This window comes from Symphalangus syndactylus, chromosome 20 (genome assembly GCF_028878055.3).
Source record: "Symphalangus syndactylus isolate Jambi chromosome 20, NHGRI_mSymSyn1-v2.1_pri, whole genome shotgun sequence".
In the NCBI taxonomy this organism is placed as follows: domain Eukaryota; kingdom Metazoa; phylum Chordata; class Mammalia; order Primates; family Hylobatidae; genus Symphalangus; species Symphalangus syndactylus.
The window spans coordinates 49,552,184-49,621,041 of NC_072442.2; the positions used below are offsets into that span (position 1 = coordinate 49,552,184).

A 68,858-nucleotide genomic window follows, 5' to 3' on the forward strand; every position below is an offset into this window, starting at 1 on the left:
CATGCTTGCAGACCTCAGCCCTGCAGCTGAGCCCTCTTTGAGTTTTATGTTTCCTGGCAGCTTCTTTTTTGTCTCTCATCCTCGACCCCCAGGAGAGGAAGAGATGCTAAATCGTCGGTGCCCTCTGTCCACATCTCACTCTCCTCACGACCCTCCATTTTCCAGTCTGTGCTGGGGCAGGTCTGTCTGGATTTAGGGAAAAGCAGAACCGCCTCCCATGCTGTGGTTGGAAGGCAGAGGGTCTGGGTGGTCCCTTTGTAGATCTTGGCCTAGGCCTCGGACCTGATAAGGTGGGGGCCACTCTCAAGGGGTGCAGGCCAGGACCTGAGCCACGGAAATCAGGGGCAGGAGGGTTATGGTTTCATCTGAGGAACAGCCCGTTCCGGGCAGCCCCAGATGTTCTTTCTTGTTTCCAGATGTTCCAAATGAAAAAACATTTCTCTGAAAAGGTGTCGGATGTTCAGTTCATGGAATAAACAGCTCAGAAATATAAACATCACCTGAGGTCAGCTTGAGGACCATGGACCCCCATGCTGGTGAGGGTGGCTGGAGAGAGACTGACCCAGGGGGAGTGGGGCAAAATCTGGGAGTCTCAGGGTTTAGGAAGTACTCTTCCCGAGCCCCTAACAACAGAGTCCTTCGTTAACTTTGGGGCTAGTGTCTCCCCAAAGTTGGGGGTATAACTGGGAAAGGGTTGGGGCACACGTGTTTGTCGGGTGTGTGTGTGTGTGTGCATGCTCACACAAGTGTGTTGCCTGGACCCTGTGGTGTGGGGCCTACTCGGGAGCTGGTCCTAGGGCCCAGCGGACTGTAGGGGCACAGAGGTTGGTGGGGGGCAGTTGGCATCCATCCTCAGGTGACAGGTGCACTAAAATCTCAGAAATCACCACCAAAGAACTTATCCAGGTAACCAAAAAAGCTTCCTGTACCTCAAAAACTATTGAAATAAAAAATTTAAAAAAACAAGTGAGAAGCAGCTCCCACTCCAGGGAGGAAGACACATACATCCCGTGGACAGGGATGCAGATGTGGCCTTTGGGCTTCATTCCCATTCATGCCGGGCAGGGATCTGTTTTCAGGAGAGGCGGAGGCAGCGGGGGCCCCACTGCCTGCAGGGTTATTTGTCACATTTTGAGCCGTGCTGTTCCCTCACTGGTGACAACAGCCCTGAGCCCCATCTTGGGCTCATGATGCCCTTTTCTTCCCAGAACAGGAGGCCTCACAAGCCTACCCCCGCCTCTGCCCTCGGCTGCCCCAGGCTTCACATTCTGACATCTGACGACACCTCCCTTTCCAGGAAGGCAACATCAAAATAAGGAATGGGGGCCGGGGTCGGGGGAAGGGACAAGGGGCTCAGGGGGTAGGGAAGCAAGAAAGCAGCGACCCCCAGCCACCCTAGGATGCTGGGAGGGGGAAGAACTTCAGGGAAAGAAGAGCTGAGATCCCTGCCTCCTTCTCCAGCCCAGGTTTCCTGGATCTGCTGGGCTGCTGTGACTGGGAAGAGACCTGCTAAGAAGGACGTGGGTTTGAGTCCTGACCCAGCAGTGTAGCAGCCAGGAAGCCTCCCCAGGTTACCAGTGGTTCTCTACTAGGGGTGGCTCTGCCCCCACGGAGGGAGCGTCTGCACATGCATCAGGGCAATCGCGCTGGTCTCAATGACCGGTGGGTGCCCAGGGTGGAAGGGGCATTGGCTGGCAAAGCAGAGTTTCCTGCCCCACATGCCAACAGCACCCATGAGGCAACACCCATTCTTAACCTCTCAGTGACCAAGGTTCCTCATTTTCGTAAAATAGAAATAAGCCCAATAGCGCGTTTTTTTGTTGTTTTCTGGGGTTTTTGTGAGACAAGATCTTGCTCTGTTGTCCAGGCTGGAATGCAGTGGTGCAATCTCCATTCACGGCAACCTCCGCCACCTGGGCTCAAGTGATTCACCCACCTCAGCCTCCCGAGTAGCTGGGACTACAGGTCATGCCACTACACCCGGCTAATCTGTGTATTTCTTGTAGAGACAGGTTTTACCATGTTGCCCAGGCAGGTCTCAAACTCCTGAGCTCAAGTGATCCACCCGCCTCAGCCTCCCAAAGTGCTGGGATTACAGGCGTGAGCCACTGCACCCGGCCCCAACAGTGTGTTCTTCAAAGGGCAGCTGTGCACATTGAAGGCCATCCTGCATCTGAGGTACTTGGTGAATGTGGCGGATGGCACGCCCTGAGGAGGGCGAGGAGTGGCATGGATGCCTGGGGAGGTGGGTAGCTGTGCATTGTTGTCCCATGTTGTCTCTGTTTCTCACCCAATATGAGGCTTTTTTTCTTCCACCATTCAAGGCTCAAAGGATGTGTGGGCAGAGCACCCTGCGCTCTGCAAATCCTCCTGTCCCTGATGCCAGAGAGGGCTCCAGGTGAGGTCTGGAGGAACTTAAAGTGAAAAGAGTTATCTCCAGTTTCATTTCTACTAGAGCTTATTTGGATCTTCTCTCTTTTCTTGGTTAATCTTGCTAATGGTCTATCAATTTTATCTTTTCAAAGAACCAGCTTTTTTTTTTTTTTGAGACGGAATCTTGCTCTGTTGCCCAGGCTGGAGTGCAGTGGCACAATCTTGGCTCACTGCAACCGCCACCTCCTGGGTTCAAGTGATTCTCCTGCCTCAGCCTCCCAAGTAGCTGGGACTACAGGCGTGCAACACTGCACCCAGCTAATTTTTGTACTTTTAGTAGAGATGCGGTTTCACCATGTTGACCAGGCTGGTCTCAAACTCCTGTCTTTGTGATCTGCCTGCCTCGGCTTCTCAAAGTGCTGGGATTACAGGCATGAGCCACTGTGCCCGGCCCAACTTTTTGTTTCAATTGATCTTTTGTGTTGTTTGTATCAATTTCATTTGGTTCTGCTCTGATTTTTGTCATTTCTTCTCTTCTGCTGGGTTTGAGTTTAATTTGTTCTTGTTTCTCTGGTACCTTGAGGCATGACCTTACATTGTCTATTTGTGCTCTTCCAGAGTTTTTGATGTAGGCATTTAATGCTATGAACTTTCCTCTTACCACCACTTTTGCTGTATCACAGAGGTTTTGAGAAGTTGTGTCATTATCACTCGTTTCAAAGAATTTTTAAATTTCCATCTTGATTTTATTGTTAACCCCCAAATCATTCAAGAACAGATTAATTTCCATATATTTGTATAATTTTGAGGGTTCTTTTGGAGTGGATTTCTAGTTTTATTCCACTGTGGTTGGAGAAGATACCTGATATAATTTTGATTTTCTAAAAGACACATGCACACGCATGCTTATAGCAGCACAATTCACAATTGCAAAGATATGGAACCAACCTGAGTGCCCACTAACCTAAGAGTGGATACAGAAAATGTGGTATATAGACAGCTCTTTATGGAATACTACTTAGCCATAAAAAGGAATGAAATAGGCTGGGCATCGTGGCTCACGCCTGTAATCCCAGCACTTTGGGAGGCTGAGGCAGGCGGATCACGAGGTCAGGAGATCGAGACCATCCTGGCTAAGCAGGTGAAACCCTGTCTCTACTAAAAATACAAAAAACTAGCCGAGCGTGGTGGCGGGCGCCTGTAGTCCCAGCTACTTGGGAGGCTGAGGCAGGAGAATGGCGTGAACCCGAGAGGCGGAGCTTGCAGTGAGCCGAGATGGCACCACTGCACTCCAGTCTGGGTGACAGAGTGCGACTCCATCTCAAAATAAAATAAAATAAAATAAAAGGAGCGAAATAGCATCTTTTTGCAGCAACCTGGTTGGAGCTGTAGGCCATTATTCTAAGTAAAGTAACTCAGGAATGGAAAACCAGATATCATACGTTCTCACTTATAAGTGGGAGCTAAGCTATGAGGATGCAAAGGCACAAGAATGATAGAATGGACTTTGGAAACTCAGTGGGGAACGTTGAGGGAGGGGTGAGGGATAAAAGACTACATATTGGGTATAGTGTACACTGCTCAGGTGACAGGTGCACTAAAATCTCAGAAATCACCACCAAAGAAATTATCCAGGTAACCAAAAAAAACTACCTGTACCCCCAAAACTATTGACATAAAAAATTTGAAAAAACAAGTGAGAAGAAGCTCCCACTCCAGGGAGGGAAGACAGCACCCTGGGGGCACTCAGGCAACCCTGTAGAGATTCTCCACACCTCCCCTCGCACTTCACGCACAGAGAGCTGCAAGGTGGAAGGTGCCACAGAGACAATGGTAGGACACAGGGGGGCAGCCTGAGGGCCCCTCCCCATCCCCCACACCAGTGCTACATAACCTCAGGACCCAGGAAGAGAGGATGCAGAAATCCTGAAAAGAATTAAGTGCTTACTTATCTGGAAGAATACAGCCCTGGGAGTCAGAAGTTGTTACAGAAAATAACATTTCAGGCTAGGTGCAGTGGCTCATGCCTGTAATCCCAGCAACTTGGGAGACCAAGGCGGGAGGATCACTTGAGGCCAGGAGGTTGAGACAAGCCTGCGCAACAGAGCAAGACCCCATCTCTATAAAAAAACCATCCAGGTGTGGTGGCGTGTGCCTGTAGTCCCAGGCTCAGTCGGGAGGCTGAGGTGGGAGGATTGTTTGAGCCCTGGAGTTCGAAGCTGCAGTGAGCCATGATTGCACCACTGCACTCCAGTTTGGGTGACAGAGTGAGACTCTATCTCAAAAAAAAAAAAAAAAAAAAAAGAAAGAAAGAAAAAGAAAATTACATACAAGATTATATTTCATTCTCTGGGGTCTGTGGGCTAAACTTGCTGCATAAGAATATTCTTAGTCACAGGTCCATGTGACCCTGGGCTATCTGGGGTCAGAAGTCAGTCCTGGGGTCAGTGCCTCTGAGGAGAGGGAGAGGCTGTGCTATGTGCCCCACAAGCACCTTGAGGCCTCTGAGGGGGGCAGAGAAGTGAAGGGGCCTCTGGAGAGGAGGAGCTGGGGATACAGAGTCCCAAGTCCCAACATGGATCACCCGGAAGAGAGGGAGTGAGGTGCTGCCTGTTGTGGGAGCCGGGTCTTGACCCCTGATCCTATCTGGTCTCTTGGATTCCAGCTAAGGGGCTTTTGTAAGGAGGAGGGAGAGAGCTGGACTGGGTCAGAGTGGGGAGCTGGGGCCTCCTTATCCTGCCCGGCCCCCTGAGAGGCTCCTGTGTCTTCCATGTTTGGCTCCAATTCCCGCCAACCCTTTCTGCTTCTCACTGCCCTCAGCCCCCATCCACATCCACACTCTGACATGCAGAAGGGAGAAGCCACACACCAGAGGCACCAAGGAGGGTTTATTGTAAGAACTGTACAAAGGAGCCCCCCTGCTGGCCTGGCGTGGGGCCTGTTCCCCACTGGACCGGGCAGGAATGGGCATCCGTCTGCAGGGGAGGGGCCGCAGGCAGGGAGAGGCCGGACCAGGCTCATCTACTCTTCCTCTGCAATCTGCACACAGTCTAGGAGAATATCCAATCAAACAGATTTCGGAGGCTCGAGGGGCTGTGCCAGCCCAGGGCCCAGGAGGGCAAGGCAGAGGGGCAATGTGCCGGGCAGGAGAGACTGCCCCCATTAGACGAAACTTCTGAAGGAAGAGATGGAAGGAGTGGAGGCCTCCTTCCATAGAGGAGACACAGGCAGGAGGCAGGGAGCAGGGCTGCGGCCATGGGTGTGACGACGAGAAACAGGAAGGGAAAGAGAGAGGAGTGAGAGAGAGGGCTGTTTAGGCAGGACCGGGAGCAGGTGAGAGAGCATGGTGGACAGTAAAGACAACTCTGGCCCATAGGCATGGCACGTAGATGTGCACACACACACACACGTGTGCACACACTCAAGCATGCATACATGTCTTGTTTTGAAGGTTTTGCTGCTTCCTGAATTTTAATCAAACTTTTCATGAGAAACAAGAAGAAAAAGAAGAGGCACTTAGGCCAACAGAATGCCCTGAGTACACAACTTAACACATGCGTTCATACTCATCCACACACTCACAGCACAGATCCACTCTCCCAGGCACGGGAACCACTCCCAGGGACAGGCCTGCACAGTATGACACACCAGCCGTACTCCATGGACCTTGAAACAGTCCAGGGCACACTGACACACATATATACAAAGATACCCAGACACATATGCATAATGCAGGCACCAGTACACAGTGGTTCACACACACGTGTACAGTCACGTACTTGTACACACACACGGCTATACACACAGGCCTATAAAAGCATACAAGCAGACACACAGCCACAGGTACACACACAAGTGAATAAATCCAGTGACACCTGAGCAGGTCTCTCACCCCTCCTCCTCCGGGCACAGCCTCTGTTCTCCAGGAGTCAGCAGAGGCCTGGCCCTGCCGTGGCCAGAACAGCGGTGCAGCAGAAGTGCTTCTTCAGGCCACAGGAAGTTGGAAGGTTGAGCCTGAACCACTTGGGCCTTCCCTGCTGCATGCCCCAGGGTCAAAATATCTAACCTGAGCTCAACTGTACATTCTTAGGATCACTTTGGGGAGAGAGGTGGAAAAGGTGAGAAAGAGACGGGCGTGGGGAGATGAGAAGGGAGATCTCTGAGTCTGGATGAGGCTCCTGGGGCCCTGGCAGTGCTCACGGAGGAGTGAGGCAGGGAGAGAGGGAAGGGGCGAGAATCTTCTTACTGAGCAGCAGGTCCCTGACCCCCGCTCAGGTCTGGATGCTCGGGCCACGTGCAGCAATCCAGCTGGCAGGACCCAGCCTGTGTCACCCCACCGTGCTTCCTAGAGAAGGACAATTCCCAAGTGGCATCCTTCCTTCTGCTCTTCCCCTAGGGGCCAGCCAGGGGAGCTATGGACCTGGACGTAGCCTGGGAAAAGGTTTCAGGAGTCACCATCCCAGCCCAAAGCAGCAGGATCCAGTGGCCAATCAGGTTTTGAGGCTTTGAGGAGCTATTTCTGAACCAGTCACATTTCCCTTTTCCAGGGAATTCCTGAGCTGGCCTGGTGGGCGAAGCTGCACCCCAGAGTCAAAGGGGGTGGGCTGGCAGTGCCCTGGGGTTAGGTGTCTGCACTCCCTGAGGTTAAGACATCTTTGTCTGGGCTGGGGCTGAGGGGTCTGAGCCACTTCCTGGGGAGAGGCGAGTGACCCTTAAGACTCTGGTGATGGGGGGCAACTGATCCCTCCACCGCCGGCCAGCTCCTCCCCAAGTGAGGGGCAGAGATTTGAATGTTCTGACCTCCCCCAGGCCAAAAGGAGGGGCGACAGGGCCCAGAGGAGGTCAGAGCAACTTGAAGGTTAAATCATGGAGGCAGGGGCCTCAGACCCAGCATGGAGCCCCTGAGTGCAATTCCCATTTCCCATGGTCGGGAACGCAGGCGCTCGGGCCTGGGTGTCAGCCCCAATGTGGCCAAATCCTGTCCCCCATCAGGGAGCCAAACACAGTCCCAGATTCAAAGCCCTCCTCCCTCACTCTGTGTGCAGGCACCACGGGGGAGCTTTGGGGACTATGCCAAGACTCAGCGGGCCACCCCAACGCTGCCTGCTAGACAAGAGACTCCTTGACTCCTGGGCGCACTGTCTGCCCTGGGGGAGGGGCGAGAGGCCAGGCAGTGTCTGAGGGGCTGATGGGCATCAGCCCCAGAGTGGGTCCGGCGTCCCCTGCCTCGCCCTTCTCCTCCGGGCTCAGCGAGCTGCTGTTCCCATTCTCGTGGCCATACATCTTGCTCATGGTGTTGGCAAGCAGCCCCTCCTTCTCAGGGGCATCGTCCCCGCTGCCGTCGTGGCTGTGGCGGTACATGTAGGATGCCTGCTTCACAGAGCGCTGTAGCAGGTGCCGGCGGTAGGCCCTCTGGATCTTGATGGCGCACACCTCCTCGTGCTTCCTCTTGAGGGTGGTGGTGATGGGCTCGTAGGATACCTTGGAGGGGTTGGCCGCCATGAACTTCTCCTCCATGGTCTGCTTGAGGGCGTCCATTTCCCCAGAGTCACCCAGGACCTCTTTGGTCAGGGCAAAGAGGATGTCCAGGCAGTGGATCTTGTCTCCTGGCACCATGGGCAAGTCCAGCGTGATGAGCTTGATCTTGTTGGGCTTGGCGATCCTCAGAGGTTCCTGCAGGGTGTCCACGAAGTCTGAGAGGCGGCTGTAGGCGATGAACTGGGTGGCATCGGGGTCGAACTTCTCCCACGTCTCGTAGAACATCTCAAAGTCATCCTCACCAAGGGGCTCGCTGCTCTCCTCTGTGGCCACATTGAAGTTCTCCAGGATGATGGCGATGTACATGTTGACCACGATGAGGAAGGAGATGATGATATAGCTGCAGAAGAAGCAGATGCCGATGGAGGGGTTGCCGCAGTCACCCTTGACACTAGTGCCCGGGTTCTCCAGGTTGGGGTCACAGTCCGGGGGCCCGCTGTTGAGGATGGGGTTGAGGAGCCCGTCCCAGCCAGCCGACGTGGTGATCTCGAACAGGCAGATGATGCTGTTGCCGAAGGTCTCGAAGTTGAACATATCATCGATGCCTGACTCCTTCTTGACGTAGGCAAAGTTAGACATGCCGAAGATGGAGTAGATGAACATGACCAGGAAGAGGAGGAGGCCGATGTTGAAGAGGGCAGGCAGCGACATCATGAGGGCGAACAGCAGCGTCCGGATGCCCTTGGCCCCGCGGATCAGCCGCAGGACACGCCCGATCCGCGCCAGGCGGATCACACGGAACAGCGTGGGTGACACGAAGTACTTCTGGATCAGGTCGGAGAGCGCAAGGCCTGTGGGGAGGAGCTAGTGAGGACGCTGCCATTGGGGAGGGGGACTGGCACAGGGTGTGGGGAGCATGCGGGGCTCAGGGGGCCCAGCCTGGTGTGCTCTGCTCAAGTCTCAGAGCACAGCCCAGATGACTGACAGGTGAGGCTGGGCTCTCCCATGGGTCTTGGGTCCAGGGGCTGCAGCTTTGTCTTGATGGAACTGGGGGTGGGATACCCTGAAGTGGGGGAGTGTAAGGCCCATTCCCACGGCTGTTTGCAAATGCCACTGGTGTGTGTGTGTGTGTGTGTGTGTGTGTGTGTGTGTGTGTGTGTGAAAGAGACAGAGAGAGAGACAGAGATAGAGAGAGAGAGAGGGAGACAGAACAGCTGTGTGACTCTGGGTCTCCACTTCACTTGTTTGTGCCTCAATTTCCTTACCTGTAAAATGGGAACAACAGTTCCTGATCATGGCATTGTTATGAACAGCAGGTGAGATAACACCTGTCAAGTGCACAGCACAGTTGATGATAAATGGCAGCTAGTTTCTATCATTTAAGTACACGCATGACCGTGCACTTCTCAGTGCACACAGACATGGAACCATCTTTTACACTTTTCGCTCAGTACGTGGGCACCTGAGTGTGCGTCTTCTGGTCAGTTGTGTGTCCTGAGGTGCATCCATGTGTGCGTGGGTGACGATCTGCCTGTGTGCACACCCGTGTGCCTTTGTGCATTGAGAGTGAATGGCAGGCACACACAGGCGTGTGTCTGGGTGAGCATGTGAGGGTGCAGGGGCAGGTGTGTGCGTACGAGGATGGGTCTTCCCGAGTGCCTCAGCTCAGTGCTGCCCTGCTGGTCCAGCCCGCCCCGCTCACCCACAATGGACAGGATGACGACCACGAAGTCGAAGATGTTCCAGCCGACGGTGAAGTAGTACTGGCGCAGGGCGAGCATCTTGAGCACGCACTCCCCTGTGAAGACGATGATGAAGATCATGTTGATGTTGTACAGGATGTCCACCTTGAGCTGGCTCTGGTCATCTGTCTCCACCATCATGGTGACCATGTTGAGGCAGATGAGGATCATGATGGTGATGTCGAAGGCCTGCTTCGTCACGAGGTCATACACCATGCCCTGGATCTTGTTCTGCAGTATGGGTGGGAGTGGACGTGGGGGAGTTGGGGTGGCCAGGCCCAGACAGGACATGGACAGGCAGGAGACACAGGATGGCACCACAGCATGACACAGATGACAGAGACAGAGAGAGAGAGAGAAAGGAGGTGTTGGGGGTTCTGGTGGAGTCAGCCAGGGGAGGAGGGGTGACCCATCAGATCATGACAGGTCTGGGACCAGGTCATTTTATGGGGTTCATGGTCCTCCTTCCTCCCCCGGGGACCCCCTTCAAGGTCCCCTAGATGCTCCTCCCCTTTCTTTCAAAGTCATTGCTCCTGGGGAGGGTGTCTGGACATCCTCCTCCTTCCACTTGTGGGAGCCCTTGCCCCAGGGGCCACTGGGGTCCCAGGTGGGAGGTAGATGGGCACTGAGGATCTTCGCAGGGCCAGGTGAGGGTAAAGCAGTCATTGGCGTTTCATGGACAGCCTCTGTGCATATGGCATCTCTGTGGCACTACAAAGAAGTATCCCTTCTTGCAGGTAGACCAAGTCCCCTGCCCCTGGGGTGGGCCTAACCTCACCCAGGGACACAGCCTGGTGGGTGGAGGGCAGGAAATCTTTTACTCCCATCAGTCCCCTAGGCAGGAGCCTGGCACCACACACAGGACAGGGGGCCCAGAGGGCGGTACCTGGGGCCGGGGAATTGGCTTCTGAGGCTTCTTGGATCCAAGCTTCTTCATGGCGTTATAGTATTTCTTCTGTTCCTCTGTCATAAAGATGTCTTTCCCTCCTAAGTATAGTGGGATAGGGCTTGTCAGGGTGAGGTGCAGTTCTCCTTTCTGCCTCCAGGACCCCCCACCTCAGGCACCACCTTTAAGGCAGCCCCCGCCCCTGTAGATCGGCCTGGAGGAAGGGGGAGGGTCAGAGATGGAGGGACAAGGGGAGAATGGGGGACCGAGGAGACGGGAGGGAAGGGGAGTGGGGATCAATGCTGTCTTGCAGCCTGTTTCTGGCTACTTTTCATCAACATCTCGCTGAGTCCTAGAGTAACCCACAAGGCAGGTTGTAGCAGCCTCTTTTTTTTTTTTTTTTTGAGATGGAGCCTAGCTCTATCGCCCAGGCTGTAGTGCAGCGGCGCGATCTCGGCCCACTGCAACCTCCATCTCCTGGGTTTAAGCGATTCTCCTGCCTCAGCCTCCTGAGTAGCTGGGATTACAGGTGCCTGCCACCACGCCCGGCTAATATATATATATTTGTATTTTTAGTATAGACGGGGTTTTACCACGTTAGCCAGGCCAGGCTGGTCTCGAACTCCTGACCTTGTGATCCACCCGCCTCGGCCTCCCAAAGTGCTGGGATTACAAGCATGAGCCACTGTGCCTGGCTCAGCAGTCTCATTTTACAGATAAGGACACCGAGGTTCGTGGAGGCCAAGCCACTTGTTCAAGGTGGCCTGGTGGGACTGGGACCCAAGCTAGCTGCCTGAACCAACAACCTGGTAGGTGCTCAGGCGGCATTTGTGGATTTGCGCAATGGAGAGTGGACAAGGGAGGCAGGAGGGAGACCCAGCACGGGGAGGGCCCGGGGGGCTGGGCTGATACTCATCTTCTTCTTCTGCTGGTTGAAGTTGTCAATGATGACACCAATGAAGAGGTTGAGGGTGAAGAAGGAGCCAAATATGATGAAGACGACAAAGTAGAGGTACATGTAGAGGTTCACCTCGTACTGCGGCTGCTCCTCCTTCTGCGGGAGCCACAGGGTGGGACGGCGTGGGTTTGCACGCTGGCTTCTCCCTGTACCCCACAGCCCTGAGGGCAGGACCCATCCACCCCCAGGGCTGCCGAGTCTCGGGGACAGAATGTGCTGCCGTGTCTCCCTCCAGTCTTAAGTCCTCTTCCCTGGCTGGCTCACCAGTGACATCTCAGCGACCCCGACTCACCTCCCGGGAGTCCACGGCTGCATACATGATGTCCATCCAACCCTTGAAGGTGGCCTGAGAGAGTGTGGTTGGAGAGTGAGCCGGGGGGCTGCTCCCTGCTTTCATCATCCATGAATTTCCCTCCCCCGCCCAATCCCTGCCAGAGGCCGCCTGCCAGAGCCCCACTGGGCAAGCATCAAGTAAAGACCAGAGAGGTCTAGACACTGCCTGGGGATCCCACAGCATTGGAAGCAGGGTGGGCGGTCTCCTAACCAGGAATGACATTAGGGTTGGGTACAACGAGAGGGACCGGGGTGGGGGGCGCCTCCATCCAGGTTCCCGGCAGGGGTGGTGGGTCACACTCACCACCTGCAGGAGGGAGAGGTAGCCCAGACCCACGTTGTCGTAGTTGACCTTGACATTGAGCCAGCGGACCTGGCCCGTGTGCATGAGGCTCTCGCACTCGGACTTGTTGTTGACCTCGGAGATGTCGAACCTCTCAGAGGTGGTGGTGTTGATGCAGTAGTAGAACTTGCCGGCAAACAGGTTGACACCCATGATGCTGAAGATCAGCCAGAAGATGAGGCAGACGAGCAGCACGTTCATGATGGAGGGGATGGCGCCCAGGAGAGCGTTCACCACCACCTGGGGGCCAGGGGGTCCATTGCCAGTGCCTCTCCCAGCCTCTGAGAGAGGGCTCCCCATCTCCACGCCATGCAGGGGACCAGGCAGAGCTGGGCATTGTCAATTAGGGAGGGCTTCCTAGAGGAGGGCCGACCTGCTGGGCTGTGTGTGTGCAGGTTGGGGGTGGTAAGAGGGAGGGGGAGGGAGCTGCAGGCCTGGTGGTCAAGAGGGCTCTCTGCTTGGCTGGAGCCATCAGCCCAGAGTAGGGGTGCTGGGTTTCTCTGGAAGCAGCCTGGTCACGGGTCACCAGGCAGGAGACAAACACTCTTAGCTCAGCCCCCATAGGAAACTCAGCTCACGTGACCCAGCCCCTGCTCATGGGTTTTCAGCCCCAGAGCCCCAGACACAGGCACAGAAAAGAGGGCACCAGGGTCTTTGAAGCAGCAGGAACTCTAGGACAGAAGACCCATCCCCACCAGCCCTAGTCACACAGCCCACCTGACCACTGCAGACGGGGCTGGATCTGACACCCCTCTCTTTTTAAGGAGGAGCCCTTTCATGACCTCTAGATCGGGTGGCACAAGCCTGGTGTGCCCAGGGGAGCTCTATTCCTGGTTGGGGCACCGACCAGCTGCATGGCCACAGGCAGCTTGTTTCCCCTCAACGGGAGGGCTCCCTGGCTCTGGGGGGTCAGAGGGCCCAGCATTCGGCTGGCCTCTTGCAGGGACAGGAAGGGACCACTTGGGTGGGCTCGCCATGGCCTCCAGATTTGCCGAAATTTGTCCCACTAGAGCAGGTCTTGCTCCCGGCAGACCTCTCTTCCTGAGGAACTCCCATTTTTCTTGCCCCCAACCCTGTGTTTACCTGCCACTTCTGCTCTCCAGGGCCTGAGTGGATCTTCCCCAAACTGACCCCAAGCTCAAGGGCATGGCCCCAACCGTGACGCCAAGCTCATCAGTGGGGGGTGAGGGGGAGGCTCAGAGCCAGGGTGCAGGCAACTTGTTTCAAAGCCCTGGGTGGCTCAGTCTGAGGCTGGGGAGGGCCACCCATAAACCCACTCATAAACCACTCATAAACACCACATAAACCTGCCTTCCTTCCTCCTCTTCCCTGGCCGTGGGGCCCGCCTGGGTGCTTCTGCAGTCTCTGCTCCCCTCAAGTAGTGGCAGAAGCAAGCTAAGGGCGGGCTGGATCCGGGGCTGAGAGTGGGAATGGGGCAGGCAGAAGATAGCCTGTGGGGAGGACAGCTAGCAGAGGTGGGGGCCAGACCTGGCCTCAGGCAGGGCCATGGGTCCAAGCTCTCTGCTTCCCTCTGGTGGTGGTTGGAGTATAGACCTGCACCCTCCACCCTGCAGTGAAGGTGGCCGGTCGCCCATCCCCAGCCCACCCCAGAGGCCCCTTCAGCACCCACCCTCATGCCCTCGAATCGGGACAGTGCCCTTAGGGGACGCAGGGCCCGCAGTGTCCTCAGGGATTTGATGGGTCCCAGCTCCGAGTAGCCCAGCCAGTTGGCCACCAAGCTGATGATGGAGACCTGCAGGGGAGGGGTGAGGAGGTCAGTGCGTGCAAGGCCCCCAGCCTCCCCTCAAGCCCAGGCCACGGGGGTCTTTCTGGACTCACAGCTCCTGGCTGTCTCCCTCAGATCCCCTCCCTAGTGGGTGGTCCTGTCCGGTGGGAAGAGCAGCCCTGGGACCTGTCCCAGTACCTGTAGGAGGCTGGCACCACCTCAGTGATGTCATCAACTAACTGGGGATGACTGTGAATAGGAGGGATGGTACCCGACTCCTTCAGGAGGCCTGTGAGCCCATCTAAGAGGCTAAGAAAATCCTCCATTCCTGGCCGGGCGTGGTGGCTCACGCCTGTAATCCCAGCACTTTGGGAGGCCAAGGTGGGAGGATTACTTGAGCCCAGGAGTTCGAGACTAGCCTGGGCAACATAGCAAGACCTCATCTTAAAAATAAATAAATAAAATGTATGAAGTAAGAAACTCCTCCACTCCTATTGGCAGGGATGGTAAGTAGCCCTTCTGCCTGCTGTCCTCCCCCAAGGCCTCTTTTCCCTGAGGAGAAGGGAAGGCCTCCCAGTCCCTAAACCCTCCCTGGGCAGCTGTGTCCAAGAAGGGCAGTGCTGATCGAGGGTCTGACTCTGGGGGTGGCCTCGGGCAGGTCCTGCCCTTCAGGGCGTGGGCTTCCTGAGGTCCCCGCCACATCGACAGCCTCTGGATGTAGCTACGGGGCCAGCATGGGGGGACTCACGTCCACGATGAGGAAGTCGAGCCAGCACCAGGCATTGGTGAAGTACACCTTAAAGCCGTAGGCCACCCATTTGAGTAGCATCTCCATGATGAAGATGTAGGTGAAGACCTTGTCAGCATATTCGAGGATGGTGCGGATGACTCGACGCTGCTCAATGTAGATGTCCTCGAAGGCCTGGGGGCACCAGCACCACCAGGGTGGCTGGGGTCCAGCAGGCTGGGGCAGCAGCCAGGTCTCCTGCCCTGCTCTATGATGCTGGTTCCCTGGGGTCTGCCGTGGGGGTCCAGCCCGAGGGACAGGCTGTCTGCATCTCCTGGACTCCCACCACCCATCATGGGGATGAGCGCGTTTCCCAGTGGGTAGAATCCCTCAGCCCCACTTCCCCAAGCCCAACAACAGCAAATTGCAATCGTCTGCTGGGCAGGTCCACAGTGACACATCTTCAGTCCTGCGCCCCCAGTTCCCAGGCTTCTCCTGCCTCCTCATCAGCAGAGAGTGCACAAAAGTCAGCGCCTATGTAATAAGGGAGGCACCTCTGCCATGTTAAGAAAGTCAGCACATCCTATAACCTATCCTGGAGGCACAGCGAGTTCCTTTAGGATTCTCAGGGTTTGGGACTGACCAGAGCATGGCCCTTCCTGTGCGTGGAGATGGGGAGCCCCAGGAGGACCTGCTGTGGGCCTGGCCCCTGCCCCTGACCCGTGCTCCCAGGCAGTGCCTACCAGAGCCCCGCTGCTGAGCAGGATCATGAAGACAATGAAGGTCTCGAACCAATTGTGCTCGACGATCTTGAAGCAGGCTCTGCGCAGAGTCCACCACTTCTTCCCGCGGCCCTGGGAGATGTCCACGTAGAGGCAGGGCCAGCGCTGCACGCAGGCTTATGGTGGGGGGGGGGGGCAGGGACAGGCACCACATCATGGGCCTGGGGTTGCCTTGGGGTGCACAGTCAGTGCCCTCCCACGGCGTCCCAGGATGCCCCTCTCCAGTTCCCAGACCCAGGGCCCCCACCTCCTCCCTCACCCAGCTCCATCTGGCTCACATGGGGGACTCAGGGCCTCCCTCCACAGCCAGATCCAACATGCGACAACGGCTGCTGGGGATGGGCATGCAGAGGAAAGGCCTCCTGGCCCCCAGCCCCAGTGCTGCCCCACCCCCCACCTTGCCCAGGCAGTTTCCACCCTGCACAGCCCAGCAAGCTCTATGGACAACGACATTTCTCCAGTGCCATGTCCTGAAGGCCTTGCTCCCTGAAGACGGAGGGGGGAATCTCAGGAGCTGACACCCACACTCCTGCACGTTCGCTCCAAGCTAGGTCTGCACCAAGGGCTCTGCATGGATCTTGTGCCACAGTTCTGGGCACGCACTGCCACCACCCCTAGACACGTGAGGCATGAGGACGGCTAGGCAGCCCCAGGTTCGTGTGCTTTTGGTCCTGGTGTAGCCTGCCCCTTGCAGGGGCTGCAGGCCTGGGGGAGACACCCAGACGAGGTGGGGGGTGCCCTCACCCTCCGTGAAGCACTCCTCAGGCTGCTCCCCCTCGGGGTTCTCCTCTGCCTGCTCCTCAGGGTCCTCCTCGGGAGGCTTGTAGTCAGCCGTGCTGCAGACGGACGAGTTCCCATCATAGAGAGGCTGCGGTGGCTTCTGTGGAGGCCACGGGGTCACATGACATCTGTGTCCCTGAGAGACCCCCTCATCCTCCCACCAGATGGGGCAGGATGGGAGACCAGAAGGGAAGGGAAGAAGAGAAGGAGGAGCAAACTCATTCATTCATTCATTCATCCAGCCCTGGATGGTCGAGGAACCATGGGGACGTAGGTGGCCCTGGTCATGCCCGCATGACACTTACATAAGGAGTAGGGCGGGGCTGATGCCTGCGAAGGGATGGTGAGGGCATGAGGACACATGCGAAGGCCTCAGATAAGGGAGGAGGCTGGGACCCCGGCCCGAGTGGGGTGTCTGGGCGGCATGGGGGGCCTGAAGGTAGCTCTGAGGGGGCAGGGGTATGAAAAGGGGTCAGGATGGAGCCAGCCTGTCACAGCCCTCAGAGCATGGGCGTGTGGTGCCCCTAGCGTCTGAGCCTTCCCACCCCCAGGGTCTGTTTGGCTGAGGAATCCAGAAAGGGTGGAAAATGTTCCCCAGCCAAAGCCTCCATCCCGTGCCAAGGGAACCTGATCAGTGTTGGGAGCGGGAGTGGGGGAGGCGGGTGCTCCGGTCGGGCCAGGCCTCCTCCCACCTCCTCCTGCTGGGCCAGGCCAGCTTCCCGGCCCCAGCCTCCACCCTGCAAGGGACCCCCTTCAAGGCTGAGGGTGAGGCCTCTGAAGAGAAGGAAGAAGAGGGCAACTTGGGGGGCAGCTCTGTATCCAGAGTGGTGACCAGCAAACCACCATGGTGGGGGGGCGTCCTTGTTTTCAGTGGACTAAAAGGGAAACTGAGGCACAGAGTGTTAGGTCAGCCAGGGCATCCACTGAGTTGCTTGCCCCGATTGTGCACCCAACTCCCTAAATCCCCCATGGAGTTGTGCTCACCCTCCTTGAACAAGTCCCCAGGCCCCGGCCCCGGCCCTGGCCCCGGCCCCCGCCCCGGAGAGCCTGGGACTTTGGTGCTTTCCAGCTCCCCTGCCACCTGAGTGCCTCATACCGAGGTCCGTGCCACAGTTGCCTGGGTATTTATAGCTCACAGGCACTCGGTCCCTGGTAAGCCAGCATGCCACGTATTTGGGGGGAATAAGGAGTCAAAAGCTTTCAGGGCAAAGTTCATTAGGCTCAGGCTGATGGTGCAGGGGTGGGCAGGGGCCCCCGTCTTAGCTCCTGTACGAGTCCTTTCCCTGCCAGAGGTGGGGAAGGGGGCTCAAGACCCAGGCAGGGTCCCAGCCTCAGCCTCAGCTGCTGGGGGTGACCACCACTGCGTTCCTGTCCCTTCCTCCCCTCTCAGTGGAGGGCTGGGGAGGGGCATCTGAGCCCAGCAGCACACCCCCTGCATGGCTGAGGGGTCAGGGCTCCTGCCCGAGGCTTCTGCCCTCCTTGTCCCCAACTCCCATTGGCCCCTGGCTCCTCTCCTGAGTCCCCTGCCTGGATCTGGCACTTTGGCCCACACTGGGAGATTGGGAGCAGACCCAGGTGGGGTCTAAACAGAGGTAGAGGATAAGTGTGAGGACTGGGCAAGGGGCCTCAAGCCCAGAGGAGAGTATGTGAGAGAGGCCTCGCAGGTCCTGGTCCTGGAGCTGCGGTGCCCAGGTAAAAGCAGCATGTCCAAGGGCACCACCTGCTGGTGAGAGGGGCCCAGGCGTTCTGGTCCGAAGGAATCAGGGTTTCCGGACAGACAGGGTTGATCATAATAACCACATCAATAACGATAGTGACAGCCGGCACTCACAGGGCGCGGACTGCATGCTTTACATACAGCGTCTCACATAATGCTTGCAACAATGCCATAGGGCACCACCCCCATTTTACAGCTGGAGAAACTGAGGCTCAGAGAGGACTTAGGACTTGCTCCAGGTCACAGGAGAATTTGAAGCCGGGTCTGTCTGAGCCCTGGCCCCGGCTCACCTTGCTATCCTCAGGCTCCGAGAAAGTGTCGGTTTCCTCCTCGGTGGGCATCTCCAGGTCGGACTCCTCAGAGGCGATGGGCACCTGTATGGTCAGGTAGGGGTTGTTGATGAAGTTAAGGTGGTCCAGCTCGATGCTGGATGGGGGACTGTCAGCCAGGCCCATGTGGTTCAGGATGTGATTGTCCTTCTTCAGGTCCTCCTCGGGCGGCTCCTTCTTCTCGTCCTCGGGGGCAGTCTCCCCTGCCTCTCCAGCCTCCCCGGCCCCGTCAGCCTCTCCGAGGCTGAGCATGATGTCCTTGGGGCTCAGGATCTTGCCATGCAGCAGCCCCAGGAGGAAGGCCTTGGCAAAGCCGATGCCCAACTTGATGCGCCCGATGGCAATCTGCAGGTTGTTCATCTCGCCGTCCTCATCTGAGGCTGCCAGACTGTCGGCGCTGAAGGAGCTCAGCAGCAGAGCCAGGAACAGGTTCAGGACCTGGGGCATGGGGTCAGGGGGAGCCTCATATCAGTCCCTGGGACCCAGAGGGTGCCACCTTCAGCTGGCACAGGGGCCCTCGGTCTACAGATCCAAACTACCACATGTTGGGCATTTAAAAGAACGCCACTTAAGAGGTGTTCACAACTACTCATGGAGGTAATGGTTATTATCATCCCTTCTGCAGATGGGGAAACTGAGGCTTGGGCTTCTGAGAGGACTCTGCTACCCAGGGCAGAGGCAGGGTTTAGGGAGGCCTGCTGGGGGACAGGAACTCTCTCCATGACTGTCCCTTTTTTTTTTTTCTTTTTTTTTTTTTTTGAGATGGAAGAGTCTCCCTCTGTTGCCTCCAGACTCCAGGCTGGAGTGCTGTGGCGCGATTTCGGCTCACTGCAACCTCCACCTCCCAAGTTCAAGTGCCACCATGCCCGGCTAATCTTTGTATTTTTTGTAGAGACGGGGTTTCAACATGTTGCCCAGGCTGGTCTCAAACTCCTGACTTCAGGTGATCTGCCTGCCTCAGCCTCCCAAAGTGCTGGGATTAGCATCACCACCATGCCTGGCCCATGACTGTCCTTTACCTCCACTTCCGGAGGATGCAGAACAAAGAACTGGGCTCAAGTCGCCGAGCTTCCAGGACTTACTGGGAACCTTTATCTTTTGTGCCTTTTTCTCCACCTCTGTTAAGTGGGACTTTTTAGACCCCGCGCTCCTGGAGTGCAGAAGCTTGGCCCCTGCTACTCTGGAAGGGACATCTGACCTACTATTTACCCTCTTTTCTCCTCTTGGGGTTTCCGACTCCATCTATTCTGGTTCTTGTCCCACATCCCTAAGGAAAGAGACTCAGGAGGCTACTGCCCTTCTCCCCCAGCACCCCCACCCACTTTATTTTCCAGTGGACAGACATTTCCTGAGCCCCCGTCACTGCATGAATGGCCTCAGGGAGCTCACAGACCAGCAGAGACAGAGAGCAGATCAAACACATGCAATACTGTGGGTTTGGGTGGCAGCAGAGACTGGAGTGCACAGCTTTTGAAACCATATTGCAGGGCTCTGAACCCCAGTTTATTAGCTGTGTGCTCTGAGGCAATTTGCCTCACTGCACTGTGCCTCAGTTTCCTCATCTGTAAAAAGGAGATTATGCCAGTGTTCCTCCCATTGTTGTGAGGATTAAAAGATCAATACAACCCCAGGCGCGGTGGCTCACGCCTATAATCCCAGCACTTTGGGAGGCTGGGGCGGGCGGATCACGAGGTCAGGAGATCGAGACCATCCTGGCTAACATGGTGAAACCCTGTCTCTACTAAAAATACAAAAAATTAGCTGGGTGTGGTGGCATGCATCTATAGTCCTAACTACTTGGGAGGCTGAGGCAGGAGAATCGCTTGAACCTGGGAGGCGGAGGTTGCAGTGAGCCGAGATCACGCCATTGTACTCCAGCCTGGGCGACAGAGCGAGACTCCGTCCCAAAACAAAACAAAACAGAAAAACAAAAAACAAACAAACAAAAAAACCCATCAATACAAGTAGAGCACACAATAGGCACTCAACACATGTTGGCTGTTATTATGCTTGAAATAATAGAAAGCTATACAAGGTGCTCCAGCCTGGCCAACATGGTGAAACCATGTACTAAAAATACAAAAATGAGCTGGGTGTGGTGGTGCACACCTATAATCCCAGCTACTTGGGAGGCTGAGGCAGGAGAACCACTTGAACCCGGGAGGCGGAGGTTGCAGTGAGCCCAGATCGCACCACTGCGCTCCAGCCTGGGTGATAGAGCGAGATCCTGCCTCGAAAAAAAAAAAAAGAAAGAAAAAGAAAGAAAGAAAGAAAGTTATACAAGGTGTAAGGAAGAGTGTGGTGAACTCTGAGGCCAGCTCAGCATTTTATAGATGAGTAAACTGAGTCCTAGAGAGGTGGTGTGGCATGCCCTAGGACACAGAGCATAGCCAGGACTCGAACCAGGATTCCAGTCATTGTATAACTTTAGAAGGCATCATTCACTTAGCCTACAAGGTGAATGGCAGCCCTGAAAGTCTTTAATGTGGTCGCCCTTCCTTCTACCAGTCTGCCTGGCCCTGGGCAGTGGGACGAAGGAGAATGCTGGCTGGGGTGAGGGTCCTGGCTCCTGTCAGCCAGAAGCACAGCCAGGTTCTTCCTCGGAGGCCTGGGGGAATGAGAGGGCGTGGGGAGTTGGGGAGCCTGCACTTGCAGATCCGCCACCCTTGGCCGTCTCCTTGGCGGGTCTCACTCCTGGCTCTCACCAGCCTCCTCCAAGGTCTTCTCGTCATTGTCTTCACTACATTCTGTTGACTATATTCTGTTAATCACATTAAATACTCTCTTTAAAAAATATCTGAAAACCCTCTTTGAGAGAATGTGCTGGGGGAAATTCCACGGCTCCGTTCCTCCCCGCCATGTCCCCTAGAGGCTTTTCTGCCTTTGCCCCCCACCAGAACACATTAGTCTTTCTTCTCCCTCTCTGGAGGGAGGCATCCAGTTGCCAGAAACACATCTGAGATGGGAATTAGCTGCTCTCTGGGTCAGCAGGGTTTGCACACGGCTCCTGCCCAAGACATAAATAGCTGCCCCAGGCATGGGGGAAGGGAGGAGGGGAGGGGGCTGACATCAATTTCCCTGGGGGTTCTGTGCTTTGGGTTACTGGTGACCTAGTCACTTCCTCTTCTTCACAGTTACCCGCAGGAAGTGATCAAGTGCCATGGGTGCAGGGGACGCGGGTCCTCACACTCTCTGGCAGGGTGCCCTGGTGGCCTCTGGCAGACACCTGCTTCTCTGAAGCCTGGGGAGGTGGTGGGAGGGGACAGTGCCCAAGGAGCTGACAGTGCCATGTCCCTGGGCTGTTCCACTCCCTCTGAGCAAACTGGGAGAGCCACAGAGCTGGGCTGGGAAAAGATGTGGTGTGTGCGTGTGTGCATGTCTGTGTGATGGGGGTGACATGCACGCAGAAGCAGGGCCTGCACTGGTTCCAGACTGCAGCCAGACTGCAGGGGCTCCCGTCCCACACACGGGACAGATTCACCTCCCTGAGCCTCTGTTTCCTCATCTATAAAAGAGATGAACCAGCACACCCCTCACAGGTGGGTGTGAGGATGAGGTGAAATGAATACACGTGGAGCACCCAGAATGCTAGGTAAATGCTAAATCAATGTCAGCTGTCACCATGCTTCTGCTGATGCTGACGTTATCATTATCACGATACTGTTGTCATTGATGTTATTGTTACTGGAGTTATATGGACCCAGTTCCGGTACCAGCTCTATTCTCACTAGTTGTGTGGTTCTGGGCAGTGCCTCCTCGAGAGCGTGGAAATAACATTACCTGTCTCATGGGGTGGCTGAGAGAATTAGGGGCAATGCCGGTAAATCCCTTTGGCAGGGACTGACACACAGTAGGGCCCCCACTGCCAATACAGGAGCATCACCCTGGTGGCGAGAACCTAAACCAGCACTGCCCTGCCGCACGCCTGCAACACCTGCACCCCCAGCCACGTGGCCAGGCACTTTGGTAAGCACTTGTAAGCGCATGCATCACATAATCCTTGCAACCATCCAGTGGAAGAATCATCCCCATTATCATCCCCATTTTTCAGGTGGGAAAACTGAGGCCCAAAGGGTTAAATAACGGGCTCAAGGTTTCCCAGTCAGTGAGTGGCAAAGTGAGGGCTTAAAACATTTTTGAGTTTCTGCACATAGAAACAGCAACTCCCTGAAGACTCGGTCACCCCCAAGTCCTTAGACTGACATCCACACACTCCTACTCAGGGTCTGCTGTCCCCATTCCCAATCCTGCCCCAAAGTTGGGCCCGGGCACCTTCCCTCTCTCTCCCCACTCCCTAAGACCCTCCTTTCAGGGACAGGAGGCCTGGGTTCTCTTCTGTAGCTGCAGCATGGTCTTCTTCTGCAGCCGAGGTGACACCCCCTTCCCTCTCTTGGTGCTGCCCCCAGCCGGAGATCAGCAATGTCTGAGAAGCTCTGTCCCTACAGCTCAGGGATTCCATAGGCCTTTGGGGAACATGGGGACAGGAGTCTTCCCAGTCCCTCTTGCCCAGGGCAGCACCAGCCACTGCAGGGGGCAGGTGGGCACAGCACTGCAGGGCTCGGGCAGGAGTGACCTCCACTGCCACCCCAAGAAGGGGAGGAGTCAGGGTCACATCCAGGGGCCCTAGCCGCAGAAATGCTGGCCAGCTGGACCATGGCCCTACACCCTGGCTCTCACCTCCTGGCCCCTTCCTCTGCACCAGCCCCGCATGCCAAGCCCTGAACCACAGCAAGCGGCAGAAGAGATGCAGTTTATGCCATCTCTGCATTTTCCCAATATCTGCACATGTTTCTTTTTTGTTTTCTGGAGATGGGGTCTTGCTCTGCCCCCCCAGGCTGGAGTGCAGTGGCAGGATCATAGCTCACTATAGCTTTGAAGTTCAGGGCTCAAACCATCTTCCTGCCTCAGCCTCCCAAGTAGCTGGGTTTGGTGTGTGCCACCATGCCTAGCTAATGTTTTTCATTTTTCCATTTTTTTGTAGAGATGAGAGTATCTTGCTATGTTGCCCAGGCTGGTCTTGAACTCCTGGCCTTGTCGGCCTCCTAAAGTGCTGGGACTATGGGCATGAGCCACCACATCCAGCCTGATTCTCTTTTTCGGAGCCTGGACCATAGGCCCTGGAGCAGAGGAGGTCAAGAGGGTGGGAGAAGGCCGGGAGGCCCAGGTTCCCCCACAACACTGTGCCTTTGTACACACTATGGCATCATCTTTGCAGTGACCTCATGAAGTCCCTGTTGTTTTTCTTCTATGTGAGGGTTAGAGAACCCAGCCCAACTAGAGAGCAGCAGTTAGCTCAAGGTCACACAGATGATGGCAAAGGAGCTGGGACCGGAATGTAGGTCCGTCTGACTCATTATCATGTTGCTTTACTCAAAACACTAGGTTCCAACAGCGCTACTCATAGCGTGGTCCCAGAACCACCACCAGCATCCACTGATCAGCGTCACCTCGGAGCTTGTCAGAAATGCAGATCCCCAGGCCTAGGCCCAGAGCTGCTGAATCAGACACTCTGGGGGTGGGGCCAGGGATCTGTGTTTTACATAACTCCTAAGTGATTCATACACAGGTTAAAATTTGAGAACTGCTGGGTTAAACCACATAAAATTGCCATTTTGGAGAGGATGTGTTGGGGAGATCGAAAACAGTCAAACATCAGGCACATCTCGTACGCTTCCTGGGCGAGGGCAGGGGCCACCCAGACAGCCTCACTCACCACGAGGTTGCCAATGACCATGACCATGAGGAAGACGGTGAGGCACATGGCTTGGCCGGCCACCTCCATGCAGTCCCACATGGTCTCGATCCACTCCCCGCACAGGATGCGGAAGACGATGAGGAAGGAGTGGAAGAAGTCGTGCATGTGCCAGCGTGGCAGGTTGCAGTCCAAGGCGATTTTGCACACGCACTCCTTGTAGCTCTTGCCGAACAGCTGCATGCCCACCACGGCGAAGATGAACACGATGATGGCCAGCACCAGCGTCAGGTTACCCAGCGCCCCCACTGAATTGCCAATGATCTTGATGAGCATGTTCAGCGTCGGCCACGACTTGGCCAGCTTGAAGACCCGCAGCTGCCAGGCAGGGAGGGCAAGGGTAAGTGAGGCCCAGGCACCACCACCCAAGGCAGCCCCAGCCTTAGGAGAAAGAACAGTGTTGAGTAGCTTGAATCTCCAGCCCCCTGCACAATCTGAGTCCTCAGTTTGACCTTCTGTTAAATGGGAACACTCATTCTACCACCTCAGGCCCTTCATGTATTAAAAAGAAAACAAGTCCAGGCCAGGCGCGGTGGCTCACGCCTGTAATCCCAGCACTTTGGGAAGCTGAGGCGGGTGGATCACTTGAGCTCAGGAGCTGGAAACCAGCTTGGCCAACACGGTAAAATCCTGTCTCTACTAAAAATACAAAAAATTAGTCGGGCGTGGTGGCGAGTGCCTGTAATCCCAGTTAGGGATTCCTCAGGAGGCTGAGGAAGGAGAATCACTTCAACCAGGGAGGCAGAGCTTGCAGTGAGCAGAGATTGCACCACTGCACTCCAGCCTGGGCTACAGAGCAAAACTCCATTAAAAAAAAAAAAAAAAAGAAAAGAAAAGAAAAAAGAAAAAACGTCATTATCTTTTAAAGATACAGACTATGGCTGGGAGCAGTGGCTCACCCCTCTAATCCCAGCATTTCGGGAGGTCGAAGAAGGTGCATCACTTGAGCCTAGGAGTTGGAGACCAGCCTGGGCAACATGGCAAAACCCTGACCTACAAAAATTACAAAAATTAGCTAGGCGTGGTGGTCCCAGCTATGCAGGAGGCTGAGGTGGGAGAATCACCTGAGTCTGGGGAGGTCAAGACTGCAGGGAGCAGTGATTGTACCACTGCACTCCAGCCTGGGTGACAGAGAAACTCCGTCTAAAAAAAAAATACAGACTAAAGGATTTACAAGTGAAATTATATGTTGGGATTTGCTTTCACAATAAAAATTGGGGGACAGATGCAACAGGAATTGTAGAATGTTGATAGTTGTTGAAGCTGGGTGATAGGTACATGGAGGTTCATTATACTTTCTCTATACTTTTGTGCATACATGAAAAGATCCCTTGATAAAGTTTGTTGTTTTTTTTTTGAGACAGAGTCTCAATCTGTCACCCAGGCTGGAGTGCGGTGGTGCAATCTCGGCTCACTGCAACCTCGGCCTCCCGGGTTCAAGTGATTCTCCTGCCTCAGCCTCCCAAGTAGCTGGGATTACAGGCGCTTGCCACCAAGCTCAGCTAATTTTTGTGTTTTTAGTAGAGACGGAGTTTCACCATGTTGGCCAGGCTGGTCTTGAACTCCTGACCTCAGGTGATCCACCTGCCTTGGCCTCCCAAAGTGTTGAGATTACAGGCGTGAGCTGATAATCAGCGTCCAGCTGATAAAGTTTTAAAAAGAATAATATAGTGCTCCTTATGGGGTGGTGAAAAGACAGAAATTCAGAGGTCCCAATCCTACTCCTAATGAACTTCCAGAACCTCCGCTTTCAGGTCTGCAGTATGGGGCTGGAGTTCCTGCTCACTGCTGCTCAAGGTCATTAAGGAATCAAACCCAGTGTTGGCCTCTGTCACTTTGGTCCCCCCAGCAGCCCTATGAAAGAAGACAGGGCTCTCCTTTTCTCTGTTTTACAGGTAAGAAAGGCTCTGAGAGGTAACAGGTATGCACAAGGCAGAGGAGGCCTCGTTTTCAGCCCTCTAGCTTCCTGGGGTTTCTCCTCCCATCCCTGTGCCCACCCTCCTTAGTCTCCTCAGCCCAACCCCATCCCAGCCCCTGGCCCTGGGGCTTTTGTGTACCAGACGGAAGGAGCGTAGCACAGACAGTCCCTGTACGTTGGCCAGGCCTAGCTCTACCAGGCTGAGGGTGACGATGATGCTGTCGAAGATATTCCAACCCTGCTGGAAATACTCGTAGGGGTCCATGGCGATCAGCTTCAGAACCATCTCTGCTGTGAAGATGCCTGTGAAGACCTAGGGGGTGGGGTGAGGCCCTGTCACAGAGCCTCGGGGAGCCCAGGGCCCTGGGAGTCTCCCACCCAACTCCCACCTCCTGGCAGAGGCTGCGGGGGCTGAGGGGAAGGAGTCCAGAGCCCTGAGAGGAGCAGGAGTGGCACTCATGGCCTGGAGGCAAAGGCCAAGCCATAGGGCCTAGGTGGGTACAACTCTGAGACCTGTTCCCATTCATTTCTGGCCTCGTGACAGTGGGCAAGGCACTTCACTGCTTGGAGCCCCAACGCTGTCATAATATTCAACATTTGCAGGGCGCTTTGGCTCACTTTATGACTTCATTGGTATCCTGATCTCTACAATGTTGGGAGGGATTCTCACACGCATTCCACACATGAGCAGCTGAGGCTCAGCTAGCTGGGCAGCTAGCTGGCATCACAGCACCCACACGGGAACGAGCCACGTCTCAAGCCCAGTTCTCAGGTGCTCAGTTCAGCATCCTGCCTCTATGCTTACAGCCTCTCCACAGGGACCAGTCCCAGGATCTTGCAAATCTTGGCAGACTCAAAGGTCTAGGGCAGGGACCAAATGGAGCAAAATCAGTGAGAAGAAGACCAGAGCTGCCCCTGCCAACCCTGGACATGGGGTCTGAGGATTGCACAGTCCCTGAAAGCTCCCTGGGCACGGCCCCCCTCCTGCTGGGCACCAGCTGCCCTGGGTCCACAGCCTGCCCGGGCACATGCTGAGCCCCTCCCAGAGGCTGTCACTGGCCACAGCAGGTGCCAAGACAGCAGCATAGTGTGGGCAGGGGGTGGGCAGGCGGGCAGGCCCGGTCCATCACGCACATCCCAGCAGCTGTGCCACAAGTCCAGAGCACGCCCTTACCCCTCCAGCCCGGCCTGGCCATGGCTGCCTCGGCACCTCTATAGGACAGACGTGCCTGCCTTGAAGGCTGGGGAGCCCAGGGTTTGATTCTCGTGCCACCCACCCAGCCCCGGTTCTCTCCCAGACCCCAAATCTTACTCTCCCTGGCTTCCCCTAACCTTCAGGGTTGGGGAGCATCTCGCCCATTTGCCGTCCTGGAAAAATTGCGAAGGGAATTGGGAAGGGTGGGGCAGGGCTGGAGGAGGAGGCCGCTTTTCCCTTTGTCAGGCTCCTCTGGGGCTGGCAATGAGGTGATAATGCTCCTAATGGGCCTGGATAAGCGGGCGGATCAGTGGTGTCAACAATAGTGGAGCAGGAAAGGGCTGGAAAGAGGAGAAGCCTGGCCACGCTGCAGAAATAGGTGAGGGCTGGGGGAGTAACCCCTGCAGCCCACTGGTCCTGGGTAGCCAGGGCTATAGGTCCCACTGCCAGATCCCTTAGCTCCTTTCAGGCCCATGACAACTTCTGGAAGTGGACAGACTTGTCAGCTAGCCCCTTCACCCCTATCTCCACACCCCCATTTCCTTATCCCTGCTTCCAGGGCATGGTCTGGATCCCAGATCCCCAAGAATCTGGACCTTAAGAAGCCCAGCGCCTCACCCCCATCTCCCTGCCCCCAAATGTCCTGAAACCCCAGTTCTGTGTGCCACAGATCACCCCAAGTACCCCCCCACATCAACTCATGCCCCCATATGCTGGGAAAATAACCCCAGCTTTCCGCATGTGTCCCCCACCGTGCCCTATATTTACATACGGCCAGAGAGCTTCACTGGGCCCCATCCCCTCCTATCCTGCCCATGAATGATCCTCTCCTCCGCCCCTCCCTACCAGGTTGCCCACAGTGAGCACGTTGTCAAAGTGCTCCGTCATGGGGTAATGTTCCATGGCCATGAAGAGCGTGTTGAGCACGATGCAGATGGTGATGCCCAGGTCCACGAACGGGTCCATGACGATCAGGTGGATGATGTTCTTGAACTTCAGCCACGGGGTGCAGCAGTTCCATATGAGCACTTTGTGGGCGCACTTGTACCACCATGGTGGGCACTTCTGGTGGGCCTCTTCCAGTTCTGGGAGAGGGGTGGTAGCAGGTATCTGGTGAGGATTATCCCCTCACGTGCCCCCGGCTCCACCTAGAGCTTTGGTTCCACCTTCCAAGCCCCACCCCTTAGCACTCCACATCTCAACCTTCTAGCAAGGCCTATTCCTAGTTCCACCGCCTCTTGCGTCACCCTTACTGTCACCTCCCCTGTAACCCCCGCCCCACATGGCTTCACCCCAAAGCTCCGCGCTCTGAGCGCCGCCGGCTCCAAGCTCCACAGCCTCAGTGAGCACCCTCCAGATCCCGCCCTCTAACCCCCGCCTACAGCCCCACCTCTGGAACGCCTGCGTCCTCACCGCCCCGCCCCCTACTTCAATCTCCACCACCACTCACTGCATCACCCTCCGGACACACCTCTCTAAACCCCGCCCACTCAAAGCCCCGCCCCTCAAAGCCCCGCCTCCTCAAAGCCCCACCCCCGGCTCCAAGCTCCTCCCCCTCGCAGAGCGCATCCTCATGTCCGGCCCCTCTAAATCCCGCCCACATTCCCCCCGACTCCTGAGGAAGCCCCGCCTCCTCCCGAAGCTCCGCCCCTTAGTGCAGTAACTCACAGGCCCACCTCATCAGCAAACTTTTCCCCAAGCCCCGCCTTTCAATGGCCTGCCTCAAGCCCCACCCTCTTGACTCACCCCACAAAGCCCCACCCCTCAGGGAGCGGGACAGGACGCCCACCCCCTCCCAGAGGCCCAGGGCTGCGAGCCTGGCCTGTGAGATGCCCTAATCTGTCTGGGTCCGAGTTCCCAGGGAGAGGCGGGAGGCCACTGCAGGGGTTTGGGTTCTAGCCCCATGAGCTGCTGGTTAGTGCCACTCTGCACAGACAGATCCCTCGGGGATGCACTGTGGGTAATACCGGTCCCTCCAAAGTGTCCCCAGCCAGTCCATTCTTTCCCACCAGAGTGGCTTTCAAGAAACATCTCTTGTTCTTGCCACGCCAAAGCCATGAGTGCTTTGTAAGGACCGTGGGACGAAGCTGTTCCTCCTCCTCCTGGCCTTGGTGGGCTGTTTGGCTGTGTGGAAATATGGGGCACGGTGGGGACACATGCGAAGTGTCCTTGGCCCAGGCATGATCTCACTTACTCATCACAGCAGGTAAATACAATCAATGCCTCCAGGTAAATACAATCAGCGCCTCCCATTTCAAAGATGAAGAAAAGGGACTGGAGTGGGTGGCAGCCCCATGGAGACCCTGGATTCATGCCGGGGAGGGTGGCTGAACCTTCCCCCCCACACCCAGTAATTAGCACACTGAGTCTCACTCAAAGCCTCCCCAGTCTGCACCTCCACCCCTACTCTGTGCTTCTGCAGGTGCCCAAACAGTGTCTGAGGCCCAAAACTTCTCACAGTGGTCCCAGGAACAGCAGGGTGGAGAGGCCTCCTCCCCCAGCATTCCCTGGGTACCCTCTGGCAGGGCATATGGGCACCTGGATACCTGTCATACAAGGTCAGGTGACATGATGACCTCTAGAGATCTGCAAAGTCCTGCAGGGCCCCCAACTCCCTGGCACAAGGCAAGCCGACCTGGGGAGGGAACCAGATCTCTGTGTGTCAGAATTCCTTTACTCTATTGTCCCTTTTTCCTGTGCTTCCTCCTTCCCTCCTGCCTTTCCACTTCCCTCCCTCTCATCCATCCATCCATCCGTCTGTCCATCCATCCGTCCGTCCGTCCATCCATCCATCCATCCGTCCGTCCGTCCGTCCGTCTGTCCATCCATCTGTCGTGTCATGTCTATTCACCCCCTCTTATCACGACATCCTTATTCTTCTGAGATTCAGCATGCGGCACAGGGATTGGAGAGTCTGTCACTCTGCTTGGGCAGAATTTGACTTTTGGCCTTTAACTTTTACCCAGAGAACACTTGAGGAGCAGGATGTCCGGTTTCCGGAACATTGGGCCTTCTGGTTAGTATTATTAGCCTGTGCTTCCCATTGGGCAGCCCCCAAGGCCCTCCCGGAAGCCCCCAGTTCCCATAGCAGCCTGGCCTTGCAGCTAGAACTGGGCCAGGTTAAGACAGGACTATATTTATCACAGCCATTTCTTCTATCCAATATTAAGTTACTGTCCTGAAGCTGGTCCAGCCAGGCCCCACCCTGACCTCAGGGGCCTGAATGGGTAGAGGGGGCACAGGGCACTCACCTTCCATGGCATCCCTATCCTCCTGAATCCAGTCCAGCCAGGCTCCACCCCTACCTAAGTGGGCACGGGGGCACAAGGCACTCACCTTCCATGGCGTCGGAGATGCCGCTGTCTCCGCTGCCGCTCTGCCTTGGGGCTCCCTTCTCCCCTTGCGATGTGTCCAGGCTGCCATTGCAGTCTTTGCCATGGGCTGGGTCCCCATCTGCCTCCCCACCTTCCAGAAGTTGGGCAGCCTTGGCCTGTAGACGAGCAAGAGTGACTGACGGGAAGTACAGCTCTGAGCCAGAGGGATGGACTAATTGACCCTCAGAGCTTCTTCCAGAGTCCTTCAGGTTGGCAGCCCCTCTTCCTGGCCTGTGTCAAACTTAGTGCAGGTGGGGGAGGGACCAACCTCCATGGTGGTGGGGGTGACAGGGTAGGGACCAAAGTGACTAAAGACCCTCTGCCCTGAAGACCCTTGACTCTGATGCCCTGACTAACCCTCCACTTGTTGACAGAATGAGAAACTGGTCAGCTGCTCCCTGGGGCCTCACCAGGACCTGCCCCTCCCTCAGTATGGATTCTTCCACTACCCAGAAAGCATCACAAAACCAGAAATATTTGAGCTGGAAGAATACTTCAGGTTTAGCTACTCCAGATTCCTTGTTATAGACAGGGAAACTGAGGCACAGAGCAGAGAAATGCTTTTTCTACTGCTTGGATCCCTCCACTCCCCTGCCACCAGCAAAGCTCCCAGCCCAGGGCCTTCTGCTCCTTCTGCCTCAAAACCCCTACCCCCGTGTCCTCTCTCACCCTCGGCCCCCCAGGGAGAAGCCAGTGGCAGCCCCAGCTGAGGGCAGGTAGAACCCTGGGTCCTCTATCTCCTTTCCCTGAGTCCAGACCTTCTCCAGCTCCTCCTGGTGCTTTTTGAACTTCTCAAGCATCTGCTGAAACTCCTCCTCTTTCTCCTTATCCTCGGCCAGGGTGGCCTCGTTCTGCTCGGCATATGCCATGGCCACCACGGCCAGGATCAGATTGATGAGGTAGAAAGAGCCCAGGAAGATGATGACCACGAAGAAGATCATGTAGGTCTTGCCAGCTGCTCGAAGGGTCTGGGAGTGGAGGGAGAGGGAGTGGAGGGGTCCCATGACATCCACCTCCTTTGACCCAGTGCCCCTTTCCATACATCCATTGCCCGGATGGGTAAGCAGAGCCCCTCCCTCACAGAACCTGGGGAATTGATGGCCATCATTGGCATGCTGAGCCATGTTCTGGGGAACTTCAAAATATCTACTTGGGACTCAAACGTTTCTGGTCTCCTGGCTCAGAGGAGGACCGAAGCCAGGCATCCTGATATCAGAGAGCCAGGACAGAAAATTGGTGAACATGGGTTTGGGGTCAGCTTGAATTCTAGCTTTGCCACAGTGCCTGGCACCTAGTAAGAACTCAACAAATAGTAGCTATTATTATTATCTAATCAATTTATTTATTTTTTTTAGATGTAGTCTCGCTCTGTTGTCCAGGCTGGAGTGCAGTGGTGCCACCTCGGCTCACTGCAACCTCCACCTCCCAGGTTGAAGTGATTCTCCTTCCTCAGTCTCCTGAGTAGCTGGGATTACAGGTGTTCACCACCAAACCTGGCTAATTTTTGTATTATTTTTAGAGACGGGTTTCGCCACGTTGGCCAGGCTGGTCTCAAACTTCTGACCTCAAGTGATCTGTCTGCCTCGGCCTCCCAGAGTGCTAGGATTACAGGCATGAGCCACTGCACCCGACCAGTAGCTGTTATTATTTTTGTTATTGTTATCAACACCATCAATGTTAGAAACATCACCAGGCATTAGAAGGCACTGTCACTCCAGACTCAGCCTGCCTTCCCTGCAAACAGTAGAAGGCAAATAAAGTATGGGCAGCATTGAATTTCTTTCTTTCTTTTTTTTGAGATGAAGTCTCACTCTGTCACCCAGGCTGGAGTGCAATGGCGTGGTCTCGGCTCACTGCCACCTCCGCCTCCCAGGTTCAAGCAATTCTCCCTCCTCAGCCTCCTGAGTAGCTGGGAATATAGGCGTGTGCCACCACACCCAGCTAATTTTTGTATTTTTAGTAGAGACGGGGTTTCACTATGTTGGCCAGGCTGGTCTCGAACTCCTGACCTCGTGATCCGCCCGCCTCCGCCTCCCAAAGTGCTGGGATTATAGGCGTGAGCCACCGCACCCGGCAGGCAGCATTGGATTTCTAAGCTGCCCTACTGGTTATCGTGAGGCCTAGGGGACACTGGGCTTGTGCCTGTGCTAGTTCCAGACCTTGGCTCTGAAAGCAAAGGTGTGGAAAGAATTAAAGCTGTGGCTTGGCTCGGGGCAGGTGTCCAGTTTCAGAGAGCACAAGCTCCTATAAGGGCACTGTGGGAGTCCATGAGGAGATGGCCCAGCTGGGGGGTTGGCCATCCTGTGGTAGGCCCCATCAGGTCCTGAAGAGGCTGCAGGGATGGAGGGGGAGTGGCTATAGGGTTGGGGGGCAGGGTGGGGGCAGCTGTACCAGCTGGAAGAGGTTCTCCCAATAGTCCTGTGTCATGAGGCGGAAGAGAGCCAGGAAGGCCCAGCTGAAGGTGTCATAGCTGGTGTAGCCATAGTTGGGGTTCCGCCCGGTCTTGATGCACTCGTAACCCTCGGGGCAGTGCCTGGGAATAGGACAGGGGGCTGGGTTTAGGGTGGGAGGAGCACTCCAGCTGGGGACAGATGGGGACCCCAGGGGAAAAAAATCCATCAGTTCTGCCTGTGTCCCACAGAAAAGTATTCCATCCATGCCCACAGGTTTCCCTGCACTCCCATCCACCCCAGGTCCTCGTCTCTAATCAACTCCCACCTTCCAAAACCCCTGGGGCGCCTTTCCTGCATCCCTTAGCATCACTTACCCAGCATCACTGCTGTTCCCACAGAGCAGGGCATCGTTGGAGCCCTCCAGGAAGTAGAAGTTCCCTTTGGGAATCGGAGGCCACAAAGGAGGCAAGTCACCCACATGGACACAGTGTGAGCACCTGCGCCCATTGCACACCTGTGGACAGGTCTGCGTGTACCACATAAACCAAATGGATGTTCCCTGGCTGCCTCTTCCCCGTCCTTTAAGGACAGCTCCAAGTTCCAAGATCTCTGGGTAGGGACTCGGCAGGGAGCTCAGCTTGAGCCCTGTCAGCCCAGTGCCCAGTGTGGGTAAAAAGTCACGACGCAGCAGCGGCACAGAGAGGGAACGTGTACGTGTGTGCATGGGGCTATTGTGTACCTGTGTAGGGCCCCTGAGTGAAGGGTGAGTGGGGGCTGGAATCCAGGTGCCAGGGTGAGAAGGGTTACCTTTTCCTAATTTTCAAGAAGGCACTATGTAGACTAACAGTGGCTGTGTGAGAATGTGTGTGTTTCTGACATGTGTGCCTGTGAAGATGCATATGTAAATAGGATGTGGGTGTGTGGGTGGGTGATGGTGACCCTGCCAGGGTGTGAGCATGTGAACATGTGGTGTGATGAAGGAGAACAGGGGGTGCACAGGTTAGGGAGTAGGAACTATAGACTCTTGCTTTGCATAGTGAGAGCTTTAGGATATTTTTTTTTAGACTGAGTTTCACTCTTATTGTCCAGGCTGGAGTGCAATGGCATGATCTCGGTTCATTGCAACCTCCGTCTGCCAGGTTCAATCGATTCTCCTGCCTCAGCCTCCCGAGTAGCTGGGATTACAGGCATGCGGCACCATGCCCGGCTAATTTTTGTATTTTTGGTAGAGACAGGGTTTCACCATGTTGGTCAGGCTGGTTTGGAACTCCTGACCTCAGGTGATCTGCCTGCCTCGCCCTCCCAAAGTGCTGGGATTACAGGCGTGAGCCACCGTGCCCGGCACTTTAGGGTTTTCAAAACAGTTTGCCATTTGTTGTTGCAGTAACCCTTTGAGGAAGGTATTGTTATCTTGATTTTATAGGTAAGGATTCGGAGGGCTGGGGAGATCAAGTGACTAGTCAGAAGTGACACAGGCTGCCAAGTGCTGGATTTAAGCTCAGGTCCTCGCCATACTATTTGTCTCATAAGAAGTGGAGACAGGGCGGGGTGCAGTGGCTCACGCCTGTAATCCCAGCACTTTAGGAGGCTGAGGTTGGAGGATCACATGAGGTCAGGAGTTCAAGATCAGCCTGGCCAACATGATGTAACCCTATCTACTAAAAATACAAAAATTAATTGGGCCTGGTGGCACATGCCTGTAATCCTAGCTACTCGGGAGGCTGAGGCAGGAGAATCGCTTGAAGCCGGGAGGCAGAGGTTGCAGTGAGCTGAGATGGCACATTTGCACTCCAGCCTGGGTGACAGAGAGAGACTCTGTCTCAAAAAAAAAAAAAAAAGAAAATGTGGAGGCAGAGGCTACCCTAGAGACTGGGATAGGATCCCCCTTGCCCGTCACCCTCCATTCTTACCTTCATCACTGATGTAGGCGTCCCAATCAAAGGTATCGTTGGTGGCCCAGCTTGCATGGCTGTTCCACGTGTCGTTGGCATACCATGAGTCATTGCCATACCACATCTCATTGCCATACCATGTGTCATTGCTGTACCACGTGTCATTGCTGTACCACGTGGTGTTGGTGTCGTTGAACGGCGGGGGCCAGCGCACACACTTCTGCCTCAGGTTTCCCATGAAGAGCTGCAGTCCCACCAGTGCAAAGACACTCAGGCAGAAGACAGTGAGGATCATCACATCCGACAGCTTTTTCACCGACTGGATCAGGGCCCCCACGATCGTCTTCAGCCCTGACCGCAGAGAGGGCAAGGATATTGGCAGGGGGCAGGGAGGGTGATAACAGAGCCCCTCCAGCCCCCACCACCAAGCTTTTTCCTATTCCATCTTCAAGACTTGACTTACTGAGCACCACTACTTCCCCGAAGCCTTCTGAAATTAACCCCACCCTTCTCTGATCACATCCTCAATCTGGAGCCTTCAAATGGCCACAGACGCTCAGCCACTAGGAGAATGAACTATAAAGACCTGATGGGCTGTTGCCTGACCTATAGAGCAAACAAAGGCATACAGCAGAGCTTAATACATGTCACTAGGTTAGTGCTCTCAAAGTGTGTTCAATAGAATGCTAATCTCCCATGCTGTGCCCTTAAAAAGGGGGCATTGATAATGTTTGGGAAAAGCTGCATTCTAGATTCTGCTCTTGGAGAGTCATTATGTAGTTGATCCTATCAAAGGCTCTGAAAAGTCCTGCAGAAATAAACAAAAACTTTATATGTATGTATTTATTTATTTAGAGACAGAGTCTCATTCTGTCACCCAGGCTGGAATGCAGTGGCGTGATCTTGGCTCACTGCAACCTCTGCCTCCTGGGTTCAAGTGATTCTCCTGCCTCAGCCTCCCAAGTAGCTGGGATTACAGGCGCGTGCCACCACACCTAGCTCATTTTTTTGGTACTTTTAGTAGGGATGAGGTTTCGCTATGTTGGACAGGCTGGTCTCGAACTCCTGGCCTCAAGTAATCAGCCTGTCTTGGCCTCCCAAAATGCTGGGATTACAGGCATGAGCCACCTTATCTGGCCTATTAAACAAAAACTTTAATCCCACGTATCCTTAACATATTTGACCACAGAACCCTTTTCCTTATAATGCCTAGTAACACCCGAGGAACAGCAGAAGCTCTAGACTGACCTTGAAACGTCATTATATTCTTTAGACAGAGAAAGGCATAAACGATGCTGAAAGAATCCCAGGGGCAGATTCCCATCACCTATGGAAGAGCCATAACTTCTTCCTTGGGCCTAATCATAGTTCCTCTTGCGTTAATATGACTTCATTTCCTTTTCTTATCCTGATATGGAAAACAATTCTCGGCAGCCTCCTTATAAAAGCCCTCCTGTGCCCCAAGAATGCTGGCAGCTGGCACAGAGGAAAGGCAACGCCGTCTTGGCTCAGTGGCCAATGCACAGTGTGGAATTTGGGAAGTGCTTCCTCTCCTGGGTCTCACAACTTCCTCGTTTGCAGTCAGAGGGCTTTAGACTAGAAGAGGGCTCAGGTACTTTCTTTCTGTCTTTTCTTTTCTTTCTTTTTTTTTTTTTTTTTTTTTTGAGATAGAGTCTCGCTCTGTCGCCCAGGCTGGAGTGCAGTGGTGTGATCTCGGCTCACTGCAACCTCTGCCTCCTTGATTCAAGTGATTCTCCTGCCTCAGCCTCCCAGGTAGCTGGGATTACAGGCACGTGCCACCACGCCCAGCTAATTTTTGTATTTTGAGTAGAGACGGGGTTTCACCACGTTGGCCAGGCTGGTCTCAAAGTCCTGACCCCAAGTGATTCACCCGTCTTGGCCTCCCAAAGTGCTGGGATTACAGGCGTGGGCCACCACACCTGGCCTCAGGTACTTTCTCACATTAGGATTTAACAATTTCCCCTCTTCCCAGAGCCTGATCTCTATCCCTTTTCTTTCTCTCCTTTACTGGGAGAGAATCTCCAGTTTCTCTACATGCTCTTTTGCGGGTCTGAATGATTGGATTCTATTGATTTCATGCTTCTTGATGAATTACTTTTGAATTGCTCTGAACCTATTGCTCAGCAGGTGCCTGGTGTGTTCCTAATTGAGCTCTCAGGGCTCGGACTTTTCCTCATGGAGCCTTTTGTGTCTCTCTCTGCTCTGCTCGGTCTGCTTATTTTATTGAGCACACACGTATATATCACAAACCATGGGCCAGGGGCTGTGAGGGCCTTACAGATATTAAGGCATTTAATCCTTACAACAATCCAAGGAGTGGTACTATGAGTCTCCATATTCTACAGATAAGGAAACTGAGACGTGGACAGGGCGAGGCACTTGCCCAAAGTTAAAGTTAGGAAGTGGTAGAGGTGAGAATTGAACCCAGGCAGTCAGGCTCCAGAATCTGAGCTTTTTTTTTTTTTTTTTTTTTTTTTTTTTTTGAGACAGAGTCTTGTTCTTTTTCCCAGGCTGTAGTGCAGTGGCAAAATTACAGCTCATAGCAAAATCACACCTCCTGGGCTCAAACTATCCTCCCGCCTCAGCCTCCCAAGTAGCTGGGACTATAGGAGAACATAACCAGGCCCAGCTAATTTATTTTCTTTTTTTTTTGAGATGGAATCTTACTGTGTTGCCTAGGCTGGAGTGCAGTGGCATGATCTCGGCTGACTGCTACCTGTCTCCCAGGTTCAAGTGATTCTCCTGCCTCAGCCTCCTGAGTAGATGGGACTACAGGTGCACACCACCATACCAGGCTAATTTTTGTATTTTTAGTAGAGACAGCATTTTGCCTTGTTGGCCAGGCTGGTCTCAAACTCCTGACCTTAGTTGATCCACTCGCCTTGGCCTCCCAAAGTGCTGGGATTATAGGCATGAGCCACCATGCCCAGCTGAGTCTGTGCTCTTAACCAACTTGCCATGCTGCCTCTCAAATGCCCTTCCACGTAGGACCCCATCTGCCCTCTGGTCACGTGGGCCCCTCTGTGTCCAGGCTTTGCTTTGAGTTCTACAAAAACACCAGCCTGGGAGTGTTATGACACTGAGTCAGGCTCCAGGCCTACACATGGTACGGGGGTCTCTCAGCTCAGGTAGAGGGTCCCTGCACCTCCCCAGTACCTGGGATGACCGTGATGGTTTTCAGGGCCCGCAGCACCCGGAAGGTCCTCAGGGCTGAGATGTTGCCCAAGTCCACAAACTCTGTCAGGTACCTGGGTAGGGGGTGGAGGGGGATGGGGACTGTCAGAGCCCAGAGTGGGTGGTAGGACAGAAATCAGGGCTTCTCCAGGCCTGGGATGAGGATTCCCAAGAAATTGGGGGTACCACAGGGTCTGGGGGGCAGGGTAGACAGGCCCAAAGCTCCTCTGGGAGCCCAAGGGTTAGGAAGGACGGTGCAGGAGCTCTGGGGGAGTGGGGATGGCAAAGATAGCCCGGCTCGCCCAGCAGGTGAGGACCCATGGGTCTGTGGGTCAGAGCTGCCTCATGTGATTATCAGGAGTCCATCAGGAGAGTGCTGAGCCAGACCCTGAGAATGGCAGCTTCTAGAATTGTGCAGCTCCCTATCTGCACAACTGACCAATGTCCCCTGCAGCCCTCAGCCCAGGCAGCTGCCCTCTTTGAGGCCTGGCCCCCTCCCCTCACCCACCCCAGCCTCAGGATGTCCTGGGGCTCCTGCTCACGCCATCATGATGACACTGAAGTCCAGCCAGTTCCAGGGGTCCCGGAGGAATGTGAAGTCATCGACACAGAAGCCTCGGGCCAGTATCTTGATGAGGGACTCAAAGGTGTAGATCCCTGTGAAGGTGTACCTGGGGGGGAGAGGGCCGGCCGGGGCAGGCATGTCACCTGGGCAGGGGTGAGTGTGGCAACGACAGACCCCTAGAAGGGAGGGACACAGAAATGAAATATGCCACTCAGGCGGCTAAGGACACTAGCAAGTGATAGTGTGGCCACCCCAGGGGCTCAAGGTGTGGATGAGGGTCACAATGACAGTGTGTCTCCCTGAAAGACAAGAGCAGCGCCACACAGAGGTGCAGACACCTGAGATGGGCTGTGCCCCAGGGCTGGGGAGCTCAGGGAGCGGGGTGACTTACTCCACATTCTTGGACCAGGGAGGCGGGTCACTCATGGTCATAAATACACAGTTGGTCAAGATGGTGATCATGATGAACATGCTGAACAGCGTGGGGCAGGGTCAAGGAAAGTGAGGAAGCAGCTAGGATGGGAGGTGACAGAGGTCTCCTGGGCCAGAGCACCCCATCTCGCCCATCCCTAATCCCTCCCACCTCTCCCGTCTTGGGCAGGATATGCGTGGATGAGCACCTTGATGGCCCCGCGCCTGACCACGCTGAAGGGGCTCAACAGGTAGAGAGCAGGTGTGGCGGAGAAGCGGAAGATGGCCTTGCCCTTGTTGAGGACGATGAAGGTCTAAGGTGGGGAGAGAGGCTGTGAGACCCGGGGACAGACAGACAGACAGACAGATGGATGGCAGACAGACAGACGGATGGGTGGCAGACAGACAGAGGGAGCCTTCCCAGGCCCAGACCTTCTTATTGCTGTAGTAGGGATCCAGGTCCTCCAGGGGGATGCCGATGACCTCCGGCGGGGGGTCTCCATAGATCATGGGTAGGTTCCTGCCAGCCTCCAAGTCACTTCGTGGCTTCCGTTCGGGCTCTTCGATCTCCATCTGCTTGTTCCGCTGCAGCCGGGCCTCCTCCTCCACCGCCCGCTGTTCTATGGCTGCCAGTGACTCCCGGGTGAAGGGGCGCAAGCACTCAGGGCCCAGAGGCACCAGGGTGCACAGAGATGGTCTGGCCATCCTCGCATCCTGGGCTCAGAGACCAGAGGGTGGCGGGTGGCCTGCGGAGCTGCAGTGCGCAGCCCCGGGGTGCTGGGCGGCCGCCCCTCCCTGGGCCAGCCGTCCACTCCTCACCTCCTGCTTGCCCAGTGGCTGAGCCGGGGAGGTGGGCGTGCAGGCTTTCTCGGGACTGGGAGATGTGCCTGCAAGGTGCTGCTGCTGCACAGGTGCTGGGCACAGAGCATCACCCCTGGCCCCACACCACACTTTCCCCAGCAGTGGCAGGGGCCGCCCCCAGGACCGACAGCAAACCAACCAGATTCTTTGTGGCCTTGGGACTTGGGGCCAACACCCCAGTGCCTTCGACTGCCTCCTGGGCCCAAGCTCCGGGAACTGTGTGGCTTCAGCCTAATGGGACAGAGAGAGAACCACAGCTGGCTGTGCTCAGGTGACCTCTGGATAGGCCAGGATGAGGGGATTGGTTGGGGGTTTAGACCAAAGTGGGACTGGCACAGGGACTTCACCCTGAGGGCCGATGTGGATCCTGATATTGGCCACCTGGAGATGTAGGTGGAGACCATGAAGGTGGCAGCCAGGCTCTGTGCAAAAAGGTTGCTGTGATTGATTAGTGATGTCTGCCAGGGGCGCAAGGAGGAAGACCATGGTGCCTCTGCCTGTGTTTGCCATCCCTGGCCTGGAGGGAAGGGAAAAGGAAGATGGGGCTGGGTGTGGATTCCTCTTTCCTGACCTTTGGGGTACTTGGTGTTGGGCTGGGAGAGGGAAGAAGGAAGGGCCCTGGCCCCTGCAGGGGTCTCCCAGCAGTTCCCTCCCACAGCCCTGGGGGCCCTAGCCCACTGGGCAGGCAGGGTGAACTGGGAGAGGAACATTGCATCTGGAGAGCTGCAGGTGCTAACATGGAAGAGAAGATGTACAGGGAAGGTCACAGGGAAAAGGAGATGGACAACTCCAATGGTGTGGGCAGGGCTAAAGCTCCTGGGGACTGCTTTTGGCCGGTGGTCCCAGCACAAGCTGGATTGGGGGAAGGGGAACCCACCAGGAGCCTTTGATGCCTGTGAGCATTGTGTGGTCTGGGCCCCACCTGGCCCCTCTCCCCTTTTCCCTAGCCCTCCAGAGCCTATTCCCTGTGGACGGGAAGGGGGATCACTTATTACAAATGGCCCTGGGGGAATGATCACATCAGCAGGCAGTTGCAGAGAGATCCCAGCAGCCCAGCCACATGCAGCCGCTGCGAGACCCACATGGACAGACCTGGAGCAACCCCTGCACCACAGAGACCTGGACAGACCCCTAGAGACCCCTAAAGCCACACCTGAGGGTGGCCCTCTCCCAGTGGCCTTGACCCCTGCAGCAGCGCCCCCGCCCTGGTCAGCACGGGCACTTCTCAGGCTTGCTCAACAGGTGGGGAGGGTGGCCAGGGAGAGGCCAGAGCCATTGGGCAGAGCTGGCCACGCCCTCGTGCCTGGCTCCCCAGCTGCTCCCTACAGCACCCAGGGAGTCGTGTTTCCAGGGGGATGACTCTGCTTATTCCTGCCAACCCTGCCCTCAGCTGCTCATTGGCCCCCGTCGTGAGCATGAGCATGCACGTGCACACACACTTGCACACACACTTGCACACACAGGCACACGCACGCACACCCGGCCTGGAGCCACCCCTCATGCAGACCTTCCCAGTTGCATCTCACAGCTCTGTCATATACCTTGCCACCTTCCCCCCATCACCCACCCCACGTACACCCCCACATGCTGCTTGTCACTACACAGAAGGCGCCAACCAGCCAGATGGCCTTGAAGAGAGCCCAGGACTGCTGAGCACCCACCCAGTCCGTAGTCACTGCTGCGATGATCCTCCTGTCCTGATACTGCTCACTCTCTTCATTACAGGAGCCTAAGTAGGGCCACAAAAGCCCACAGACACATAGTCTGGCTCCTAACCCCAGCACTCGAGGAAATGACTCTTACCTGAGTCACCAGAGCTCCCCAGGGGACAGATCCAGTGTTTTCTTCCCCGCTGGCCCTCCTGAGCTTCCCACACTGTGCACCGCCTTTCTTCTTAGGAGCAGGACATCACCTGCACGTCCGGCCACTCTCCCCAGCTCTGCTCTGGGACCTGCCCCTTCCCTGCCCCTGGAAGATGCTTCTTCTCTGGGGCCTGTTTTGCAGCCTGTTTTCTTTGCACAGCGCACACGTCTCCCTTCAAAATGTTTACTTCCTCCTAATTTCCTCTTCTCCTACCCCTCCATTACCCCTGAGGTCTGGCTGTTTTGTAATGTGAGGGGAAGAATGTCCTAACTGGTTCCACTTGTTGAAGCTGGCTTTGGTTGACGGCTGCCCGAAGCATCTTGGTGGTAGATCTGGCCAGTTCCACACCCAACTGATGTTCCCTCTCCAGTGTCACTGCCCTCTCCACCCTCCACTCCTCACTTGTTCTGTTCAAATAACCTCCCCAAGTGGTGACATCCTCCTGTAGTCCCAGCTACGGAGGCAGAAGGATCCCTTAAGCTCAGGAGTTCGAGGCTGCAGTGAGCCACAATGGTGCCACTGTCCTCCAGCCTGGGTGACAGAGTGAGACCCGGTCTCAAAAACCAACCAAAAAAACACCTCCCACCAGGCTCTCCCCTAGACTGCCATAAATATTTGTAAAATCGCAAATTTCACCCCCTGCTTAAATCTTCAATGGCTTCCCACTGCTTAGGAGTACCTCCTAAGCCCTACCCAGGGCTCCCAAGGCCCTCCATGATCAGATCCCTACCTCATTGCCTACCCTTCCTGCATCCTCTGGCCACGCTACCTCCATTTTCACAAATGGGCCAAGCTGTTTTCCACCCCCCTGCCCTAACCCCCATGTCTTTGCTTGTGGTTTGCTCTCCTCCCAGAGCACCCATTTTCTTTGTCTCCCTGGAGAGCTTCCATTCATATTTCTAGACTCAACCCACACAAGAACCACCTCCTCCAGGAAGCCCTCCCTGGGTACCCTGGCTGGGTGGAACTCTCTCCTTGTTTGTGTCACCAGCTCAATAAAAGTTTATCAAATGAATAAGTGAGTGAATTACAGGGACACTCCACCTTAGCTCTTTTCTCCTTTAAGCATACCCTGAACCTAAATCATAACCAGAAACCATATCTCCTCTGAAATCACCACTTCAAACTCTTCCTTTGCCCCTGCCAACTTCTCAGCTCCTGGCTCAGGGGCCCAGTTGCTATAATCTTTGGGCACCTTCAGTTCTTTGACCCTGCACTTTCTCCCTTTCTATCAGACCGCTTCTGACTTCATGTCCCTCCTCATCCAGGCTTACTTAGACGACCATCATTCTGGTCCCTCCTCCACAGCTCCCAGGGAGAGATCCCAGAAGGAGGGATCTCTCTCCTTCTATCACACTGTCCTGGGGAACCCCTAACCTGCATGTCCCCAGCTCTGCTTTTCCAAACTCAGCCCCCGAGCTGGAGAAATGTGGCTGGGGAAATGGTATGACTAGGCTGAGCTCACCTTAAATTCATGGTCACACGCTCTGGGTTTGTCCTCAATCCTGCCAGCCCTATAGTGTGGATGTTCCTGGTAGACTCACTTCTCCACTTTTTGAAAACAACTATTTCATGCCTTCTCCTCTTTCCTCAGACCTCCGCACTCCTCCCCATGAGCCTCCCAGCTGATGGTCTTCCCTGAGGAAGGAAGAACCACCACACACACACTGTCAAATCCACAGAACCATCTCCCCATCCCACCCCGTCTTCCTCTATCCTGTTAGAATAATAATAATAAGCAAGGGTCAGGCTTTCCTGGGGCTCAGGACCCCAGCCCCTCTTGCTTCTCAAAGACTTCTCCAGGTGTCCTCTCTCTACTGCCCATCCACCTCTCCCCATCTGTGAACAGACTCTAGTGTCCCCCACTTTAAAAACAATGGCAGTGTTGACAAAACTATTCTCCTGGCCCCACACCTCCCTGCATCTATTGCCCTATTTTTCTTTCCTCTTCACAGTAAAACTTCTTGGAAAGTGTCTACACCAGCTGTCTTGACTTCCTTACCTTTCATTCTCTCTCCAATCCATTCCAACCTGGCTTCCCTTTCCCCCTCAACTGAAACTACTTTTGTCAAGTCACTAACACCCTCCCTGCTGCCAAGCCCAGTGAACATGCTTCTGTCCTCAGCTCCCAGAGCCTCTCAGAAGCTGCAGCCCAGTTGGCCACAGCCCCTTTCTGGAAGCACCTGATTCTCACAGCCTCCATGGAAGCTGCTCGCTGTTTCCCTTCCGCATCCCTGGCGGCTCCGTATCACTTTCCTCTGCTTGTCCTGATTTCTCTCCCCAATCTCTAAGGTTTTTCAGGGTTCGAGCTGGTTCAGGGTGGCATCATTCGTATGACTATAAATAACGTCATGGGGCCAGGCACGGTGGCTCACGCCTGTAATCCCAGTGCTTTGGAAGGCCAAGGTTGGAGGATCATTTGAGCCTAGGAATTGGAGACCAGTCTGGGCAACATAGCGAGACCCTGTCTCCACAAAAAAACACAAAATAATTAGCTGGATGTGGTGGTGTGTGCCTATAGTCCCAGCTATTCGGGAGGCTGAGGCAGGAGTATCACTTGAACCCACGGAAGTGGAGTCTGCAGTGAGCTGTGATTGCGCTACTGCACTCCAGCCTCGGCGATAGAGCAAGACCGTTGTCTCTAAAAATCAATAAATACAATAAAATAATAAATTAATTATAAAATAATAAGTTCATCAATAAAATAATAGTAATGTCATGGGAATGTGATAAACGTTTCCCTTGAAGTCCAGGCTGGTATATTCAACTGCCCCCAGACGGCTCCACCGGGATGGCTCACACCCTCCCAACTGCAATCAGACGTTTGCGTTTTCCACTGTTCCACCCTTCAACCCAGGAAATGGCATCACTGCTATTGGCTGCTCAAATCAAAAATTAAGGTGTCTCCCTGAATTCTTTTCCTTCACCTTCCACGCCCAGCTTGTCCAAAGTTCTATTAATATCACCTTCAACATACTCCTATACTTGACATTTTTCCATCTCCCTGGGTGCATACCACAACAGTCTCTTACAACAGCCTGTTTCCTGCTATCTGCTTTTGCGCACACGCCCTCCGAATCAGTCCCCTAAAATAGCTATTGATCTTCTAAAAACAAAAACTAGTCATGCTGTTTCTCCTTTTAAAATTCTCCAGGCTGGGCACAGTGGCTCATACCTGTAATCCCAGCACTTTGGGAGGCCGAGGCAGGTGGATCACCTGAGGTCAGGAGTTCGAGACCTACCTGACCAACACAGTGAAACCCTGTGTCTACTAAAAATACAAAAATTAGCCGGGCGTGGTGGCGGGCACCTGTAATCCCAGCTACTCAGGAGGCTGAGGCAGGAGAATCGCTTGAACCTGGGAGGTGGAGGTTGCAATGAGCCAAGATCACACCACGGCATTCCAGCCTGGGTGACAGAGTGAGACTCCGTCTCAAAAATAAAATAAAATAAAATAAAATATAAAAAATAAAATTCTCCAGTACTTTCTCGTTGCATTTAGAGTAAACCTAACCTTACCACAGTGGCCTCTCTGGCCTGGTGATCGAACCTTTCACCTTTGTCTCCTGATCTGCCCCCATGTCTCTCTACTCCAGTCCCACTGGCCTCCTTCCAGCTCCTTGACCACTGCGCTGGCTCCTGCTCTTGGCCTCCACCCAGCTCCTGTTCCCCCTAGGTCCCTCTTCCCTCTCCCCTTTCACGTGGTTTTTCCTTCTCATCCCTCTGTGCTAAGCTCAAACGACCCGTCTTCCAAGGGCCCTTCCTTCTCCTTTACTCCCCGTCACGGGCCCCTGTATTTTCCTTGACATCATATATCATAATTTGTAATCACTTGCTTATTTGCCTTATGGATTTTTCTGTCGCCCTCACTAGGCTGAAACACCAAGAGAGCAGCGACTGTGTCTGTCTTGGTTGCCCTGGCCGGTCCCAACACTGTGCACACAGTAGGCACTTACTTAATAAGTGTCTGTTGAATGAATGAGCGAATGGGGCCTTGGATACAGACCTTTCCAGGGATACAATGGATTCTGATATGTTTCGTTGATTCATTCATTCATCCACCCATTTATTCATTCTGTTTGTGGGCTGGAAGCTGAGCTGGGCATGAGTAGGACAGAAAGCTGCTGCAGCTGACAGTCCTGGGGGAGGTGGACATGGCACACGGCGGCCGAGACACAAGGAGAAGGCGAGGCCTGCCCTCAAGAGGGGAGTTGACTGTGTTTTGGGAGTTTGAGTGGATGAGGGTTACTTCCAAGTAGGGGTAGGAAAGATGTGGCTTTTCAGTTGGGCCTCGAAGGATGAGTGAGTTAGGAACACAGGGAAATGGAGGGGAAGGACATCCCAGTGGGCGAGAATAGCCAGAGCAAAGACTGAGGCAGGACGCAGGACGCAGGGAACTCACTCATGTGTAGCACAGAAGCTGTTTAGGGGTTTGGGGGCAGGGAAGATGGCAGCTGGGCCAGGGCTTGCTGCAGGCCTGAGGGTCTGGACTTCAACCTGCAGCCTCGGAGAGCCCCTCACAGGGCAGGTGGGCTGGGGTGGCGCCATCACTGGAAGCATGTGTGATCCACCGGCCCACAGTTTCCGTGTGTCTAGAATAGAGAGCGTGAGCTGTGTTGTTTCAACAGGCAGCAGTGAAGGAACGGAAGGACGTCTGGGATGTATGAACCGTGACTTCCTGGCAGGGACAAAGCACCAACAAAGCTCCCAGAGATAAGGCAGGTGATGGGCTGGCCATCTCTATGTGGCTCTCTAGGCCACAGGCAGTAGTAATGGGGGCCAAGATGACAGCTCCCGCTCTCCTTCCACTCGCCTCCACCCCTGGGTGTGGCAGCTGAGGGTCTGGGGGAGTTCCAAGCAACCTCCTCCCAGTGAATTTAAGAATGTTGGAGTCTGTTGGCCGGGCGCGGTGGCTCACGCTTGTAATCCCAGCACTTTGGGAGGCCGAGGCGGGTGGATCATGAGGTCAGGAGATCGAGACCACGGTGAAACCCCGTCTCTACTAAAAATACAAAAAATTAGCCGGGCGTGGTGGCGGGCGCCTGTAGTTCCAGCTACTCGGAGAGGCTGAGGCAGGAGAATGGCGTGAACCCGGGAGGCAGAGCTTGCAGTGAGCCGAGATTGCGCCACCGCACTCCAGCCTGGGCGACAGAGCAAGACTCTGTCTCAAAAAAAAAAAAAAAAAAAAAAAAAAAAGAATGTTGGAGTCTGCCGGGCACGGTGGTTCACATCTGTAATCCCAGTACTTTGGGAAAGCGAGGGAGGAGGACTGCTTGAGTTCAGGAATTCATGACCAGCCTCGGCAACATAGCGAGACCCCGTCCCTACTAAAAAATGAAACAAATTCGCCAGGGATGGTAGCGTGCACCTGTAGTCTCAGTTACTCGGGAGGTGGGGTGGGAGGGTCACTTGAGCTGCAGCGAGCTATGATTGTGTCACTGCATGCCAGCCTGGATGACAGAGTGAGACCCTGTCTCAAAAAAAAAAAAAAAAAAAAAAAGAATGTTGGAGTCACAAGGACTTGAGAGCAACATTTTGCAGATGGAGAAACTAAGGCCCAGAGAGGACCAGAACCCACCCAGAGCTCACATATTTATTCATTCAACAAACATTTTCTGAGCACCTGCTACAGTGTGCTGGGCTGTGGTCTGGGTGCCAGGGCAGACTGCAGCAGTGGCAAAGTCCCTGTCCTCACTGAGCTTGCATTCCAGAGGGAGGGGGCAGGCAGTAAATAGGGAAGCAAATAAGATAATTTTAGAGAGTGATAAATGAGAGGCTGAGCCAAGACTCAAACCCAGCTCCTCAGGAGCCAAGGCTGGAGTCCGTTTCACAAGCGAAAAGTCCCATGGAACCTCCATTGAAATGGAAGTTTGGGCGGAAGTGGTGGGCAAATTCAGGCCATCCTGGGGGCCTGGAAGTGGTGAGCAGACAGGGATGGGGTTGGGGGGGAGGGGTTGGGAGTCAGAGGGCCAGGCTGGGGCCAGCTGTCTGCGGGCAGGGAGCCGAGGCTGAGGACGCTGGAGGGCGAGGCAGCTCTTCTCTGGAGTGGGTCCAGCCCTGCATTGTCTCTCTCTGTGGTGCAGCCAGATCGGAACACCCAATTCCAGATATAGTCTGATCACAGAGGCCTTTTCTCCCTGGCCTGGACACCCTTTATGTTCATTCATTCCGGGATGGCATCACTTCTTCTGCAGCCCAAACAAAGATGGGGTTTGCAGTCACTCCTAGGTCTTTTCCCCATGAGCTGTGATCTAATTAGGTCTTCCCCTTCTTATGCACTGTGCAACTGATTTTTTTCTTTTAAACCCAAGTGCACCTCACAAAATAGTAGCATCTTGAATCCAACAATGTATGAAAAGAATTATACACCATGACCAAGTGGAATTTATCTCAGGTATGCGAGGCAGGTCCAACATTTGAAAATCAGACTGGACACATTAGTTTATCCCTGTAATCCCAGCACTTTGGGAAGACGAGGTGGGCAGATTGCTTGAGCACAGTTCAATAACAACCTGGACAACATGGTGAAACCTCAACTCTACAAAAAGTACAAAAAGTTAGCTGGGTGTATGTGGTGGTGCCCACCTATAGTCGCAGCTAACCAGGAAGCTGAGGTGGGAGGATCACCTGAGCCTGGGAGGTCAAGGCTGCAGTGAGCCGTGATCACACCACTGCACTCCAGCCTGAGTGACAGAGTGAGACCTTGTCGCAAAAAAAAAAAAAAAAAAAAAAAAATCAATTAATGTAATCCATCACATCAACAGGCTAAAGAAGAAAGATCACATAATCATATCAATAGATACAGCAAAAGCATTTGACAAAATGCAACTCCCGTTCATGATGAAGTCTCAGCAAACTAGGAGTAGAGGGAAACTTCCTGAAGTTTGAACAGAGTGTTTACCAGGAAACCTACAGCTAACATTGCTTTTTCTTTTTCTTTTTTTTTTTTTGAGACAGAGTTTCATTCTTGTTGCCCAGGCTGGAAGGCAATGGAGCAATCTCGGCTGCAACCTCTGCCTCCTGGGTTCAAGCAATTCTTCTGCCTCAGCCTCCTGAGTATCTGGTATTACAGGCATGCACCAACATGCCTGGCTCATTTTGTATTTTTTTTTTTTTTAGTAGAGACGGGGTTTTACCATGTTGGTCAGGCTGGTCTCGAACTCCTGACCTCAGGTGATCCACCTGCCTCGGCCTCCCAAAGTGCTGGGATTACAGGCATGAGCCACCGTGCCTGGCCTAACATTGCTGTTAATGGTGAGAAACTCAAAGCTTTCCCACTAAGATCATGAACAAGGCAAGGCTGTCCCCTCTCACCACAGCTTTCCAGCATCAGACAGGAAGTCCTAGCTAATGCAATAGGACAAGAAAAGGAAATAAAAGGTATTCTGACTGGGAAAGAAGAAATAAAACTATCTTTGTTCACAAATGATGTGATTGTCTAAGTATAAAATCAGAATCAACACGAAAATTTCTAGAACTAACCATGATAACAGCAGGGTTGCAGGATACAAGGTTAATATAAATCCAGGTGCAAGATTTTACATCTTCCTTTACTTAAGTTCCCTTTGCTCATTGCACCTCTTCACCTCCAGTCCTCCGAAGGTCAGCTGGGTCTTGATTTTTCCTTCAGTTCAAGGCCATCCCTCACAGCTAAGTGTCTCTGATCCTGTCCCAAATTATTGGCCAGGCAAAGCTCAGGACAGATCTCCCTCCCTATCCCCATTATATCCTTCTAGAACCTTCCCTCATGGGACAACTACGCTTTTGGCAAGGGTTCTTCAAACATCCAGAAATCCACCCAGCTGAAGTGCATCAGCCTGAAATCCCCTAAGTGGTCTCAGCCATGCTCCTGCCAGCCTGGAATATAAAAGCCACTGTAGGGGCCTGTCGTGGGGTGGGGGGAGGGGGGAGGGATAGCATTAGGAGGTATACCTAATGTAAATAACGAGTTAATGGGTGTAGCACGCCAACATGGCACATGTATACATATGTGACAAACCTGCATGTTGTGCACATGTACCCTAGAACTTAAAGTATAATTAAAAAAAAAAGCCACTGTAAGGTACTAACATGGTTTGACTCTGTATACCCACTCAAATCTCATCTTGTAGCTCCCATAATTCCTACATGTTAGGAGGGACCCAGTGGGAGATAATTGAATCTTGGGGGTGGATCTTTTCTGTGCTGTTCTCATGATACTGAATAAGTCTCATGAAAATCTGACGGTTTTAAAAATGGAAAGTTTCCCTGCACAAGGTCTCTCTCTCTCCTTTCACCTGCTGCCATCCACGTAAGATGTGACTTGCTTCTCCTTGCCTTCCACCATGACTGTGAGGCCTCCCCAGCCATGTGGAACTGTAAGTCCAATAAACCTCTTTCTTTTGTAAATTGCCCAGTCTGGGTATGTCTATCAACAGTGTGAAAAGTAATACAAGTACTCTCTTGGAAGACTGAGAATGAATGTAATCTGCCCCTCACTGCCTTCCCTGTTAACTCCAGGGCACATCCTTCCAGATGCAGAGGTGGCAGGTTGCTTGCTGGCCTTGCTTAGGCACCAGCCACCTTCCCTCTTGCCAACCAAGCATGCTCTTCATCTCTAGCAAAGCTGCTAGCCACCCACAAGGATATAGCTGTTTTATTTCTCTATGGATTGGGAGCAAAATGATCCAGTGCCATCTGTGGCCAGTGGAGACCCCACCCCCACCCTCAAGCTTCACCTGAAGTGGGGGCTCAGAATTGGAACTTCCTGGGAGTCTGAAACAGACCAGACTTCTTTTTCCTGGCCAAAGACAGCACCGGGCATCCGGGTGGCCCACTTCCCAAATTCCTATGTTCCTGCTATGGCCCAGCTCCAGGAGTGAAAAATCCATCCCTATGTCCCCTGGGTTGTAAGTCTCAAGTCCAACATTTTCTCAGCTGGGGCAGGCTGGGGGTGGGGACGGGAAGGGGGTAGCTGTATTGTTTCTCTGCCAGCACTTAGGGCCTGGAGAGGAGGAAGAGTGGTCTGTGCCTTGGCAGGCAGGGGCCTAGAGGAAGTCACCCCAGGTGGCCCTCCCCTCCTGGCCTGACACTCTGCAGAGGAAATCTGCTCTGAGAGACTTTGGAGGGAGGCCTGGAGCCAGGAGCCTCGGACGGAAACCTCCAGACACTCAGGGGCCCAGAGAGTTCCGGAAACCAATTGGGGTGATGTGGGGGTGGGCTCCTGCGTGAGGGGTGGGCTAAAGCTGATTGCATTTGCCATGGGGGCTCACTGGGTCAGAACAAGCCTCCCTGTTTTAAGCTCCTGATTCAACCAGCCTAATAACTTGTCCTACCCAAGGGATAAGAGTAACAGTGGTGGCCGTGTTTATTTCGTACCTACTGTATGCCACGGTTGGTTTCCTATTCAGGATGCATGGGCAGGCCCTCCTTTCACGATCAGCCCCATTCCCTGACAGTTTCCAAAGGCTCACCAAGAACACTGGTTAGTTAGTTAGTTAGTTTGTTTGTTTGTTTGTTTGTTTGTTTGTTTGTTTTTGAAACAAAGTCTCACTTTGTCACCCTGGCTGGAGTGCAGGGGCATGAACGATCTCAGCTCATTGCAACCTCTGCCTCCTGGGTTCAAGCAATTCTGTCTGTCTCAGCCTCCCAAGTAGCTGGGATTGCAGATGCCCACAACCATGCCTGGGTAATTTTTGTTGGCCAGGCTGGTCTTGAACTCCCAGACTCAAGTGATGCACCTGCCTCGCCCTCTCAAAGTGCTGGGATTACAGGCATGAGCCACCGCACCCTGCCAACTGGTTAGTTTTTCCCCAACTTTCTTCCTCCTATCCCAAATCTGACCCTTTTCCTCTGCCCAGAGTGCTTCTAGCAGACTCAGGTCTGATGAAATGAAAGCCCACAAACATGCTGGTTGGGTTTCAGGCACCGTGCCCGCTTCCCACTAACTTCTCCCACCTCATCTGTCAGCCCCAGAAGCCTTTTCTCCCCAGACACAAGGTTCCAGAGTGGGTTTCTCCTCCCAAGTCTGAGCCTTAAGTTAAAAGAATTTGTTGTAAGATGTGGAATTCTGAGCTTCAGTCAGCTTGGGAAAGATTTTCCTTAGCGTGGGAGGGGCTGGTTTCTGGCCCCCAAATCTCCGTGCAGTCACCTGTCGTGCTGACGTGCACAGGCTCACGAGGTGGAGGCTTAAGAAATATTTCTAGATGAAAAGTTATCACGGACATGTTCATTTGGAGCTTATCACATGCCAGGCACTGTCCCAGGGACTTCGCTTTCATCATCCTAGCTAACCAGCGATGGAGCCAGGACTTGAACGCAGCTCTCTCTCATGCCAAGCCCCTGCGCCTGCTACTACAGACTTGGCCTCCCTCCAGCCCCTTGGGGAACTGGGCTGGGCATAGCTGCCCTCCCTCAGCACGGGGCCCGCCCAGGTTGAGGTCACACTCAGTTTGCTCCCTGGACTGGCCTGACCCTCAACCATCTATCCCCTTCTAAGGGCAGGCCAGATCCTTGGGCCAAGCCCCTGAGAGGCGTGGGCTGGGGTTGGCATCTGGTAGGCCCTGGGGGGGTCGTGCTCAGGCCTCCTGGGGTTTTGTGCTGGGAGCTATGTGTGGCAGGGGTCAGTGGAGGGAAGAGAACCACGGGTCAATTTGGACCAATTGACCCTCATATATCCCCTGACTCCCATATGGCCTACTGAGATGCATGCACATGCCCTCACCAGTGCACACACACACACACACTCACACACACACATACACACACTCACACACACACATACACACACTCATTGCCTCTATGAGTCATTTCCCAGCTGCTCAAAAGGGTGGGGAGGCTAATCTGTTCCACTCAGGCCCAGGGCTTCCTGCCCTCTCTGTTGGCTTGGATCTTTCTTTTACAATCTTTTCTAGAGATAGGGTCTCACTATATTGCCCAGGGTGAGCTTAAACTCCTGAGGTCGGTTGATCCTCCTGCCTCAGCCTCTCAAGTAGCTGGGACTACAGGTGTGTACCACCATGCCTGGCATCAGATCTTTTTAAGGAGCCCCTGAGCATGATGGCCCCCCAAACTTGTGTGTGCACATCCTCTACACACACATCTAAGCCCACCTCCCCTACCCTTGGGCACATCGCCCCTGAACATAGAGCTACCTCCCTTCCCCTGCCTGCTCCTCAAAGCAGTGGGTCCACGGAGAGGCCACCAAGAGGCCTGATCACACCTGATCCTGGGCCTGGAGAACTCCAGGCAACCTGGCTCCCCATTCCCTCCATCCGTCCCCAGCCATCCGGGGAGGGTGGCCTTGGAGTCCTCCCGACTTGAGACGGGAGCTGGGTGCACAGTCACCAGCACTAGAGAAGAGGCTTTTCAGCAACAGCCTGAAACCTGGAGGAAGGAAAGTCTGACTCCCAGCTCCCCTGCTCCCACGACCGCGAGCACGACCCCTTCAGGAGCTGCGCCCTGCGGCTCGCTCTGGGCAAGTCCTGCACCGCAGAAAGTACTCCGGGGGTGTTTCCTCCCCAGCTGCTCTTTGGAGAGCCTTCCCAAAGCTAGACTGATCATGAACTTGCCAACCTCAAAAAAAGCTAAGTGTTGACGGCAGAGCTTACTGAAAGGTGGGCTAGAAGGAGCCTGCTCTGCCGCTCTGGCGTCATGGCCATCATGGCCACATCTGCAAACCACAGGCCCTCATGGAAGGGGCTGTGCAGTCCACTTTATAGAAAGACCCTCACCCAGCCAGGCATGGTGGCTCAAGCCTGTAATCCCAGCACTTTGGTAGGCTGAGGCAGGTGGATCACTGGAGGTCAGGAGTTAGAGAACAGCCTGGTCAACATGGTGAAACCTCATCTCTACTAAAAATACAAAAAAAAAAAAAAAAAAAAAAAAGTAGCTGGGTGTGGTGGCGGACGCCTGTAATCCCAGCTACTTGGGAGGCTGAGACAGGACAGCCACTTGAGCCTGTGAAATGGAGGTTGCAGTGAGCCGAGGTTGTACCACTGCACTCCAGCCTGGGTGACAGAGTGAGACTATCTGAAAAAACAAACAAACAAACAAACAAAAACAACAACAACAAAAAAAGGCCCCTCACCCAAGGGAGACCAGATAGGGAAAAAAAGCCCATCCCTGACCCCCAGCTCCGAAGGGTGCCCAGAACTGAACAAAGCCATCCTTCTTGTAACTCTTTCTCTCCTCTTTTCCCTGGGACGAGACATTTTATGTCAGGGTCACAGACTGGCAATAGCCACAATAATACTGGTGAACATGTATGTAGAGCTGGTTACATGCCAAGCACTGTTCCAGGCACCTCACATGTCCAAGAGCACATTAAATTCTCACCCTGATCCTGTTATCACCCCGATTTGACAGATGAGGACACTGAGGGAAAGGGGAGATAAGAAACTCACCAGATGGTATTTACACAGTAAACTGGGATTGAAAGCCTGGCCCTCAGGGTTTGAAAGAAACTCGGGCTCTTAATCAAGAGGTGGACCGTGACCTTCAAGCACCTATGGGGTAGGTGGGGGTGCCTGGTTTCACAATCCAGTTCAAAAACAGGACGGGGGCCAGCAACTATTGGAGTTTCACTCTTTCCTTTTATGCGAGGGCTCTTGGCAGAGGGCCGTGCCAGGGCACTGTGGCTTCCCCACCACCCCTACTGTCCCTGAGCTCCTTGAGCCCCCCTCTCTCCTCCAGCAGCCCCATCCCCCCAACAAGGGCTGTTGACTGAAAACTGCAGGGAATAAAAATAGCTGTTGCTGATGAGGCAGAACGGGGGCCAGAATGCATGAAAGGCTAGGGTGAGGGTGCTGCAGGGAACCTGGGATCCCCCAGCCCCAACGAGCACCTTCCAATGGAGCCACGGGGGACCTGGCCTGTCCCTGCCACAGCAGGGCTGGGGACCCCTGCCAAAGTCACCAGAACTGCTGGGAGCCCCACACCTGCCCCTGCCATAGGGTTGCCCATGAGACCGACTGCCCTCTGCCCCTACCCGGCCTTGCACCAGTCAGCTTCCTCCCCAGGGAGCGGGGGCCTTGGCCTCTGTGGACAGAGCCCTGGCCACTCGTGAGCTGTGCACCCCGGGGAAGTGACAGGAGTCAAGGGCCCGACCATTTCTATAACCTGTTCTCTGGTCCTTGACACCCTCCACCAGCGTCCCCTCCCTTCTCCCAAGCTGCTCTCTGGGACCTCAGGGCCGGATTTTCCATTTGGAGAGAGCCTTTCCACCCCTCCCTGAAGGTTCCAATCCTTCCTGCTTCTCTGGTTATGCCTCCTCCAGGAGCCTTCTCAGAACCCTGCCCCTGCCCTGAAGATGCACTGTCCCCACCCCCACCACCATCAGCTCTGTCCTCCTTTCCGATAGCCAGAGTTGCCCCCAAAAGGCAGACGCCTTGTCAGAACCACCCCAACACTTGACAAGGAGTTCCATGCCTTCAGCATCAAACTCGGGGCTTCTCTGGGCCTGGCCTGGGGTCATGGCAGAGACCCTGGCGATGAAAGTCAGCAGAGCAGGTCTCGATCAACTCTCAGGCCAGCCTTGAGCTGAGGAGAAGAGCCCTGAAGCTGAGCTCACACTCCATGCGGGTTTCCAACCAGAAATGATGAGCAGGGCCAGGCTGGGATGGGAGCCACCTAGGAAGGACCCTCCGTTGCCTTCCCCAAGACCCCTAAAATCCCAGCACAATTCCTTAAGAGATGCCAGGGATGGAGAGGGGGAGGGCTGCTGAGGAGCCCGGGGGCAGGGCACATGTGGCCAGGTGGCTGGGCAGGCCCTTACCCAGCTCATCTTTGCTCGGTCGCCCTGCCTGACACAGGTTCCAAGGCCCTTGGGTCTATTTACATGGTCCCGCACAGGTGATGTGGCTCCAAATGCTAGCACAGTGACCATAGCTGTCCATACCACCGCCACACAGAGTGAGGCCACTGGCCACAGAGAGGGGACTTGGGGATGGCCCGGAAGAATCCGGAGGGTCCTGGTAGAACCAGCCCTCCCTGCCTCCAAACTACATCCCCCCAACTCCACTCAGGCCACTCTGCCTTCTCCACCAGCCACGGCCCACCCCAGCAGGGAGGAAGGGAGGGGGCTGTGTTCTGTGCCAGCCCGACCCCCACTCTCCGGCCCTGTGTCTCCTCCTAAGGAGGAGGAGACCCCTTCTGGCCCCCTAGAGTACCCTTTTCGCTGTGGTCACATATTTTTCCCCTCAAGCTGGGCTTTCTGGCTCCCGTCCCCATGTCCCCCTCGCCTTCTCGGCAGGGCTCAGCGCTCTCCACTTCTCTAGGAAAAGAGCCCAGCCGTGCCGGGTGGGCTGGGGGAGGGGCAGGGACGTGGGCAGAGCCTGGGATGTGTCCTCTGCTGGCATCTCGCAGATTCCTGTTCTCAGCAGAGCAAAGGAGCCGCCGGCACCCCCCACCCTGGCCTCCCGCCGCACTCCTCCCCCCACCGCCCTGCCTCTGAGCCATGCAAACAGGCCAAGCAAAGTCACTGTTTCGGCTCCTTGCTCTTCTCTCCTGAAGAAACTGCAGCCCTGTTCTGCGTCCCTTGGGTCACCCATGCCCCTCCGGAGCCGAGCCTTAGCCCGTGGGCTGTTTGTGACCAGAACAAGGAATCTTGCTGAGGGCAGGGACAGCTCGCCAGGCAGGGGCAGAGGGAACAGATGACGGGACAGAGAGAGGCAAGTCTGGGGCCGGAGAGAGGGTCCAGGCACCAGAAGATTCAGCAGGGGCTGTGGGACAGAGCGGGGCTCAGGTCGCAGAGTGGGCAGGCGGTCGGCAGTACCCAGAGCAAAGTGGTGACTTCCTCGGAGCCAGGCTGGGGTTCGGGCCAGAGAGGCCTGCCCCTCGGGGTGGCCTGCCCCTCGGGGTACCCGGCCCGGGGCGGGGGTGGGGGTGCAGTACTCACTATTGGACGGGAGCAGAGCGGTTGCTGACAAGCCCAGAGCGCCGTGCCCACCTCAGGCTGGGGCTGGAACTCTGGGGGACTTGGCTGGGGGGCCGGGCCGGCGAGGACAGCTGCTGCCGCTGATGTCACAGGGTCATGAGTGAAACCTGAGGACTGGGCCAATCTTCAGGTGGGAGCCTCGGCCACACTTCCCTCGCTGGGTGTGCTCTGGGCTCAGCCTGCAACCGCTTGGGCTCTGGCCTCACTGCTTTAGGAGTGACAGACTCCCGGGCACACGCACCCATTTGTGAATGGGTACACACACAAGGGCACACAAACACTCACTCACCGGGACACATGTATGAGCCCATATAGGTCGTTCTTCTCCCAACCTCGACAGTTTACACAGGCTCATCTCACACTCGAATCTCCACACTTATTCCCAGAAGCACTCCTGAGGTACACGCTGGCTTACGCTCACACAGTCGCTGGCTCACACTCACAGTCACTCGAGTGCACACCTACGGACACACCCACACAAAAGCTGTGCTCCCACAGGCTCAGTCATGTGCAAATCACCCTTCATACGTTCACGCAGATGCTTCCTCTGCTGTTACACCCGTTCACACACACGCCTCCAGCTCACACGCACAAATACACTCGCACCCATGCAGCAGGCTTGTGCACATACACATGGCTTCTAGTTGTGCCCACAGTCACACTCGTGCCCTGAGCAACACAAATGCCTTATCGCACAGACACAAGACTCTTACTGAGTGCCTGCCTGTGTGTACACACACCACAGCACAAGCACACACACTCGCATCCACAACTACAGCCACAGCCACACCCACTCCCACAGCCACACACACCCACACCCACTCCCACACACACATACACATACACAGCCATGCCCCTGTGTTTATGGATTTCACGCATGTAACATGCTCCCATTCACGTAGAGAAGTACCACTAGTATGGTCACTAGATGTGTGCCAAGCGTATGCCCATCTGTACACCCACAGCCGTACCCTCACATCACACGCCAGACACACACAAGTGCATGCACACCCCCACCCCCAACTGTTTAGCTGGACCACACAGACATCTCCAGGTCCCTTCTCCACCCCCACGCCCACCCCCCTGGCTGGACATCCGTCCCTGGCTGAGGGAGGGCTGTGCTGGGGGGCGGGTTGATGGACCCCACCTCGTCCCTCCACTCTGGCGCTCTGGTGACCCCTGGTGGAGCCGCTGTGAAGTGCCCCCTGGCTGCCAGCTGGAGAAATCCCTGGGGAGTCCTGTCGTCCAGCCCTCATTCTCCCAAATCTGTCAGCCTTGGCAGTCCCGTGCCACCATTTTCCTGGCGTCCCAGAGCTCCGGCGGCTGCCCTGGGCCCCGAGTGAGCTGAGCCCAGGTCAGAGTAGCCTTCGACAGAAGCATAGGGAGGCCTGTGGAGGGGCTGCCCACCCCACGTCCCCACAGCAGCTCCGCCCAGACCCTGTGGACACAGCCTCAGTCCTTGCCGAGCCCCTCCTGGGGGCCAGGCCTGCCCATGGTTCAAGAAATTCCTGCCAGGCCCGATGCCCGTCTCTGCCCAGCCCTGCTCTGTCTGTGGCCTGTGGTCCCCACAGAGTCGCCTCACACCCCCAGGGCTGTTTTCTAAACCTAGGTGTGACGCTGGTGTTCTCTATGCAAATCCTGACTTGTGATGGTTCCATTTAGGATCTTTTTTCTTTCTTTCTTTCTTTCTTTCTTTCTTTCTTTCTTTCTTTCTTTCTTTCTTTCCTTTCTTTCTTTTTCTTTCTTTCTCCTTCCTTCCTTCCTTCCTTCCTTCTTTCCTTCCTTCCTTCCTTCCTTCTTTTTCTTTCTTTCTTCTTTATTTTATGGAGTTTCACTCTTTTTGCCCAGGCTGGAGTGCCTTGGTGCGATCTTGACTCACTGCAACCTCTGCCTCCCAGGTTCAAGTGATTCTCCTGCCTCAGCCTCCCAAGTAGCTGGGATTACAGGTGCCCGCCACCACACCCAGCTAATTTTGTATTTTTAGTAGAGATGGAGTTTCACCATGTTGGCCAGGCTGGTCTCAAATTTCTGACCTCAGGTGATCCGCTCACCTTGGCCTCCCAAAATGCTGGGATTACAGGCGTGAGCCACAGTGCCTGGACCATTTAGGATTTTCTCAACTTCACGATGGGTTTATTGGGACAGAGCCCATGGTAAGTGGAGGGGCACATGCACACGGTTCTTCCTCTGGCTCTACTCACTGAAGAGACACACACGAACACACTCGCACCCGCAGAGCGGGCTTGTGCACACACATATGGCTTCTATATGCGCCCAGAGGCACACTCATGCCCCCAGCAACACAAACGCCATATCGCACAGACACAAGACTCTTACCGAGTGCCCATGTGTGTGTACACACACCACAGCACAAGCCCACATACCCACAACTACAGCCACACACACACCCACTGCCACTCACTGGAGTTTCATTGCTGATGTAATCCAAGTACCTGCCCAGCCCCACCTCTTCTTTGCAAGGGTCTGCTTCTTCTAGCGTTAGGAGGAAAAGCAAACGTTTTTTCCCATTTCCTTCCCATGCTGTCTTCCCGAAGCTGCTCCTCGGGGGCCCTGTCATTACCCCCAGCCCTGCTGTGGCTTCAGTTCACTTTGCTGCTGGTCACCATGTGGGACTGCTGGTCACCACCCCGATGATCACCGGGCCGCTGCTCCCTGTCTGTGGGCATGGGAGAAGAGGGGGTAGGAGCTGCTGTCATTCCCATTTATGGCTCTACTCCTTGGTTTCTGCCTCTCCACTGCCCAAAGCTCTACAGGGCAAGACCTTTTTAAAAGAGCAATTGGAGTAATTGAAGGGGATTACCACATACGAACGGGCAGGGCTGCTACATTCCATTGCATGGGTTGCATACTACACAATTCCAGGCACCAAGCAAATTTGAAGTCAGTGTAGATTAGTATAACAAGATGATAATGTTCTGAAAGATGGCAGCAAAACGCCTAGGGGAAGGGGCTAATTTTTCTAATTTGCACAAAGTGTCTTTGGACTAGGGATGGGAATGACTGGACAAGAAAAGCTGTATGTTAAATATGGCTTTTTCTCCACAACCTAAGGGGAACAAATGCTTCCCTCTCTTGGCTCCTTCCTTTGGGAAGTGGCTTCCTTCCCTACTCCATCCAAATATGTGATTCTGCGGAGTTGCTGCTTAAAGGATGACCCCCTCCCCTAACACACGGAGGGGCATGTTACCCACCTCTGGCCAATCCTTTGGGCCGTAGTGGCTCATCCAAAACCTGGGGACAAGACTCAAGCTGAACCAATCATAATCCTTCCCTGGGAGTTATGTGTACTGAGATTAGAGGAAAGACAATCTCTTTGGCCTTGGGAGTTTCTATATGTGTCCGAAGGAGCCGTGGTGTGTCTCCCACCTGTGGAGGAAGCTTGTCTGTAGGAGGAGGAAACAGGAACATCAAACAGAGAAGCAGAGATGTAGGAGGGGAAGGAAAGAGGAAGGAAGGAAGGAAGGAAGCTGGCATCCAGGCTGGCAGGGACAGAGTCAGGAGGGAGGAAGGAAGGAAAGGGAAGGGAGGTGGGGAAGGAAGGAAAGAAGGAAGGAGGGAAGGAAGGAGGGAGGAAAGAAAGGAAAGAAGGAAAGAGGGAGGGAATGAGGGAGGAAGGAGGGAAAGAGGGAGGGAGGGAGGGGAGGGAAGGAAGGAGGGAGGGAAGGGGGAGGGACGGAAGGGAAGGGAGGAAAGAAAGGAAAGAAGGGAGGAGGGAAGGGAAGGAGGGAGGGAGGGAAGGGAAGGAGGGAGGGAAGAAAGGAAAGAAGGAAGGAGGGAGGGAGGGAAGGAAGGAGGAGAGAGGGGCCTGAAGACACTGAGTCTCTGAACCAGTTAAACTATAGACCAACTTCATTACTGTCTTGTCACATGAGCCAAAAAAGCCCACCCTTTTCTCTTAACCTAGTTTAAATTGAGTTTCAGTTACCCACAAACAAAATAATTTTGCGAAACAGAACCACATCTCAGAACCTGACACACAGGAATCGGCCTGGTCACGCCCCACTGCACCCCCACCCCGGCCTGCAGTCAGCTTCTTCCATGAGTGGTTTGGTCGGGGTGATTTCCTGGGAGCTGCATCAGGATGCTCCCCCATGGGTGGTGGCACCCTGACTCCAGGGGGCTGGGAGGGGAGGCTCTGGTACTCCACCCCACAGTGCAGTTCCAATGGAGTGGGACCTCGAAGCCAGGTCCCCATCACGGGGCATCCCACCTGTGCAATGTGCTCACTTATAAGTCCTCAGAGTACCTGCAGGTGTCTGTTGGACAAAAGCACACCCGAGTATCTCACCAGGATAACCATAATTTGCAGAAACAGTGCAGCTAGAGCCTCTAGGCAGAAAATTGAAGTTTCTTCACTGTTGAATTTTCAAGATTCCCTCTCTCCTGCATATCCAGTCAATAACATAATTCTGCAGAGCAATACTTAGTTCCTTTCCTTCAACTTTCATATTGCAGCTCCTTCCAATTTGTGTCTCTTTAGGAACTGCACCCAAGGAAAGGGCTGATTTGCTGGGGTCACTCTCTGAACAATGCTTCCTCAACTGTACCAAAAATAGCTTTGAAATTTCCACTTGAATTCTTAGAAAGGGCCTATTTCTCTCCATTTCCATCTGAGGAAAAGAGGAGGTAGCTTATTTTCACAGTTCCATGGTTTCTAATAATGGCGCAATATTCTTTTGAGTGAACTGCCTTAATTCACTCAACCATCCCCCTATTATTAGACATTGGGTAACATTCAATTTTTCCTTTTTCTTTTTTTTCGAGACAGAGTCTCACTCTGTCGCCCAGTGCAGTGGCGCCATCTCAGCTCAGTGCGACCTCCACCTCGTGGGTTCAAGCAATTCTCCTGCCTTAGACTCCCTAGTAGCTGGGATTACAAGTGCCCGCCACCATGTCTGGCTAATTTTTGTATTTTTAGTAGAGACGGGGTTTCATCATGTTGGCCAGGCTGGTCTCAAACTCCTGACTCAAATGACCCACCCGCCTCGGCCTCCCAAAGTGCTGGGATTACAGGCGTGAGCCACCATGTCCTGCCAAATGTTTAATTTTTAACTTTTAAAAATAACACTATGATGAACATGTTTGAGTATAAATCTTTTCCTATGTTTAGCTTATTCCCAGAAATAGATTTACAAAGGCAATGGGGAGGACTTATAGTACATATCGTCTTGGGTCACTAAAAAAAAAAAAAAAAAAAAAATCTGAAAAACAAAATAATCCAAAGAGGCCAACAAGACTTCCTATTGAGAAGAAAATAATAAAGAAATAGGTGGAGTGTTCAGCGTCTCAAAGAAAATAATAGTAGGCAAGGCAAATAGCAGGAAAGTACGTCATCTTCTATTCTTGCTGATGTGAGATGCGCTGATGTGAGATCTCCTATGAGCAAAATAGCTCAGGAAGATAAGTGTGTGGCTTTCCTTTCTTCATGGCAAATGCTTCCGTTTCTTTTGACAAAGAAATCGAATTGAATACCATAAGCCAGATAGTTTTGATCTCAGCCTTGTTTTTCAAAATACAAGTGGTTAACATGCACTTTTACCTCTGAGGCATTGGAATGATCACCTCCTCCTGACCGTTTTCTACGGCCACCTCTAGCCAGCTGTAGGCTTCCTTAGAGGGACAAGGGTGGCAGCCTCTTTGCTGGGCCCCCTGCCTCCAGCCTTGCCTCAGTTGAATCTATTGACCATTGTACACCCAAACTCATTTTCTTCAATGTTTATTTCAGTATTTCACATCTCTGAATGCAGATGTATCATAGAGCTACTTAAGTCCCTTTTCCAGGAGTTTTCAGTAGCCTGGGGGCAGATGTGGAGTGAGTAGGAGGCTGATGTCTTCGTTGGGATCCCCCAAAAGCAGACCCTGACACAAGGCTTGGGGAGCAGTAGTTTCTTTGGAAGGAGATCCAAGTGAGCACTACGAGAGAGTGGAGAAGGGACAGGGAGAGGAGGAAAGGCAGTGAAGTGTGCCTTTCTGAGTGGGTCACTGTGGGCCACCTGGGCACAAGCCCACAGGCATCACTGAGAGGCTCTGTGGGAGACACCTCAGAGTTGTCGCACTGAGGCCAAGAGGCTGTGAGTTTAGCTATCAGCTCCCATCCATTATTGCTTGTGGGCTGCTCCTGTGCCACCTTCTGGCCTGTCTCACCTGTGGCCAGGTGTCCTCAGGCGGAGGGGCTGTAGGTGAGGGCAGGAATCCTCTGCAGAAGACTCTGGGGGAGGCTGGGGGTACAGGCCAGCTCTGACAGCTGCTCCACAGTTGGATCTGTGTGTGTGTGTGTGTGTGTGTGTATTCACACACACACGCATATATATGTACATACACACATGTATATGCATATGAATTTTTTTTTTAGATGGAGTCTCTGTCTCCCAGGCCGAAGTGCAGCAGCACGATCTCGGCTCACTGCAACCTCCACCTCCCAGGTTCAAGCGATTCTCGTGCCTCAGCCTGTGGAGTAACTGGGACCACAGGCACCTGCCACCACGACCGGCTAATTTTTGTATTTTTAGTAGAGACAAGGTTTCACCATGTTGGCCAGGCTGGTCTCGAACTCCTGACATCAAGTGCTCTTCTTGCCTTGGCCTCCTAAACTGCTGGGATTACAGGTGTGAGCCACCGTGCCTGGACTTATGCATATGATTTTTAAAACAAAAATAAGATCTTACTATGCTTACTGATATTTTTGACTCAACTCTCTTGGACAACTTTCCACATCAACAGAGATATTCTATTCCCACATTATCCATGGTTGAATAGTATTCTATTGGGAGGATGCATCCCAGTCAGACTCTTGTTTGTTTGTTTGTTTGTTTTAGAAACTGGGTCTCACCCTGTTGCCCAGGCTGGAGTGCAGTGACGTGATCATAGCTCACAGCATCCTTGAATCCCTGGGCTTAAGCGATCCTCCTGCCTCAGCCTCCTGAGTAGCTGGGACTATAGGCACAAGCCACCGCACCTGACCCCCTATCAGACATTTGTTACTTCTAAATGTGGTTGACATAAACAAAGGTGGACAAGAACAATCTTCCTGAAACATGGCTGGCCACATCACTTGGTCTCTCCCTCTTGCTTGAAACCCACTGATAGCTCTCCATTACCCACAGGGCCAAGCCTAAATTCCAAACCTTGGCATTCAAGTCTGACCTGTCCCTGGACCTCTGCTCTCTGCCCAGCTCCTCTTCCACATCAGATGGTTTGACCCACTGGGTCATCTCAGGTCCTGTCCATTCATACACCTGGGTCTTGGCTCGGGCTCTGTCCCCAGCCTGATAGCGCCCGTCTTCCCATGCTGCTTGGCCCCATCAAGGACTGCCTTCCTTGGAACTCCATCCCTCATTAGTCAAGTCCTCTCTTTTTCATTATCCCCGGGGCGTAGTCTTATCTTTCTGCTCTCTTTCCATGGATACATTTTCACTTCCTGACAATGCTGGGACCAGTGACCATACTGCTTATGCCTCCAGAGTTCAGATGGCACATTGCACACGCAGACGCTTCCTTGGTCAAGGTTTGTTGATGATGAGCAAAATGGCTGGTTCTCTTTCTACCTGGAATGAGAGCGGAGATGGAGAGAGGCACCTCTGTGTTCTACTCACTGGGGGGCTGTGACCCCAGTGCCTGGATCTCAGCTTGTTAATGGCTATTGAAGCCATAAGACCCATGGGGACAGTAAAGCAACGCCCACAAGCCTGCTCCCCCAGAGACAGGGACTACGGAGCAAAGGGGGAGGCAGGAATGGTCTTTCTGGTTCTTACTCCAGGACTGGCAGGAAGGGGAGCTGACATGGAGAATGGGGGAAGGGCTACTCGGGGTGCTAAGCCCAGCTTCCTGTCTGGATTTTCCTTGACTGCTGCCGGGGGCCTATCTTAGGATGGTCACAGCTGCAGAAATAGATCTCCCCCTTCACCTGTTCTTAAGCAAGGAAGACCTTGCTAACTTCCTGTCAAAAGAATGCGTGCTTTGGTAACTTTTCCAGTACGGGAGACAGTACTGGGGATGCGGGTGCTGAAGTCACCACGATTTTCCTCGTCTGAGGAGCAGTGGCTCACCTTGGCCAGGAAACGGGGCAAATAGCCGCAGGAGAGAGGCGAGAAGCCGGCCACGTGTTTCCAGCCAGAGTCCTCAGCCTCTTCCGTGAATTCGGGCGGTGTTTCCTTCCTTGGTCTGCTCCAGAAACCACTCTTTCCTGGCAGGAAGCCCCTCTCTCTGTCAGAGTGACAGGGAACAGACCCTTTGCCCTCCTCACTCGCCTCCCCTGGCCCCCAGCTTGCTCCTGCAAAAGTCTCTGTTTCTCCTGAACTTTTCAGCTGAGTCAATCGGGCTCTGGGACGCCGAAACCAAGCCTCCCCAACCACTCGCTTATTCACTCGACAACCACACCCCCCTTCCCCGCACTAACCCAGGCCCAGTTCTGGGAACGAGCAAGGGGCGGGGAGGGGAGCCCCGAGCAGCGCGGCGGGAGGTGGACATGCCGGGTAGGAGACTGGCCTCCCGGTGGCGGGGGAGGGCTCCTGCGGACCCCAAGTCCGCGGAGGAGAGGAGAAGAGGGAGCAGGGAGGTGGAGGACCCAGGAGCACGGGCGGGCTCCGCGCATGCGTGTGAAGAGAACTTGGCGTCCTCGGCGTCGCCAAGGCAACCGGCGCCAGCCATGGCCTCTGGGGCGGGCGGGAGCTGGGGTAGCTCCCCAACGCAGAGCGCAGTCCCGACGGTGAGGGCTGAGCCCGGGAGCAGATCCTGCCTTAGCTTGGGAGACGGCAGAGTGGGGAGCTGTCCCCGGAGGGGCCAGACCCTGGAGGGGTGGGGGCGGGTGGGGGGCGAGGAGAGACAGCCCCAAACCGAGAGGAAGAGGAGTGGTAGGGAGCAGGGAGGTCGCGGGGAGGGGAGGGGAGAACCTGGCCCCTGCGGGGTTAGGGAGGCCACTGGCCGGGAGGGGTTGGGGCTCGCGACGTGTCCCCATCCATTCCCCCCACCCCACCTGGCTGACTCTGCGCACACCCCCAGCCCTGGGTTACCGTCCTGCAGCCCCTCTCGTGGGCCGTCCCACCTGCGCCCCCGCAGCCAGGCCGCGTGAAGGAAGGTGAGATTCCCGGGTCCCCCCACCCCACCCCCAACATCACCACCATTCACCCCCTTCTGCCTCACACATCCTCTGGGAGTCCCCGCAGCACAACCCGCCTACCCATTCTTCGCCCCTTGGACAGGGGTGTCAGGGGGAGGGGGACCTGGAGGCCCGGCGTGGGCTTGCTGAACCCCGCTTCCTAGATCTGCTGGAACTGATGATGCTGCAGAACGCGCAGATGCATCAGCTGCTGCTGAGTCGCCTGGTGGCTGGAGCGCTGCAGCCCAGGCCCGCCTCGCCCTGCCCTCAGGTGTGTATGGGTGGGCCGCCGGGGTCGCTCACCTGTGGGTCCAGGGATGCGGATCCACCTGGGGTTCCTGTTCAGGGGGGAAAAAGAACTGGGAGACAGAGGAGCAGGAAGCCAGCCCTTCTCTCTGGCTGGGGCTGTTTGGCATCTGTTATGTTTCAGCCTCCATGAAAGGTGGGTGGGGGGGGGTGGAAGAGACCCCCCAAAGTCCAGACCACCGAGGTCTTGTTTTCAAGGAGGTTTCCCTGCAGTGCCTCCCCCACTGGACTTAAGGCTCCAGGAAGGCAGGCACCCTGGTAACCCTGCCCCATGCATCATGAGCGTCTGGCCTGGTGCCTGACACCGTGTAGGGGCTCAGCTGATATTTGTTGAACAAGCAAATGAATAAATGAATGGTTAGGGATACAAGGCCAGGTTGGCTGTGATGGCACATGGAGAGGTACAAAGCACAAGTGCACACAGGGTTGGGGGATGGGGACAGGCTCCTTGGAGGAGCAGAGGATCTTAGAACCAGCCCTTGAACGCCAGGTAGGATTTTGACCCTTGGAGGAGGCAAAGGGTGTGTCCCCCATCCAGGCTGGCAGGGGCAGAATCAGGAGACAGAATGGGGGAAACCGTGTGCGGCAGTGCGTGTGTGCAAGAGTGTGTGTGTGTATGTGTGTGTAAGCGAGTGTCTGTGTGCAAGGCTGTGTACATGCATGTGTGTGTGCAAGTGTGTGTTCATGTGCGTGTGCAAGTGTGTGTTCATGTGCGTGTGCAAGTGCATGCGTGCACGTGTGTGTGCAAGCGGGTTGTGAAAGCAAGTGTGTGCGTGCAAGCAAGTGTGTGCGTGTGTGCAAGTGGGTGTGTGTGCAAGCGTGTGTGTGCATGCATGTGCATATAGCTCTAAGGCTGAGCCTTACTCAGCCAATAGTGGGCATCCTGAGGTCAGGAGAAGCAGGGAGTGGGTGGAGACAGAACGTTGGTCAGCTCGGAGGAGGCGGAGAGGGGTTCAAGGAATCCAGACAGAAGGAGACCCTCAGGAGCTACTGCCACCCCTCACCCCTGGGTCCTCAGGGATGACACATAGGTGGGTCCAGGGGCTGGGGTGAGGCCGGGGACAGCTCAGTGGACTCCTGGCCCCAGCTCTGGGGTCACACTTGGAATCAGCTGGGTGGCCAAGTTGCTCAACGTCTTTGAACTACAGGAGTAAATGTCTCCACAATACCTTGTCAGCATGTAGTAAATGCTCAATTAACACAAGCCATTCTTTTTTTCTTTTCTTTTCTTTTCTTTTTTTTTTTTTTTTGAGATGGAGTCTCTCTCTGTCACCTAGGCTGGAGTGTAGTGGCGCGATCTCGGCTCACTGCAACTTCCGCCTCCTAGGTTCAAGCAATTCTCCTGCCCCAGCCTCCCGAGTAGCTGGGACCACAGGTGCCTGCCACCACACCCGGCTACTTTTTTGTGTTTTTAGTAGAGACGGGGTTTCACCATGTTAGCCAGGATGGTCTCGATTTCCTGACCTTGTGATCCGCCTGCCTCAGCCTCCCAAAGTGCTGGGATTGCAGGCGTGAGCCACCGCGCCCCGCCTACACAAGCCATTCTTTTTTTTTCTTTTGAGATGGAATCTCGCTCTGTCGCCCAGGCTGGAGTGCAGTGGCACAATCTCTGCTTACTGCAAGCTCCACCTCCCGGGTTCACGCCATTCTCCTGCCTCAGCCTCCTGAGTAGCTGGGACTACAGGCGCCCACCACCACGCCCAGCTAATTTTTTTTTTTTTTTTTTGTATTTTTAGTAGAGACGGGGTTTCACCGTGTTAGCCAGCATGGTCTCGATCTCCTGACCTCGTGATCCGCCTGCCTCGGCCTCCCAAAGTACTGGGATTACAGGCGTGAGCCACCGCGCCTGGCCACAAGCCGTTCTTACAAAGCCTATCTGGAGGAAATAACTTAGGGGAATGGAGGAATGGCGGTGGGGAGAGCCTGATGGTGGATTCTCATTTCCCCTCCCTGTTGTTTTGCACAATCCCCAGGTCTACCTGGAGGTTCCGAAGGAACAGCCTGAGGAGGAGGAGGAGGAGGAGGAGATGGACGCGAGGGAGAAAGGGCCTTTGGTGTTTCACCACCACTACTTGCCCTATTTGATGTCCTCCCCGGGTGCCTTGCTGCCTTGGCCAGCCCCCTTCTTCCCCACCCCCGCCTGTCAGCCCTACTTGCAGGACGTGCCCAGGATTCAGCACTGTCCTGCCTCCAGGGAAAGGGAGGTGTAAGTGAGGCTGGGTGCTGCCAGGGTTCTGCTCTGGGCTGGAAGTTGCAGGAGAGCTGTGCAGGGGCTGGTGGTCGGTGGAGATAACTTGTGGGTGAAACCTCAGAGGCCACCCCTGGGCCTCTGATGGGGGTCTTTTTCTCTCCCCCATCTCAGGAGAGCTGTGCCCCCACCCCCACCCCCCAGTGCCACAGGGACTGTGGGCGCCGATGTACCCCCGGCTTCAGGTAGGGCTGGGGTGGTGGGCAGCGGGGCCCAGGCCTGGGAATGAATCAGGAGGCCAGGAGGGCCCTGTGCCCTCTGGTGGGGTTTGGGGGTTTCCTACCATCACTACTGCAGGCAACTGGTCTGTCCCCTTCCCTTTTCCTCTTTGGGGTCCACTGAGACAGGAGGGAGTCAAGATGAGGTTCTTGTTTCCCCAGACTACTATGATGCTGAGAGCCTCCTATGAGGACAGACCCTGGCCCTGGGAGCTGCACCAGCTTCCTGCTCTGGATACAGCCCCGGAGCCGCCTCCTGCACCTCTCTTGCCGACTCCCCTGTGCCCATGACTGGCAGTCCTTCTCACTCCCTCAACCTCAGCCAGGCCCTCTTCTCCTGGGGAAATCAGGAGCCCCATGGTGGCTCCCCTCCCTGCCCCACCCCAATGAGTTCCTGGACGGGCAGGATCTGTGCTGTTGTGTAAGAGCTCCTTAGAGCACCACCCAGGCCCTTGAAGCCACAT

General features: G+C 54.7%; 2 protein-coding genes and 1 long non-coding RNA gene across 5 annotated transcripts in view; 1 reads left to right on the plus strand and 2 right to left on the minus strand.

The window, feature by feature from the left end:
* Window positions 1-5,241: 5,241 nt before the first annotated feature.
* Window positions 5,242-39,650, minus strand: SCN4A (sodium voltage-gated channel alpha subunit 4). The gene is made up of 24 exons (XM_055257544.2): window positions 39,302-39,650; window positions 39,065-39,183; window positions 38,850-38,939; window positions 38,436-38,564; window positions 37,876-37,967; window positions 34,717-35,049; window positions 33,181-33,244; window positions 32,805-32,946; window positions 31,172-31,381; window positions 30,376-30,529; window positions 27,886-28,124; window positions 25,984-26,157; window positions 23,888-24,244; window positions 18,136-18,612; window positions 16,093-16,228; window positions 15,310-15,464; window positions 14,588-14,761; window positions 13,744-13,866; window positions 12,075-12,353; window positions 11,730-11,783; window positions 11,396-11,533; window positions 10,480-10,584; window positions 9,554-9,824; window positions 5,242-8,702 (listed from the first exon to the last, which is right to left on the minus strand). Exons 1-24 carry the CDS (start codon window positions 39,572-39,574, stop codon window positions 7,480-7,482), a joined length of 5,511 nt encoding a protein of 1,836 aa, XP_055113519.2. The 5' UTR covers window positions 39,575-39,650; the 3' UTR covers window positions 5,242-7,479.
* An 18,978-nt stretch (window positions 39,651-58,628) lies between these two features.
* On the minus strand, window positions 58,629-65,132 carry LOC134735254 (uncharacterized). Its single transcript, XR_010118242.1, has 3 exons — window positions 64,574-65,132; window positions 63,672-64,072; window positions 58,629-59,184 (listed from the first exon to the last, which is right to left on the minus strand). It is a non-coding gene; the product is annotated as an uncharacterized lncRNA (long non-coding RNA).
* A 26-nt stretch (window positions 65,133-65,158) lies between these two features.
* The window catches only part of PRR29 (proline rich 29), a 4,797-nt gene continuing 1,097 nt past the window's right edge, over window positions 65,159-68,858 (plus strand). The window contains exons 1-6 of one of the 3 annotated variants that reach the window (XM_055257432.2): window positions 65,159-65,232; window positions 65,526-65,601; window positions 65,787-65,893; window positions 67,902-68,134; window positions 68,291-68,361; window positions 68,557-68,858. The exon at window positions 68,557-68,858 is cut by the window's right edge and continues 1,097 nt beyond it. In XM_055257432.2, coding sequence (XP_055113407.2) covers window positions 65,173-65,232; window positions 65,526-65,601; window positions 65,787-65,893; window positions 67,902-68,134; window positions 68,291-68,361; window positions 68,557-68,585 — 576 coding nt within the window. In that variant the 5' untranslated portion in view covers window positions 65,159-65,172 and the 3' untranslated portion in view covers window positions 68,586-68,858. The remainder of the gene's footprint in view (window positions 65,233-65,525; window positions 65,602-65,786; window positions 65,894-67,901; window positions 68,135-68,290; window positions 68,362-68,556) is intronic. The other 2 variants (XM_055257433.2, XM_055257434.2) reach the window with 2 other exon arrangements.

Excerpts from the sequence above, each read along its gene's own strand:
- SCN4A (XM_055257544.2), bottom strand. The coding sequence starts at position 39,574 with ATGGCCAGACCATCTCTGTGCACCCTGGTGCCTCTGGGCCCTGAGTGC. Across the intron at positions 16,229-18,135 it reads CGGAGCCTGAGGATAGCAAG|AAGCCACCGCAGCCTCTCTA; the intron begins GTGAGCCGGGGC and ends TGGCCTCCACAG. Across the intron at positions 11,784-12,074 it reads ACCTCTCCCTCCTGCAGGTG|GCCACCTTCAAGGGTTGGAT; the intron begins GTGAGTGTGACC and ends ACACTCTCTCAG.